The 68,500-nt window shown below is 48.5% G+C and overlaps 6 protein-coding genes and 1 long non-coding RNA gene across 10 annotated transcripts in view; 4 read left to right on the top strand and 3 right to left on the bottom strand.

Annotated features, from left to right (window-relative positions):
- LOC103190242 overlaps positions 1-1,105 on the top strand; it is a 6,490-nt gene extending 5,385 nt beyond the window's left edge. Inside the window, exon 4 of the mRNA XM_007910944.2 lies at positions 1-1,105. This exon is cut by the window's left edge and continues 11 nt beyond it. Coding sequence (XP_007909135.1) covers positions 1-816 — 816 coding nt within the window. The 3' untranslated portion in view covers positions 817-1,105.
- A 2,806-nt stretch (positions 1,106-3,911) lies between these two features.
- map3k10 (mitogen-activated protein kinase kinase kinase 10) lies at positions 3,912-15,077 on the top strand. Its single transcript, XM_042345431.1, has 10 exons — positions 3,912-4,940; positions 8,925-9,135; positions 9,687-9,835; positions 10,320-10,495; positions 10,747-10,987; positions 11,294-11,413; positions 12,511-12,649; positions 13,028-13,140; positions 13,387-14,073; positions 14,562-15,077. The coding sequence occupies exons 1-10, from the start codon at positions 4,124-4,126 to the stop codon at positions 14,981-14,983; spliced, it is 3,075 nt and encodes a 1,024-aa protein (XP_042201365.1). The 5' UTR covers positions 3,912-4,123; the 3' UTR covers positions 14,984-15,077.
- A 2,902-nt stretch (positions 15,078-17,979) lies between these two features.
- Positions 17,980-20,483, bottom strand: ttc9b (tetratricopeptide repeat domain 9B). Its single transcript, XM_007910943.2, has 3 exons — positions 20,014-20,483; positions 18,665-18,847; positions 17,980-18,122 (listed from the first exon to the last, which is right to left on the bottom strand). Exons 1-3 carry the CDS (start codon positions 20,408-20,410, stop codon positions 18,031-18,033), a joined length of 672 nt encoding a protein of 223 aa, XP_007909134.2. The 5' UTR covers positions 20,411-20,483; the 3' UTR covers positions 17,980-18,030.
- A 2,094-nt stretch (positions 20,484-22,577) lies between these two features.
- cunh19orf47 (chromosome unknown C19orf47 homolog) lies at positions 22,578-31,330 on the bottom strand. Of its 3 annotated transcripts, none has more exons than XM_007910942.2 (8): positions 31,264-31,330; positions 29,090-29,177; positions 28,254-28,368; positions 26,947-27,028; positions 26,153-26,281; positions 25,796-25,942; positions 24,306-24,382; positions 22,578-23,485 (listed from the first exon to the last, which is right to left on the bottom strand). In XM_007910942.2, exons 1-8 carry the CDS (start codon positions 31,280-31,282, stop codon positions 22,907-22,909), a joined length of 1,236 nt encoding a protein of 411 aa, XP_007909133.2. In that variant the 5' UTR covers positions 31,283-31,330; the 3' UTR covers positions 22,578-22,906. The 3 variants fall into 3 exon arrangements, with proteins under 3 accessions (XP_007909133.2, XP_042201369.1, XP_042201368.1); XM_042345435.1 differs by having other exon boundaries at positions 25,871-25,942; XM_042345434.1 differs by having other exon boundaries at positions 28,266-28,368.
- A 3,416-nt stretch (positions 31,331-34,746) lies between these two features.
- LOC103190239 (serine/arginine-rich splicing factor 5) lies at positions 34,747-43,114 on the bottom strand. Of its 2 annotated transcripts, none has more exons than XM_007910940.2 (8): positions 43,005-43,114; positions 42,092-42,239; positions 41,485-41,555; positions 40,994-41,095; positions 40,317-40,386; positions 37,064-37,137; positions 36,083-36,193; positions 34,747-35,339 (listed from the first exon to the last, which is right to left on the bottom strand). In XM_007910940.2, the coding sequence occupies exons 2-8, from the start codon at positions 42,215-42,217 to the stop codon at positions 35,060-35,062; spliced, it is 834 nt and encodes a 277-aa protein (XP_007909131.1). In that variant the 5' UTR covers positions 42,218-42,239; positions 43,005-43,114; the 3' UTR covers positions 34,747-35,059. The 2 variants fall into 2 exon arrangements, with proteins under 2 accessions (XP_007909131.1, XP_007909132.1); XM_007910941.2 differs by having other exon boundaries at positions 43,025-43,110.
- A 516-nt stretch (positions 43,115-43,630) lies between these two features.
- Positions 43,631-49,166, top strand: ccdc97 (coiled-coil domain containing 97). The gene is made up of 5 exons (XM_007910939.2): positions 43,631-43,751; positions 45,642-46,094; positions 46,403-46,648; positions 47,558-47,687; positions 48,099-49,166. Exons 1-5 carry the CDS (start codon positions 43,727-43,729, stop codon positions 48,223-48,225), a joined length of 981 nt encoding a protein of 326 aa, XP_007909130.2. The 5' UTR covers positions 43,631-43,726; the 3' UTR covers positions 48,226-49,166.
- A 5,466-nt stretch (positions 49,167-54,632) lies between these two features.
- LOC103190237 lies at positions 54,633-57,074 on the top strand. The gene is made up of 2 exons (XR_489135.2): positions 54,633-55,556; positions 56,575-57,074. It is a non-coding gene; the product is annotated as an uncharacterized LOC103190237 (long non-coding RNA).
- Positions 57,075-68,500: the final 11,426 nt, after the last annotated feature.

The following is a 68,500-nucleotide window of genomic DNA, read 5'->3' as shown; positions in this document are numbered from 1 at the left end:
GAACCAGTGAGAAGTTTGTCTAAAGTCAGGGGCAGTATTGGAGCCGAAACCCACGAACGTAAGGGCTTTGTGACCGAAGAGGAATCCAGGTTGTCTTCTGCCTCCAGCCTCCAGCTGCTGACACTGAAAAAGGTTGAAGAGGGCAAGGCAACCCAGGTCCCCGACAAAACCAAATTGCCTCCCATACTCACGCTTCCCGAATCCGATTCTATCACAGACATAAGGATCCAGACAACCAGTGTCGTCCCATCTCAAAGTAAGAGGTCATCAAGCGATGTATTTGTTAGAACCGAGTCGAGCAAACTTGGACTGAGCAGCCAGCCTCTTGCCGAACGCATCCAGATCCCGTTCATTCACAAAATGACCAGCTCATCTATCAAAGCCACTCTAGCTCCTGATGCCAATCCGGAAGACTGGAGGAGCAGCCTTTACGAGCTGGTCAACACATACGGTAAACGTGCGGCCTCCAAGGAGGACAAACCGGACGTGAAGGGAGAGTCCAGACCAATGGAGATGTACAAGAAGCAAGTCCATGGGAATCAGCAGGAGATCTCGCCCGGCCAAAGGGTCCTGGACACCATTCTTCACCGGACACTGAAGACCAACTTCAACAATAAGTTGTGGCACATTTATTCCCTGCCTTGGCAGCAAAGCTTCGTCACCGTGAAACCGCGTGGCATCAGTAGGTTCGGAATGTTGGGCATGACATGGTCAACCTGTGACTTCACCCAAATAGGTCAGTCGTGCGAGTGGGTCAGGAATTCCTCACACCGGATTGACTCCAGCATCGTCTTGAAGAAAGAACATGGCGACTGACTTTTCGACGGACACCGTTCATCAAATCTTTTCACAGCATGAAATGCGAGGCCGTTCTGCGAAAGAAGCCTCGGGACTCTTCGAAAGAAACAGCTACACAACTAGTAGCCCCCTCCACACTCCATTTTTTATATTTATGGTTTATTGTAAAATAAAATCAGATCTCTCCCCACAAAGAATTTTTGTTTATCTAAGAAAAAAATTATTAAATGTATCGCAAGGTCAGAATCGAAGTGTAAAAAAAATGAATCTTGATGCAAAATTCTTAATAAAATCAAACGAGGAAGAATTTTACCCTTTATTCTTTGGACCGACAACAACAACAAACTGGATTTGCGCCGTGCGAAACCTCAGGTAGAGTAGCACAAACATGCAGAGCTAGGAGGTGGGGGGAGGTGACCGTAGGCACTGGGGATTGGGGAGCAACTGTCGGTGTGTCAGCCTGGCTCAGTCACTTGCGCTCTCGCCTCTGAGTTGTGAGTTCGATTCCCGTGTGCGGCAAAATCTAAGGCAAATTTCTTCACTCTGCACACACACATACACATACACAGCAGTAAGTAGGAACCCTGTTGTTAATCGATTGGCGGGGCTAATAATGGCCACCTCTTCCCCCTACCCCCCAAAAAATGTGTTCCCTCGATCCATAACTGTTTGTCAGACACTGCTGTGCACAATTGGCTGCCGTGCTCAGCTGGAATCGTCAATAGCTTTCACCAGATGTCAAAGACACTGTGTATGTGTAAATTGCATTGTTAGTACCAGCTGTGTGTATACAATTCTCTGCCATTCTCTTCGTATTTGGATTGTGTTGGATAAATGCTGAGGGTTTAAGCAATGTGATACTGGCGTTCATTCTCCCAACCCCAGGTCTGTTGGTCTCTCTGCCATGTCTGACTCAGTGGAGCCCTGTAGCTCCGTGGATAGAGCACTCACTTCGCAAGCGAGAGATCTGGGTTCGATTCCCGGGCAGGGCAAGTTTCCTTACTCCACACCCCTCTGTTCACTTCGTAGTAAGTAGGAATCAGGTTGTTAATTGATCAACGGATCACTTTTCTGGGGGTAATAATTCCTTCAAAAGATATATCAATATATTATAATAATAATAAATTGGTCAAACAACCCACGATTCTTTGTGGGGACGTCGCTGGGTGCAATTGTCTGCCCACAAAATATACAGTCACTTCATTTTACAGTATATCCTGTGAAGTGCTTTGAGACGTCTGGAAGACATGATAAAACGCTGTGTCAAATGCAAAGATTATTATTATTATCTCAGACACGGCTTAGGTGGGCAGCTTACAACAACAACTTGTATTTATACAGCCCCCTCCAGACAGGGCATTGTCTCAGAGCGATTAACAGTGGCGGAGCCTGACTCCAAACAAGGTTGGGGTGGCCGTAAGCACGGTCGAAGAGGAAGGTTTTCAGGCGGGACTTGAAAAAGGCGAGAGAGGGGGCAGGTGGAGGCACAATACACTGTAAAGTGTAGTGACTGTGTATATTTTGTGGACGAAACGCGGCAGCCAATTGCGCCCAGTGACGTCCCCACAAACAGCCGTGGACTAAAGCGACCAAATTATTATTATTATTTTTTTGGAGGGGATAATTAGCCCCAGAAAAACGATGAGGTCGGACACTAGAGGGCGACGTTAGTCACACCTTTCTCAATACACCCACCGTTCCAATCCAATCCTCGTTCCCTGCAACAATGCCATAAAAATGCTTCTTTGACACGTGAAAACGTATTTAATCGTGTGTCAGTCTGGCTCAGGGGCAGCGCTCGCTCTCTCTCTCTCAAACCCCCACACAATACACCCGCACCTCAGGACTTGGAATCATACAGTCTAAGATGATGCTCCAACTCAGCGCTGGGTGTGAGACGTTAAAATGAGCGTTCCCACCTGTTCAGGTGGATGTTAAAGATCTTCCGCCACTCCGTTGGAACAGAGAAGCGAGTTTGTCTCGCTCTCGCTCTCACTCCCGCTCTCCTGGTGTCCTGGCCCCGGATAAAATCGGTCACTTCATTGGCTGTTTGTGGGACGCCACCGTGCGCGGTTGGCTGCCACGTCAAGGCCACAAAATACACAGTCACTACACTCAGCAGCGATTCCCTGTGAAACGCTTCAAAGTGTTTTTTTTAACCCGAGAGGAAGGTTTTACAAAAAAAGAGAGAGAAAATAAATACGGTCATTTCAATCCACGGCTGTTTGTGGGGACGTCGCTGGGCGGCGCAATTGGCTGCCGAGTTTCGCCCACAAAACACACAGTCACTTCACTTTACAGCGTATCCTGTGAAGGCGCTGTATGAAATGCGAGGGTTATGATGATGTGGAGTCCTGTAGCTCAGTGGTTAGAGCACTCGCTTTGGAAGTGAGAGACCTGAGTTCAATTCCAGGCAGAGGGCGAAACCTTGGGCAAGTTTCCTTACTCCACACAGAGCCTAATAACAATCCCTCCAAAACCAAAAACAATAATAAATTGGTCATTTTCAATCTACGACTGTTTGTGGGACATTGCTGTGCGCAATTGGCTGCCGCGTTCACCCACAAATATACAGTCAATTCACTTTACAGTGTGTTCTGTGGGACGTCCTCCCGACGTGAAAAGCACAATATCAAATGCGAGGATTATTATTATTATAATTGTGATGATTATGTAATAAATTATTCTGCACTGGATTGGGAAGGCTCCCGCCTTTCTGTGCCCTGATTGGCCTGTCCGCCTGCACCTTTGTCCGAGCCGCCACCCACCATTGGTCTGCGCGCCTGTCCGTCAAGTCAGCACCACCTACCTTTCGGGGCGGTGTCGCGCGATGGGCACCGGGAGTTGTAGTCGATGGGGGAGCGGCGCCGGCGCAGTGGGCGGCGCACGGGCGACGGGGGACTACAAGTCCCAGCGTGCCCCGCGCGGCTCCAGTGTAACAGCTGGGACCAGCTGGTCGGACAGGCAGAGCTCACTGTGAATGGGGAGCTCAGGGCTGTCTGGTTTATTCCAACGCGGAAGTGGCAGAGGTGAGAGGGAGGTGTGGGGGGGTACCATTCTTTTTATTGGGGGGGGGGAAGGAGAGAGAAAGAGAGAGAGAGAGAGATCAGTCCTTGTGGCTTGGAGGACAGAGAGAGAGAGAGAGAGAGGGGGAGAGAGGAAAAGCCACAATGGAAAGGGAACAGAACACAAATAACATGGCATAACGGGGAGCTCAGTGAAGCTTTCTTAATGATGGTCAGAGATGGGGGTGAGGATAGTGAGCCGAGCGCTTGACGGTCACTGCAAGGCTACATGAGTTTCGTGCGTGGAGATATTTGTGCAAATGGATCCACCAGGGACTAGCTGTAACCAGAGCCCATGTGCGGCGTGTGTGACATGCAACGGGGATCATGAGCTACCTTACGAGCAGTCTCCAGAGTCTAAGCTCCTTCATCATCATGATCGCCATCATCACCATCATCATCATCATCACCTCCCCCATCACCCTCCCACCGGACGCGCTCTGCTCTGGACGGCGGTGTTTGAATACGAGTCCACAGCGGAAGAGGAGTTGACCCTCCGGAGAGGAGACCGGGTGGAGGTGCTGTCGAAGGACGTCAATGTGTCGGGAGACGAGGGCTGGTGGACGGGCAAGATCGGGGACAAAGTGGGGGTCTTCCCCAGTAACTACGTGAGCAGCGATCCCGATTACAGCGAGTTGCCGGCTGCCCAGGACTACCCCCTACCCCCGGTCATCGACTTCAATGAGCTGGTCCTGGAGGAGATCATAGGGGTGGGGGGCTTTGGCAAGGTCTACAGGGGAAGCTGGAGAGGGGAGGAGGTGGCGGTCAAGGCCGCAAGGCAAGACCCGGATGAGGACATTGGCGTGACAGCCGAGAACGTCAGGAAGGAAGCCAGGCTCTTCGGGATGCTCAGGCACCCCAATATCATATCGCTGAAAGGGGTGTGTTTGCGGGAGCCTAACCTGTGCCTGGTGATGGAGTTTGCGCAGGGAGGAGCGCTGAACAGGGCCCTTTCGGGCAGGAAAGTGCCTCCGCACGTTCTGGTCAACTGGGCTGTTCAGATCTCCAGGGGCATGGATTACCTCCATAATGAAGCCATCGTTCCCGTCATCCATCGAGATCTCAAGTCCAGCAACAGTGAGTAGATAATCCCATTATTGTTTTGCCTAGCCGGGTGTCTGACACACACAGAAACCCGTCACCGTGACCTGCTGGGAGTCTGATACACACGGAAGTCCGTCACCGTGACCAACCGCATGTCTAACACACACGGAAACCCATCACCGTGACCAGCCAGGTGTCTGACACGCACGGAAACCCGTCATCGTGACCAGCTGGGACGTCCTCCCGACGTGAAAGGCGCTCTATAAATGGAATCTTGTTGTTGTTGTCACCGTTGCTTAAGTGTCTCCAAACCCAACTGAGAATTCCCCACATCCCCCCCACACCTGGAAAGCCCAGAGATTGTTGGAATGGAATGCGCTCTCTCTCTCTCACTCTCTCTGGAGGGACGCCCCTTGCTTACCTAAGAGTATTAGGCGCAGGTTGGGCGAGAGGCAAGGCTTGGGGTGGAAGGGAGCCCAGAGTGTGTGTTGGGGGTAACTGCTGGAGTCTAACCAGCTAAACCCTCATAGCTTGCCATTGAGAGCTTTGTCTGGCCAAGCTTTCCTGCTGTTTGTCCAGCGAGGACCATAGAGATCCCATTATAACTCATAATTCTTAATTCATAATGCTTTTTGGTGATGTGACTGGGTATCATACTGGGTCCTTTGATTGTTTGAAACAAAGTGGTCTGACACACAGTCACTACACTTGGCTGTAAAATTCTGTTTTGAGATATCCTCCCAACAAAATGGCACTGGATCAAATCAGAGGATTATTATTAATTTTATGATTATACATAGAATTATATAATCATATTATATAAATATTATATTACAGAGGAACAGAGAGATAGAGCCCCTGGTTACCAGCAGTCAGTAGGAACCCGGTTGCTAGTCAATTGAGGGAATCGCTTTCCGGGGGTAATAATCCTTTCAAAAAAAATTAAAATTGGTCACTTCGATCCACGACTGCTTGTGTGGGACTGTTGCGTGCAATTGGCTACCACGTTTCGCACCCAAAATCCACGATCACTACACTTTACAGTTGTAGACACTTTATAATAATAATAGTAATCCTTGCATTTGATATAGCGCTTTTCATGTCTTCTAGATGTCCCAAAGCACTTCACAGAATAGACTGTAAAGTGAATTGACTATATTTGTGGGAGAACGCGGCAGCCAATTGCGCACAGCAATGTCCCACAAACAGTCATGGATTGAAAATGACCAATTTATTATTGTTTTTGGTTTTTGGAGGGATTATTATTAGGCTCTGTGTGGAGTAAGGAAACTTGCCCGAGGTTTCGCCCTCTGCCTGGAATTGAACTCAGGTCTCTCGCTTGCAAAGCGAGTGCTCTAACCACTGAGCTACAGGACTTTAAGACGTCTCGAAGATGTGATAAGGCGCTGTGTCCAATGCCAGGATTCTTCTTATTATTAATTTGGGGGTCTACGAAAGCAGACGATGTGAGATGAGAGTAACTTACTCGAGCCACGAATGTCACCTCATTCTCTGCAAACACCCAACACGATAGACCTTGAATAACAGCGTGACTCCCTCCTCTCACCTCTTCTAAAACTCTGACTTGTGACCTTAGGTGACACACGTGTGGCTGGGGGTCAGAGTTCCCGTTAACTGCAACTGCTCAGTGACAACAACCCTTGCGTTTACACAGAATCTTATCATGGGAAGGCGTCTCAAAGCGCTTCACGACATTTTACTGTCAAGCGCAGTGACTGTGTGTCTTGTGGGCTTTGTACACGATTTGTGACCAGCGATGTCCCCTCACTTTTGAAACAGGTCTTGAAGGAGGCGAGGGACGGGGGGAGGCGCAGTGGGACTGTGGGATAGAGTTCCAGAGGATGGGGGCAGAGAGGCTGAAGGCCCGACTGCCGATGGTGGGGCGGGCAGGGCTGGGCGGGGGGACGTGGAGCAGGCCGGAGGCCGCTGAGCGGAGGGATTGCGAATGGAACTCCATCCCATCATCCCTTCGCCTCGCTCCCTCGCTTGCCTCCTTCAAGGTGCGATTTAAGACCCTCCTTTTCGACTGTGCCCTCCCTCCTCTCAACCCTCCCTCATCCCGACATTGCCCCCCCCCCCTCTCTCTCGGGTCCTGATCCCCGACTGTTCAGCCCCTCGGGACGTCCACCTAACGTGAAAAATGTAATTTTGTCGTTGAACTGATTTGGGGATGCGGTGGTTGGTGGAAAGGGTTAAGTCTACGCACTTTCTCTGTGAGTGAGTGACTGTGTGAGTAACTGGCGTGAGTGTAGTTTGTCTTGTGATTGGCAACGAGGAGGATGTGAGCAGGTTTGTCCTTGACGTTTATGTCCCAAGCAGGAAATTTTCTACACGTGATGCCTCTCTCGCTCTCACCTTAACATCTCTGCTTCCAAAGCAAACACAGGCCACACCTCAACTCCTAGCCTTGGGCCACATATCCACATAGTCCTTCCCCACCCTCCAGACATCCGGTGTCTGTGTCCACAGAGCAACCTCCCTTCTCCCCTCCCCTGTCTCCTTTCCCCCTCCCTCTCTTCCCCTTCTCTCCTCTCCCCCCCCCCACCACCACCCCTCTCTCCATCCCTCTTTCTCCACTTAATAATAATATTTTGGCACTTGCGGAGTCTCTCCCTGTAGCTCAGGGGTTAGAGCCCTCGCCTCGCAAGCCAGAGGAACCTGATTCGATTCCCTGATGGGTCAGGTCAGGGCGAAACTTTGGGCAAGTTTCCTTACTCCCCCCCCCCCCCCCCTCCCCACACACACACACAGACACACACTCAGACACACACACGCACGCCTCTGTTTACCCAGTTGTAAATAGGAACCCGGTTCGGTTGTTAGTCGATTGCTGGATTTCTTTTCCGAGGGTAATAATCCCTTCAAAAGAAAAAAATTATTATAATATATTGGACACTCCAATCCACGACTGTTGGTTGACTGAGAGAGCGAGAGCAAGAGAGAGTGGGAGAGAGGAAGCGAGAGGGAGCGAGAGAGAGAGGGAGCTTTGTAAGTAGTCAGCACTAGCCCTACAGGAACTGAACTTCTTTATCATGAACCAGGCAGGAGGTGTTGCACTGCCAGAGACGCTGTCTTTCGGATTAGACTTTAAACCCTCACCCGCTCTCCCCGTCTATGTCCCGATTCAGGGCAGAAGTTAAAGATCTCCCCCGCGCTGTCGGGGTGGGGGGGCAGCGGGGGAAGAAAGAAGTTTCTCTCTCTCTCTCCCGGTGTCCTGGTCGACAACACCCCCTCCGCCCCGGATAAAATCAGTCGCTCGATCCACGACTGTTTGTGGGGACGTTGCTGGGCACAATTTGGCTGCTGCGTTCCGCCCACAAAATACACAGTCACTGCACTTGACAGTGTGTCCCGTGAAGCGCTTTGAGATGCTTTGATGCCGTGATAAGGCGTCAAATGTGAGGATTATTATCATTATATATATATATATCTGTCAGGTTTGGGGACACAGCGGCAGAGGATAGGCCTGGCTTTGGGATGTGTTGTCGTCACAGGCTCCCATTGTTCAGGCAGAGTTGAGTTGGAACCAAGGTAGCGGGACATTTGCATGTCAGTGTGAGAGCGACAGAGCAAGCACTGTCCTGTCCTGTTGCCCCCTCCCCCTCCCCCCCCCAGGCCCCACACAGAGCCAGAGGTCCCTCTCATGACACTCATCACGTAGGAATAGGAGGGGGCCATTCAGCCCCTCGAGCCTGTTCCGCCATTTTATCAGATCATGGCTGATCTGTACCTCAAAACCCAATTGCTCGGCTTAATAATAAAAATAACAATCCTCGCATTTGACACAGCGCCTGATCACGTCTTTGAGATGTCTCAAAGCACTTCACAGGATACACTGTCAAGTGTAGTGACTGTGCGATTTGTGGGCGAAACGTGGCAACCAATTGTACCCAGCAACGTTCCCCACACATACAGCCAAATTTTAGTTAGACACTCAGCTGATCACGGTGACGGGTTTCCCTGTTGACTCTCTTGACTTGTGTTATTTTATTTCAGTCCTGATTCTCCAGGATGGGCCGGGGGCGGGGGTGGGGGGGGGGGAGGGGGAGGGAGAGGACTTGGCCGGGAAGACGCTGAAGATCACGGATTTCGGACTCGCTCGCGAGTGGCACCGGACAACGAAGATGAGCGCGGCTGGAACCTATGCCTGGATGGCCCCCGAGGTCATCAAATCCTCCCTGTTCTCCAAGAGTAGCGACGTGTGGAGGTGGGTCAGAGGGGGGGGGGGGGGGCTTGGGGAGGAGGGGGCTCAGAGTGGGCGGGGCTCAAGGGAGGCGGGGTTCAGAGTGGGAGGGGCTCAGGGTGGGAGGGGCTCGGGGTGGGAGGGGCTCAGAGTGGGAGGGGCTCAAGGGAGGCAGGGTTCAGAGTGGGAGGGGCTCAGAGTGGGAGGGGCTCGGAGTGGGAGGGGCTCAGAGTGGGAGGGGCTCAGAGAGGGTGGGGTTCAAAGAGGGTGGGGTCAGAGAACCTTGGGCAAGTTTCCTTACTGCACCCACCCACACACACACAGACACACACTTAAGGACTCTCTGTCCCCGGCAGTCAGTAGGAACCCAGTTGTCAGGCGATTGGGGGATCACTTTCCGGAGGTAATAATCCCTTCAAAACAATAATAATTTGGTCGCTTCAACCCGCGACAGAATTATTATTGTTATTACTAATATTGGTGACGGTGAGGGTTGGTTACAGATGGTGGCGAGTTGATGGTGAGGGTATAACAATAACAGTTCTCTCTCCCCAACCCACTCCCACCACCTCTAGTTTCGGTGTGTTGCTGTGGGAGCTGTTAACCGGGGAGTTACCTTACCGCGATATCGATGGCCTGGCCGTGGCTTATGGTGTCGCAGTGAACAAGCTGACATTACCAATTCCCTCCACCTGCCCCCAACCCTTTGTCGACCTCATGGAAGGTAGGAGCCTGGTGAGCGAGTACCAGTACCGCAATGGGGGGGAGAGAGAGAGAGTAGGGGATGGGGTTAGAGGAGAGAGAGAGAGGTCCAGTGGGAGAGCCGGGGTGGGGGGGTTAGGGAGGGGAGAGGTGACTGTAGGTACTGGTCGAAGAGGAAGGTCTTCAGGCGCGACCTGAAGATGGGGTAGGGCGAGGCGGAGGGAGGGAGAGAGGGAGAGTGACACGATGGGGGAAGATCAGGGCTCTCACTAACTGTGTGAGTGTTTCTGTGTGACTCTCTCTCTGTGTCTCTGACTCTGTGTCTCTCTCTCTCTGTCTCTCTCTCTCTGTGTCTCTGTCTCTCTCTGTGTCTCTCTCTCTGTGTCTCTGACACACTCTCTCTCTCTGACTTTGTCTCTCTCTCTCTGTCTCTCCCTCTTTGTGTGTGTGTGTCTCTCTCTGTGTGTGTCTCTGACTCTCTCTCTCTCTCTCTCTCTACGCACCAGGTTGTTGGAGCTCAGACCCTCACTCCCGACCGGGTTTTCCTGAGATCCTGGAGACGTTGGTGGTTATCGAGAGCTCCTGTGTCTTCCATTTGCCCCTCGAGTCTTTCCACTCACTACAGGAGACCTGGCGCCTGGAGATCCAGCTCATGTTCCTCCAACTCCGCACCAAAGAGAAGGTATAGCAATCAGCCCCTCCCCTCCACCACAGCCCCACCCCTCAGCCACACCCTCCACCACAGCCCCACCCCTCAGCCACACCCTCCACCACAGCCCCACCCCTCAGCCACACCCCTCCTCATAGCCCCTCCCCTCCACCACAGCCCCCACCCTCACAACCACTACCCCCATATAGACCCTCCCCTACCTAAAACACAGCCCCTCCCTCACAGCCCCACCCCCTCACTCACAGCCCCTCCCTATCACTCAGGAGCTGCGGAGCTGGGAGGAGGAGCTGACACGAGCAGCCGTGCAGCAGAAGACGCAGGAGCAGGAGCTGAGACGCCGGGAGCAGGAGTTGGCAGAGCGTGAGATTGACATCGTGGAGAGAGAGTTACACATCATTATGCGGCAACTGAACCAGGAGAAACCGCGGGTCCACAAGCGCAAGGGACACTTCAAGAGGAGCCGCCTGAAAGCCAGAGACGCCAACCGCATCAGCCTACCGTCAGGTGTGTGCAAACCGCGGCGTGCGAACCCCAGGCTCGACAACACCCCCCGCCCCGCCCCGCCCCGCCCGCTGAGTGGGTGGGGCTGAGGCTGAGTGGGAGGGGCTGTGGCTGAGTGGGAGGGGCTGCTGCTGAGTGGGAGGGCCTGTGGCTGAGTGGGAGGGGCTGCAGCTGAGTGGGAGGGGCTGTGACTGAGTGGGAGGGGCTGTGGCTGAGTGGGAGGGGCTGTGGCTGAGTGGGAGGGGCTGTGGCTGAGTGGGAGGGGCTGTGGCTGAGTGGGAGGGGCTGTGACTAGGTGTTTGTGCTCAGGTTTTGAGCACAAGATCACTGTTCAGGCGTCGCCCACTGTGGACAAAAGGAAGGGGCCGGGCGTGGAGGGCAGCCCCCCAGCGAGCCCCATCCTCATCCCCAGGCTCCGCGCCATTCGCTGTAAGTAACCCGTCCTTGCCTTCATCATCACCACCATCACCATCATCACCACCATCACCATCATCACCACCATCACCATCACCACCATCAATGTCATCATCATAATCCTCGCCTCTGACCCGGCACCTTATCACGGTTTTGAGATGTCTCAAAGCGCTTCGCGGGACACACTGTAAAGTGTAGTGACTGCGAATTTTGTGGGCGAAGTGCGGCAGCCAATCGCGCCCAGCGATGTCCCCACAAACAGCCGTGGTTTGGGGGGAATTGTCGGTAGGATAGAAAGAGAGAGAGAGGGCGCCACCACTGAGCCAGGCTGACACTCAGCACGCTTTCACCTCCGGAGGACGCCTCAAAGTAATTCACAGGATTTCTTTCTGACGTGTAGTGACTGTGTTTTGTGGGTGGGTGTGTGGAGGTTACAATGTGTTGCTGTTGGCTCTGGAGCAAAAAGGGAGCAATTTCACCCTCTAGTGGCCACTTCAGGTATCAGCTTGGCTCTGCGCGTGTGCGTGTGTGTGTGTGTGTCAGTCTGGCTCTGCGCGTGTGCGTGTGTGTGTGTGTCAGTCTGGCTCTGCGCGTGTGTGTGTGTGTTAGTCTGGCTCTGCGCGTGTGCGTGTGTGTGTGTGTGTGTGTCAGTCTGGCTCTGCGCGTGTGCGTGTGTGTGTGTGTGTCAGTCTGGCTCAGTGTGTGTGTGTGTGTGTGTGTGTGTGTCAGTCTGGCTCTGCGCGTGTGCGTGCGTGTGTGTGTGTCAGTCTGGCTCAGTGTGTGTGTGTGTGTGCTCTATCCTGGACGACAATTCCCTCCAAATAAAATCGGTCGCTTGCTCCACGACTGTTTATGGGGATGTCGCCCGGCGGAAACTGGCTGCCAGATTTCGCCCACAAAATGCACAGTCACTACACTTTATGGCGTGTCCTGTAAAGCGCTTTGAGACATCTTGACAATGTGATAAGGCGCCGGGTCAAATGCCAGGGTCATTATTATTTGATGGTCTCTCTCTCTCTCTCTCTGATGTTTCTCTCTCCCATACCCCGCTCTCACTGATGCTTTCTTTATCTTTCTCTCCGCTTCTCTCACTTTCTCTCTCTCTCTGGTAGTGACCCCTGGGGAAGGGGCTCAGACCTGGGGACGTTGCGCAGTGTACAAACGGGAGGAATTCGAGGGCAACAAGAAGAGAGGCCGAACGTGGGGCCCAAGCTCCACCCAGAGCCGAGAGCGACAGGGCGGAGAGGAGAGGTGAGAGAGAGGGAAGTGTGTGAGAGCGAGAGATAGAAAGTGTGAGAGAAAGAGAGTGTGTGTGAGAGAGAGAGAGAGAGAGACAAGTGGGTATGTGTGTGAGAGAGTGAGTGTGTGAGAGGGAGGGAGTGAGACAAGGAGTGAGGGAGTAAGAATGAGTGTGAGAGAGGGAGAGAGAGAGAACATGTAAGAAAGAGAAAGACAGTATGTGTGAGACACAGTGTGTGACAGAGACAGTGACACAGTCTGTGACAGAGACAGTGACACAGTGTGTGACAGAGACAGTGACACAGTGTGTGACAGAGACGATGACACAGTGTGTGACAAAGACAGTGTGTGACAGAGACAGTGACGCTGTGTTGATGCTCTTATCCTCAGACTAAAGACTTTGGGTGATGGCTGTAAACTGTGGTCGTCCAGTGCCCCCAATCTGGGCAAATCCCCCCGACACTCAGCCCTGCCCGGAGGGTTCCCCAGCCTCACCAGCATGGGTATGTTATATATGTGTGTGTCTGTGTCTGTGTGGCTGTCTGAGCGCAAATTGGCCAACAAAACACAGTCACTACACCAGTGGTAGTATAGTCACGCAGTGGAATTACACAACACACAGTCACTACACTGGACGGGTGTGCATTTCGTGAGGTGACTCAGATGCGTGTGTGGAGCTGACGATTGTCCTCTCCCCCTTCTCCCCCCCCCCGCTCTCTCTCTCTCCCCCCCACCTTCTCTCTCCGCAGAAACGCGGAGCGTGGGCGGAGAGCAACCCCACTCTCCGAGCCGCTGGGAGCCGGAGGTCACCGAGGGGCCGGGTGGGGGCTGTGGGGGTCCGGTCAACAGCCCCCGGCGCCCCACCCAGCGCAGGCGAAGTGACTGTGTGCTGCTGGCCTGCTCCGCCCTTCTGGCTTCAGTGGCCCTTGGCTATGACCTGACAGAACATGGCCGACACCAGGACGAGCAGGAGAAGAGGAAGAAGGAAGGGTTATTCCAACACACACCCCGACTCCGCCCCATCTGTAGCCCCCCGGGGCGCTGGGGGGTAAAGAGGGAAGACTCCATCCTCCCCACGTCGGACCCTTCCCCCGTTACCCTCCTCTCCCTCTCCTCTCTCTCCGACTGCGCCTCCACTCGCTCCCTCCTGTCCTCCGAGAGCGGGGAGACCCCCTGCGCTTGGAGGGAGACCTCCCCCCCGGCGTTGCCCCCAGCTCCGGCCCCAGCCCCCAACCCTCTGGTGGACCTGACAGCCGAGAGCTTCAAGAGGGACCCTGGGCAGTCGCTGACCCCTACCCACGTCACTTTGGCCGCAGCTCCGCCTCGTCGCACGCACAGGAGGGTCCCGTCTGAAGGGGCCATCGTCAAACCCCAGAGTCAGACACACGTCCACCGCAGACTGCAGTCAGATAGCAACGCACAGCGACTACACACAGGTAACTCCACACCACCTCCCCCCGCCCAGACCTCACCTGGAGTCTCTCCCTATAGCTCAGCGGTTAGACCCCTCGCCTCGCGAGCCAGAGGACCCGGGTTCGATTCCCGGGCGGGTCAGATCAGGGCGAAACATTGGGCAGGTTTCCTTACTTCCCCCGCCCTGGACACACACACACACACGCCTGTGTCCCCAGTAGTCAGTAGGAACCCGCTTGTTAGTTGATTGGGGGATCACTTTCCGGGGGTAATTATCCCTCAAAAATAATAATAATAATAATAATTCGGTCACTTCAACCCACGGCTGTTTGTGGGGACGTCGCTGGGCGCGATCGGCTGCCGCGTTTCGTCCACAAAACACACAGTCACTACACTTGGCAGTGTGTCCCATGAAGCGCTTTGAGACGTCTCGATGACGTGATCAGGCGCCGGGTCACACGCCGGGGTTGTTATTATTTATTATATTATTGTTGTCTTTTTTTTCTTTCAGGTTTTCCCACGGATTGGGAAACCCCTTCTGTCCCGGATTCAGATGTCATTCCACGCCGGAAGCCCCCAGAACAGTCCGGAACGCCAGAGAGACCGAAGACGCTGGAGTTCGCCCCACGTCCCCGGCCCCCGCCCTGCCCCGCACGACCCCGGATCGACCCCCGGCGTCTGGTCTCCTTCACCAGGACCCGCAGCTCCTCACCAGCCAATGGCGCTGGGGGTGCTGAGACGCCGAGTGGCGGGGAGAACGGGAGCTCCCGTTACCGTTCCCGTTCCCATTCCCGTTCCCGCCACCAAGCCGAGTCTCTGCTGGATGCGGATCTGGCAGGTCAGACACAAGACACGACCCCCTCGCTGTGTGGGAGGAGTTTCCCCCAAAGTCAGGACTCGACCAGCAGCTGGAAGCCCGGGAACACACGGTGAGAACTGCGGTGATCACGGGAAAGGGTCCGATTAGCTCCACGTCAACTGAACAACAGCAACTTGCCAGCCGTGTCTCGCAGCCTGACTCTGAGCTGGAGAGGGGTGTTTGGAGGTTGGGGGGGTTGGGGGGGGGGAAGGAGGTAATGATAAACACAGTTGAAAAGGTTTTCAGACAGGACTTGAAAAGGGAGAGGGAGGGACTGAGGGAAGAGTGTGACAGAGTTGTGGGGTGTAGTGGCTCAATGCGGGACCGCAATCAATCCTGTATCCTGCTTGCTTACCTAATTCTGAAGAGTGTTAGGCACAGGTTGGCTTGCCACCCACGTTTTTTTGGGGGGAAGGCAAAGCTTTGTGGGGGGAAGCCAAGACTTGGGGAGTGAGCCCAGAGTGTGCGTTGGGGGTAACTGCTGGGTCTAACCGAGATTCCCCCCCCCCCCCGAGTCAATGTAACAGAGGAAAATGTTTTGGGGGTGAAGATTTATTGACCCATTCTTTGGGGCCAATCATATCTCATCCCCTCTTGTTGCCCCCCCAACTGCCCCTCAACCCCCCCTCACATCACATCATGGCCATTAGATGTTCCTCAAACTGGACACAGTGTCGTGGGCCTCAAAACTCCCTCTCCCGATTGATTGAAATCCATGCAACTTGCGAATCAACCAACCAAGTAACCAAATGGCATGGTTGACCTCCCCCCACCTACTCACCCACCACCCTACACCTGAGCTGGGGATGGGTGCCGAGGGGAAGGGCAGGGGGTGCTTTGGGAGAGATGACCGAAATCATGGTCAAAGGAGAAGGCCTTGAGACAGTCATTGAGCAAGTAGAGTGAGAGACTGATTTGAGTCAGAGACACTGCAGGGTGCAATAATAATAATCGTGCATTTGATACAGCGTCTCAAAGCGCTTCCCAGGAGTAAAGTGTAGTCACTGTGTATTTTGTGGGCAACCAATTGCGCACAGCAGCGTCCCTCAAAATAGTTTGTGGATTGAAGTGACCAAAATTATTATTTATCTTTTTATTGAAGGGATTATTTGAAGGGGGTTGGAGAGTCAGGGGACAAATTTGATTGCAAAGCGAAGTGACTGTGTTTTGCACAAGAGGGGTAGGGAGGGGTGGGGGAATGGGGCGTGAGTTGAGGAGGAGGTGGGAGTGGGGATGCAACAATAACCTCAACAGCAGGAAAATTGATGTATAAATTCTGTACAAACTGGTGAACTGTGATGTCTAGTCTGGCTCAGACCAGCGCACCAAGGCAATACTTAACAGAAATCATGCGGCAACGCAAATAACTTGCGAAATGACTATTGCATTAGCAGGAAACGTTATTTATTTATACTTGTAAATACATGTAAATAGCTGCTGGAGAGAGAGAGAGAGAGAGAGCAGGTTCGTTCTAAAATTATACCCGTGAGGCGAGAGAGCGAGAGATAGAGAGCGCGAGTCAGTGGTTTGTGAAGGTAAATTAAAACAAAGGACAAGTCTGTTTGTCATTTCTGCTGTTGTCTCACCACTTTTTCAGAATTATTGTTAGTAATATTATTAAATCGTAATAATTCTTGCATGTGCTACAGCGCCTTATCGCGTCTTCGAGACGTCTCAAAGCGCTTCACAGGATATACTACAAAGTGTAGTGACTGTATATTTTGTGAGCGACACACGGCAGCCAATTGGGCCCAGCGACGTCCCCACAAACAGTCGTGGATTGAGCGACCCAATTTTTNCTTTGAGGGATTATTATCCCCAGAAAAGCGATCCGCCAATCGACTAACAACCAGGTTCCTACTTACTGCTGGAGTGTGTGTGTCTATGTGTCTGTGTCTGTCTGTGTGTGTCTGTCTCTATGGGTTTGTGAGTGTCTGTCTGTCTGTCTGTGTCTGTGGGTGTGTGTGTGTGTGCAGATAGGAAACTTGCCTAAGCTTTCGCCCTGACCACACCTGTCCAGGAATCGAACCCGGGTCCTCTGGCTTGCGATGAGAGAACATTCTGGAACAGCAGAGGGATGATTGAGGACGTGATGACTGAGAGAGTGGTACCCAATCGCGTCAGCACCCCATAACCTCATCCATCCTTGGTTGCTGTGGAAACAGTATCCATGTAAACAACCAGGGCTGATCTTAGTCTCTTTCTCTCTTTCTGTTTCTCTCTCTGCTCCTCTTTCTCTCTCTCTCTAAACCCTTCTCTCTTTGAGCCTATGTGTGCGTGTGTGTTTCTTGTTCTGCCCACCCCACCCCATCTCTTTCTCTCCTGGGTGTCTCGCTGCCCCCACTCTCTCTGTCTCACTATCTCTGAACCCATCTCTCTGTGCCCCTCTGTGTGTGTTTCTCTCCCCCACAGTATTGATGGCAGTCAGTCAATGATTATGTGTGTGTGTGTGTGGGGGGGGGGGGAGGAGGGGAGAGTGAAATAAACACTGATTCCTAACACCCCCCTTCCCATCCCGTCAATCCCCCGAAATGTTACAATTCTGCAACTTAAGGCCCAGAATTTTTTTTCTTTAATAAAATCAAAACATAAAATGCATTTATTACATGGTCAAACAGATCCAGTTTCCTTTTACATTTATAACTTGTTAAAAACTGGGAATAATGATTATTGTGGAAGCTAAATCGATAAAAGCTTTTAAGAGAGAAGTAGATCATTATTTGGGGAGGACAAGTTTGCAAGGCAATGGGGAGAGAGCGGGGGAGTGGGGTTGGTCAGGGCTATGGGGAGAGCGTGGGGGGGAATGGTGTTCAATTGGAAGCTCTTATCAAAGAGCCGGCACAGACATGATGGGCCGAATGGCCTCCTTCTGTGCCGTATAATTCTGTGATTCTATGATTGTCCTACTTTCGGATAACCCTTTCACATTCCTCTCTCTCCCTCTCCCAACCCTTCCCCCTCTCCCTCTGCCCCCTCACCCTTCACTTCCCCCCTTCTCTCCCCCCTCCCCCTCTCTCCTTCCCCTCTCTCCCCGCTCCCCTCCAACCCTCTCTTCCCTCATCTCCTCTCCCCTCTCCCCCTCCCTCTCTCTTCCCCACCATTACCCCAGGAAACAGTATGGTTAGTGAATCATATGTTTTCTTCCATCTCTCTCCTGACCTCTACGACGCATCTTAATCTCTGTCAGATGGATATATCTGGACACATTCATATCTGTAAATGGAAATCAGAAGATTGGCGTAAATATAACAATAATAATAATAATAATCCTCACATTTGACCCAACGCCTTATCACGTCTTCGAGATGTCTCAAAGCGCTTCACGACATACACTGTAAAGTGTAGTGACTGTGTTTTGTGGGCGAAACACGGCAGCCAATTGTGCCCAGTGACTCCCCACAAACAGTTGTGGATTGAAGTGACCACATTTTTTTTGAAGGGATTATTACCCCCGGAAAGTGATCCCCCAATTGACTAACAAGCGAGTTCCTACTGACTGCTGGGGAACACAGGTGTGTGTGTGTGTGTCTGTGCGTGTGTGTGTCTATGTGTGTGTCTATGTGTGTGTGTTTGTGTATGTGTGTCTGTGTCTGTGTGTGTGGGGAATAAGGAAACTTGCCTAAAGTTTCACCCTGACCTGAGCTCCCCGGCCGGGAATCACGCTTGCGAGGCGAGGGCTCTCACCCCCTGAGCTAAAGGGAGAGACTCCACGAGGATTAAGGCAAACAGAGCGCCAGGACAAGGACACCTCTTACCTGCTGGGTCTCGTCCCTTGGCCTCCATCAGGTAACGCAGGGCGCTGGGGTAGTCACCGAGGTGGTAGAAAGCGATGCCTGCTCTGTACATGGCTTTGAAATTGTCCTTTTGCTTTCCCAGCACCTTCAGGCAGTATTCCCGCACACGCTCATAGTTCACCAGCTCCGACTGCAGCAAACAGGCTGCCACCATCAGCCAACAGAGGGCAAGTCACAGCACTGAGACTGACTGACCCCCAGCCTCACCCATATCCCACCCACCCCATGACACCCCTTCCCCCCCCCCATCCACTGGCTCCCTATCAGCCCCACAAACTCCATGCCCCCAATCACCCAACCCTCGCCAGGCTCCACTGTTTCCCTATCACCGAACAAGTCGATTTCAAGACACTCTCACTCGTCTACAAATCCCTTCCCGCCCTGGCACCTTCCTCCCTCCCTCTCCGACCTGCTCCACCCCCCCCAACCCACTACCTGATGCCTCTGCTCGACTGGCTCTGGCCTCCCCTCGTGTCCTCTGTTCCACCCTCAGCAGCCGATCCTTTAACCACTACACCCCCAAAAGTTTGGAACTTTCTCCCTCAAACCCACCGCCTCGCCCTCTCCCCTCTTTTAGATCACGACTGAAGACGTTCCTCTTCGACTGTGCCTACAGTTGCCTCCCCCTCTTTCCCCTGGGCTCAGAGTCGGGCTCCGCCACTGTTAAGCGCTCTGAGATCCACCCCCCAAGAAAAAAATGCTGTTGCAATTGACCACGTAAACAGTGAACTAAAGTCATCACTGGCCAATTCTCTCACACACACACACACATACACAACTTACAAAGCCCTCCTACACACCTCCAGAAACATGAATCCAAATGACTGAAGCATCAGCCGTCCAACAACAACAACAACAACATCAGAAAATTAAGAGAATGAGATGGAGAGAGAGGTACAGAGAGAGGGATATATATAGACAGAGAGAGACACACACACACACACGGAGAGGTAGAGGAGGGGAGAGGGGCAGCTTCACTAACATAACAGTCTATCTCGGCGCCCTCTCTGAGGCCCCTCTGCTCCTATGTCAGCCTGGGGTAGGGGGGGGGGGGGGGGAGGAAAGAGAGCGAGAGGGAGGGGGCAAGGGAGGGGGAAGAAAGGGATGGGGGGAGAGAGAGATGGAGAGAGAGAGAGACACAGAGGGAGAGAGAGAGGAAAAGATGGGGAGAGAGAGAGGAGAGATACACAGATACAGAGAGAGAGAGAGAGAGAGATGTGGGTGGAGGTCGGTGGAGAAGAGAGAATGAGAGAGGAGAGATAGAAAGGAGAGAGAGAGATAGAAGGAGAGACAGGAGAGAGGAAGCTTACCCGCTAAACTATCATAGCAGTCTATCTCGGTGGTCTCTATGAGGCCCCTCTGCTCCTCTGTCAGTCTGGATTGGGTCCTGTTGAGTTGAGAGCCTCCCCCGATGGCTTTGAGCTGGAGGACAGCTTGGTGGTACCGGCCGATGGCCTCACGGAAGCGCTTGGTCTTGTAGCACCGATTCCCCTCAGCCTGAAACCCCACCGCTTTGCGGATCTGCTCCTCGGTGTCCCTGGGGGGCTGTCTGGGGTGGGTGGGGGTCTGTCTTCCTTCAGGACACCCCGGCGCGCTCAGGCCGACCTCCCAACTGCTCCCCGAAGCCAAGCCGACTCCCCGAGCCCCAATCCCGGCTTGTCTCTTGCCCGCCACCCCCTGGGCTTTGCCAGGGCTCTTGGCTTCCATCTCCCCCAGCGAGGGCAAAGCATTCCTGCCCCCAACCCCCACCCGACAGGCGCCCGCCGGGCACAGCAGGTAATAGGGGCGGTTTGGGTTGGGTTGTCCTATTGGGATCTGGCGAGTTGCCATCATCTGCTTTCAGCACCGCGGTCAGTGCTGTCTGACGGCTCCACACGATCCCCTCCGCACAGACACGTCCCCCTCTCTCTCTCTCTCTCTCTCCCCATCAATTAACCCTTCCTGTATTGCATTGCAATCTCTCCCCCCACCACACACACTCCTCCCCCCCCCACACACTCCTCCCCCATACAAACACACACACCTCCAACACACACTCTTCCCCCACACACACTCCTCTCCCCCCACACCCACCACACCCTCCATTAATTAACCCTTCCTGTATTGCAATCTCTCCACCCCCCCCACACACCCAAACACACACATCCCCCCCACACAAACCTCTTAAACACACATCACCCACACACATAAACACACACACCTCCCCCCACCACACACACCTACACACAACCTCCCACACACACCTCCCCCTCCTCTTAAATACACATCTTTCGCTGAAATAATAATAATCCTTGCATCTGATATAGCGTCTCATCACGTCGTCGAGACATCTCAGTGCTTCGCAGGATACGTCCCACAAACAGCTGTGGAGCAAGGGATCCATTTTATTTGGGGGGATTGTTGGGTCAGGACACCGGGAGAGAGAGAAACTACTCACTTTTTCCCCCAACAGCACCACAGATCTTTAAGGTTCACCCAAACAGGGAACTGAATACAACAATATTTAGCCCTATTTTGTAGTAATATTCTTTGCATTTGATACAGCACCTTATCACGTTGAAATGCCTCAAAGCGCTTCACAGAATATTCGATGAAATGTAGTGACTGTGTTTTGTGGGCCAAATGCAGCAGCTAATTGTGCACAGTGTCACAGCTCTTCCCAACCCCAACCAGGGATTTAATAACATTTATTAAATGTACATAGTTTGTTCCACGACATGTCAAGTGACCGTCAGGGATGATGGAAAGCAAACTGGATGGACCTTCGCGAGCAAATTCTTATGTTCTTACATATTCTTAATTGCAACAGCACGATAGCAAGGGAGGGGGAAGAGATTCAAAGCAATTTCACTGTGAAGTGTAGTGTCTGTGTGTTTACCACTTTGGAGTAACTTTAGGGGTTTGCAACTTACCTCTTTGGCTACTGAATTTGACACTGTTGGTAGCCTACAGTATGGGCTGTTCCCGACACCCCACAGAAGCTTACTCCAATTTATACGAACGTGCACGGAAATCTCTCTGCCCAGGGAGGGGTCAGGGTGGCAGCTTAGCTTTCTTGCTACCAATCACAAGGCACTGGTGGCCCAAAGTGGCTAATACATTTTAGTGGGTGAACAAACAAATACCCGTTCCACCTCAGGTGACGTGTTCAAGACATCGGGGTGTGTTAGGCAACAGAAATCACATGACAACATTAATAATAATAATCCTTGCCTTTGACCCAGCGCCTTATCCTGTCGTCAAGACGTCTCAAAGCGCTTCACAGGATACACTATAAAGTGTAGTGACTGTGTGTTTTGTGGGCGAAACGCGGCAGCCAATTGCACCCAGCAACGTCCCCACAAACAACCGTGGATTGACATGACCAATTTATTATTATATTATTTTTATTTATTTCAAAGGGATTATTACTCCCCAACTCTTCAACTTGGTGTCTATTTGCCCTCTCCCCTCCACCAACCCCCTTCCCCCCCTCCAAAGCCACCATCGAACACTCCCATTTTGGGGCATTTTAACAGGTTTCGAAGTCTAATTAGCTCAGCTCATCATTTCGAATTGCTGGGATGCAGCAGTTGAATGAATCGTGAGCAAAAAGAACACACTCGGCTAAAACCTCTCCCCCCCCCCACTCCCCCTTATGTTAAACCCTCGCTTTTAAACCGTTAACAACAACATGACATTTACGTGGCGCCTTTCACGTCGGGAGGACATCCTGAGGCGCTGGAAAGTCAGGGATTTGGAGCCGAGTTGGGGGTTGGGATCAGGAAGGGTGATGTGCATATCAAAGAGGAGGGTCTTGAGAAGGAGTGGAGGGAAGGAGTGAGGCGGGGGGGAACTGTGGGGTGGAGTTCCAAAGGGTGGGGGTAAGGTGGATCTTTCCAACATGAAGACCGCCACACACGGTATAATTTGTTGCTGCTGTTGTCTCGGTGCATTCCCCTAGTTACATTATTGCCCCCCTCCTACCTTTAACCCTCTTTCCTTCTTCCCAACACCCCCACACACCACACACATATACACACACACCACACACTTGCTGTGATGAAAACTGAACCTTTGCACATATACAAAAATAAAGCACTGTTTCGCAAACACCCCTCTGCCATGTGTGTGCGCATGTGTATGCGTACGCGTGGGGGTGGGGAGGAAAGGGGATTAAAATGGTGGTGGGGGGGGGGGCCCGGCAACGGTAAAAACCCACGGCTATTTCATTTTCCTGCCCAGCCTCTCAAACACGCTGACAGTCCCTGTGGTGTCCATCTGTGCAGCCCGGGCCTCGCTGCCGGTGCTGCTGCTGGCGATGACCCCGGGGACAACCCGCTGCCGTGAGTTGTTCTTGATGGTGACGGTGAACTCTGGCGGGGCTTTGCCTTTGGTGCTGGTCACCTGATTGTCCTGAGTGTCCGTCTCGGCCCTGCCGGGCTGGCCGAGCCTCTGCCGCAGGCTGACCTTAGCCCCGGCCGCCGATCCCAGCCTGACCGCGGCCGGGGGCGGTTTGGCCGCGATCTCGGCAAAACCCCGGGGAGTTCTCTCTCGCACGGCCTTGGGGACGGACATCCGCCTGATGGATGTGACGGCTGGCGGCGGCTTGGCTTTGGGGGCTGGGGCTTTGGGTGCCTCCTTCCTGCTGTGGCCGTTTTTTCTCTTCAACACTCCGGCGTATTGCAGTACGGCGCCCCTCTCTTCCTCCTCCTCCTCCTCCTCCTCCTCCTCATCCTCTCCCCCGCTGCTCTCCTTTTTCTCGCTCACCACTTCGCCCAATCGGCTGAAGACTCCGGTCAGCTACGCAGCAAACAGAATGTTGATAAACAATAGTAATAATAATAATCCCGGCGTGTGACCCGGTGCCTGATCACGTCGTCGAGACGTCTCAAAGCGCTTCATGGGACATGCTGTAAAGTGTAGTAACCGTGTGTTTTGTGGGTGAAAACGCGGCAGCCGATCGCGCCCAGCGATGCCCCCACAAACAGCCGTGGGTTGAGCAACCGATTTTATTCAGGGGGATTTGTCGGCCAGGATAGAGAGAGAAAGTGGAAAATGAAAGTGATCCGGCAATTGACTAACAACCGGGTTCTTACTGACTGCTGGGAAATAGAGGGGTATGTGCGTGTCTCTATGTGTATGTGTGCGTGTGTGTCTGTATGTGTGTGTCTGTATGTGTGTAGGGGGAAGTAAGGAAACCCGCCTAAGGTTTCACCCTGACCTGAAAGACCTGGGAATCGAACCCGGGTCCACTTGTTTGCGAGGCTCTAACCCCTGAGGTACAGGCTTCACACTGGTTGTTAAGCGTGTATTTTGTGGCCTCAACCCTTTGAAACTCCATCCCACAAACCCTCCGCCTCGCCCCCTCTTGCCTCCTTCAAGGCCTGTCTCAAGACCCTCCCGGACCTTTGGTCACCCTCCTACCCCCACCCTCCCTTACCCCAACCACCCCCAGCCCAACTCGGCTGCAAATCCCTGACCGTCCAGCGCCAATGTCCTGTCCCGCCACCACCCCACCCCCACCCTACCTCCCTCCACTTTCACCCACCGAGCTCGGGTGCCCAGCTGCTGATTTTTGTGGACAGTGGAAACAGTTTTGTTTCGCTCCAAGCAAACCCACCTTGCTTCCTGTCGTGGTGTCAGCTTTGGTCTCAGCCCCGAGCCTATTGAAGACTGACATTCTCGGCAAAGCTTGAGCTGGAGGGAGCAAAAAGGAAGGAAAAGAAAATGTTTCCACACAAGTGATTTACACAAACTTTCTGCTTCAAATATCTCCAAAACATATAGTGGGAATGAGGAGTGAGAAGGGAGTAGGGTTCAGTTAACAGGACCTAAAAAGGGAGTTGGTTGAGCAGTCTACATCAGTTGAAGCACAATTACATTTCACGACACAGATTTGCCCAATTGGCCCTCAATTTGCCTCAGTTTTGAAAGCCCGAAGATCTACTCAGTTCCATGGAGCTTCTAACTCCATTTTGTCTTGAAATTGAAAGGGGCAAAATAACTGGCAGGTCAGTTTGAAAATAGCTGCCAAAAAAGAAACAGAGGGGAGGTGAGGAGAATTTTTTTTTCAACGTAGAGAGTTGTTGGGATCTGAAAGGCTGGTGGAAGCCGATTCCATAACAACAGACAAGTTTGGGGAGGACAAGTTTGCAGGGGTGTTGATCAGGGCTTTGGGGAGAGCGCGGGGGAGTGGGGTTGAGCCTGCACAGACATGATGGACCAAATGCCCTCCTTCTGTCCTGTATAATTCTATGACCTTGATTTAGAAGGCGGTGAGGATGTGGAGGGGCTGCAGTTCTTAACAAGAACAGGCTTTCAAATGAAACCTGCATTGTAGGATTTGTCACAGTTGAGAGATAGAACCATAGATACGATACAACACAAATTTCTATTTACACATCGCCTTTCACGTCAGAAGCTTTCACTTTTCCATAGCATTCTTGGTTGGGCACCCGAGCTGGGAGGTGAGGGAAGGTGTGGGGGCGGGGGAAAGATGGCCGAAAGTGCGGGCAGTAGAGGTAGGTCTTGAGATGGACCTTGGATGAGGTGAGAGAGGGAGAGAGCGACGGAGGGAGCGAGAAGAAGGGAGTGAGCGTGGGTAGAGGTAGCGAGGGAGGGATTGGGCAAGGGAGAGAGCAAGCGAGGGGGGGAGTGAGCGAACGAGGGAGGGAGGAAGGGAGTGGGAGGGATTGCGGGACAGAGGGTGCACCTCAAAGCAAAATAGTCTTGGGGGTGAGTTTCGGGAGAGAATCTGGACCTTCGGGATCTAACATAATATCAATAATAATCCTTGCATTTGACACAGCGCCTCATCACGTCTTCAAGACGTCCCAAAGCGCTTCACAGGACATACTGAGTGTAGTGACTTTGTTCACACGGGCGAAACATCAAGATAGGGAACAGCACTGTGTGAAGGCTTCGGGATGCTAGGTGCTGTAATCGGGAGGTTTGTGGGGTTATGGGGGGGGCGGGTGGGGTGTGGGGGAGAGCAAGAGGAGGCTATGGCGGTGTCAAGATACTTAAGGCAGAAGGTTAATCTGCATTAGAGCACATGAGGTGTTAGCATGCAGCAGTGATCTGACAGTTATCAGCATGTGATCAGTTTACCTTGTGTGGCTTGCTGTTGGAGAATTCTCTGAGTTTTGGCAGTGATCCCCTTGGGCATATTGATTATGTATTTACCTTCCATTTCCGCAGTCACACGACGACGCTTTGCTGGGCCATCGGGGCTGGGATCGGCTGGTCTGGGCAGAACTGGGCACAGAGAGAGAGAGAGAGGGTCGAGATGTCAGCTCACGCACGCCACCCACACAGAACACATACACGCACACAAAAATACACAGCACACACACATACACACACAGAGACACAAACAAATACAACAACAATTTTCACTTGTACAGCAGAACGCAGTGTAAAGTGACCACCGTGGCTGCAGTGTAAAGTGACTGGTCTTTGCCATACCTGCTTTCTTTGTAGCCAGTTTGTTGGCCACGGTGACAGAGATCTTTGATGTGCTGGTCTCAGGTCTACGGGCGGGGGTGGAGGGAGGGGAATCTCTGCGCAAACTGTTAGCGATCATCCGAGAGGCGGCTAAATCCAAAACACAAAGCGAGAGACATAGGTCTATGTTAACACACAGCAAGAGCTGCAGTGGCTTTGTGGAGTCTCTGTCTGTAGCTCAGGGGTTAGACTCCTCGCCTCACAAGCCAGAGGACCTGGGTTCGATTCCCTGGCAGGTCAGGTCAGGGCAAAACTTTGGGCAAACTTCCTTACTCCACACACACACGCAAACAAACATGCACATAGACATACACACACACACACATGCACCTAGCAGTAAGTAGGAACCTGGTTGTTAAGTCGATTAACAGATTGGTTTCCAGGGGGATAATAATCCCTTCAAAATAATAATAATTTGGGTGCTTACTCCACGACTGTTTATGGGATGTCACTGTGCTGCTGCGTTTCGTCCATAAAAAACAGTCACTACACTTTACAGTATATTCTCTGAAGCGCTTTGAGATGTCTCAACGACGTGATAAGGCACTATATAAAAATGCAAGGATTATTATTATTATTATCATTGGTGTTCATCCATTCCGTGCCTGTCCATCCTCCATCCTATGCGAATGGCCTCTATGTTATTGCAAGTCTGGTGGACAAAAGCAGCAAAACAGTCTCAGCCCAGCCCTGATCACACAGGCCCCGCCCTGACCCTAGAGACCATATCCGGGGCGAGTGATGAAGCTACTTACGAGAGTTGGCTGCTCTTTTTAATTCAACCTGTAAGTTGCTCTGATTGGAGCCAATGGACTCTGTGGCCTCCTTGGCGAGCTCCTGGAACAGACAGGAGCAGGTTAAACATCGCCACGCCTCTCGCCCTCACGTAGTTACAGCAGGGGGACTGGGAGTTAAAGAGTTAAGGCCACAGTGTATCCGGTAGCGAGTGGGAGGACTTCAGGAGGACCTCAAGAGGATGTTCCAAGGCGCCGGACAGTCAAGGATGGTGGTTGGGATCAGGAGGTGGGGGAGGGCAGGGACGGTGGGGGTAGGAGGGTGACCAAAGGCGAGGTCATAGGGGATGAGGTGGAAGGACTGTGGGATGGAGTTCCAGAGGGTGGGGGCAGGGAGGCTGAAGGCCCGACTGACGATGGTGGGGTGGGCAAGGCGGGGGACGTGAAGCAGGCCGGAGCCTGCTAAGTGGAGGGAGTGGACAGGTTGGTAGGGGGTTAGGAGGTCACAGAGGTAGGGGGGTGCAAGGCAGGGTATTGAGGTGTGTTTGTGTGTATTCATTAGGATGAGACTGAGAGCCAGCCCAGGCCAAACGGCCACTTTCTGTGATGTAAACTGCTACAGTTCTCACTGACCAGCTCTGAGGCCGGCTCAGGTAGGAATGGGCTCACCACCACCCTTCCCTCACGTGACCAACAGGGGGGAGGCAATGAGCTGCTGGATACGGAATTTCTGCAGCTCACAAACACATGAGCAATGAGAGCAAAGACTGTATCCAGTCGTGTATCTAACAGATCGATACACCAGCTCTAACGGTCCAACCACAAGAACAACAAGTTGTAGCGCCTTTCACAAAGGATAAGGTCAAGGTGGCCTGTGGACCCACGGCGGTTACCTTTATAGCGCTTGTGTTATGGAATATAGGATCAGGAGGAGGCCACTCAGCCCCTCGAGCCTGTTCCGCCATTCTGTAAGAGTATGGCTGATCTGTAGCTCAACTCCAATTACCCGCCTTTGTCCCCTATCTCTTGAAACCCTGACCTGATCCGCCTCAACAACAACAACAAAATTACATTTATAGAGCGCCTTTCAGGTCGGGAGGACGTCAGGGGTGAAAATTGGATCCACAGCATACGCATTGCAATATACTTGTGGGTGTGTGGTGTGTGCGTGTCGTGTGTTTGTGTGTATGTGGTGCGTGGATGGTGTGTGTTGTGTGTGTGTGTAACTCTGTCTGTCCGGCGCTTTGGGTCGTCCTCCTGACGTGAAAGGCGCTATACAAATGTAATTTTGTTGTTGTTGTTGTAAACATAATCCCTTGAGAGCTAACCTGTTTATGTACCAGCTTTGCGTGCTTGAGAATGGCAATGATATCCCCCACGACAGTGATGCCCAATTCGTGCACGATGTCTTTCGTGAGGTCCATGAGCATATTTTTCTGTATCCTGTGTGCAAAAGAGCTCTCTCTCTCAATCTGCTGTTGTTGGACAGAAGGTTACCAAGAACTTGCATTTATTTACACAGCGCCCCTCATGCAAGATAGCATTCCAGAGCGCTTGACAGTGGCGTAGCACGACATCAAGCCAGGGGGAGAGGTGACCGTAGGCACTGTCGAAGAGGAAGCTCTTCGGACGAGACCTGAAGATGGGGAAGGAAGAGGCAAGGCGGCAGAGGGAGGATAGAAGGAGAGTGTGACAGAGTTTTGGGCCGCAGCGGCTGAAAGTGCGGCCGCTGAAGGTGGAGCGGATGAGCAGGAGTCGGAGCCAGTCAAGTGGAGGCAGCGGGTTGTGGGGTGGAGTGGAGAGTGAGTAGGTCAGAGAGGCAGGCAGGTGCCAGGACGTGAAAGGATTTGAAGCCGAGTATTAGGATCGTCTTCAAATCGACCCATTTAGCAGATTGGTACATTCTCTGCAAATTGTTTAAGACTGACGTTGCTGTGCGCAATTGGCTGCCGCGTTTCGCCCATGAAATATAAAGTTGAGACGCGATAAGGCGCTACATCAAATGTAAGCATTATTATTATAATAAATGCGTTCGGTGGCATTTGCTGTGAGATGTAGAGGTTTTCAAATAAGGATACCTCACTGCCCCCAACCGCCCCATATGGCCGTGTGTACGACTTATTCTGCGTGTGATTTACACGCTTTGTCGCTCCAAGAACTTTACCTGTTGTCCACGAAACTAATGGCGTAGTTGACAGCTGGCCCTGGGGGTATACCAGCGTCTGTGAAAAACTGGATCCATTCCGACGTAGCTGTAATACACACACACACATCAATAAGTCAAAGTGTGACAATAACTTGCCAAGTCAAGGAATAATCCTTGCATTTGTGGAGGTCGTCATCAGTTGTTCAACTGAGCACCCCCCCCCACACACCCTCACCTAAGCTTCTCTGAAAACCTAAACTGCCAACAAAGTCATCCCTCGATTGGTACTATAATAATAATCCTTGCATTTGACATAGCGCCTTATTGAGACGTCTCCTCAAAGCGCTTCACAGAATACACAGAATGCTCCGTGCCGCTACCCACCCTGAGGAGCGCTGTGCAAACACAAGTCATTGTTGTCATTGTAAAGTGAACTGACTGTATATTTTGTGGGCGAGTGTTCCTTTTCATGAGGGTGATTCACAACAACAGCAATTGGCCCCTCGCGTAGGGTAGTTCAGCCCTATAACTCAAGAAGCAGCTCGAGGCTGTGCTGGGAGGTCAGTCGGGGGAGAGTTCTGGAAAAATGAGATCAAACGGGTTGAAGGGCTTTCATCATCTGAACCTGATTTATGATCTTGTGTTGGGACAAAAATAGCCGTGTGACAGGAGGTGATGTGGTTGGACAGAGATGCTTTGCTTACACTGTTCCAACCCCGAATGCAAATACATAGATATCACAAGCAAAGCGGGCAGTGGTGCACTCTGCTATCCAAATGGAAAACCTTTGAATATTCAAATCAATTATTTTGGACGTGGATTGTCTATTGCATCCTGGATAATGGAAGGCTCGATTTCGGCCACTCTTGGAGCCCAGCAACTGTGCAGCAAAATGTGGGCAATATTTAGTGGCTGAAGGTCAGATCAGCAACTGGGAACCCGACTGACGTGTTGGGACAGAAATAGCACCAGATCAGTGAGGGAGGAAGTGAGAGAGAGAGTGTGTGAGTGAGTGAGTGAGTGAGTGGATGGGTGGATGGGGGAGTGAGAGTGAGGGAGTGAGTGAGAGTGAAGTGGGCGAGTGAGACAGTGTGGTTTAAGTGAGCGGACTGTATTTTACAACAGCTTTCACGGCAGGCAGCTTCCTACTGCTAATCAATATTATTGAGAATACTTCTGAGCCAATTGCGTACAAGAGTGTCCCACAAACAGTTGTGAATCCAGTGACCCAATCTCTTTTGTTCTTAGGGATTATTACCTCCCGGGAAAGCGATCCACCGATCGTCTAATAGCCGGGTTCCTACAGCTAAACAGAGTGTGTGGAGTAAGCGTCACATTCTGTCTCTGCCCAGGATTCGAACCCAGTTCCTCTCGCTTGCGAGACGAACGCTCTAAGCGCCGCGCTACAGGGCTCCACTTGAAGGCGTCAGTCAGCGGGGGCTCCACTCAGCTCGTTTGCACCACGACAGCGGATTCGCCCCATCGTTCGCAGCTCCAAAAGGTCACTGATCTTGGGCAGGCGTGGTATCGGCAGCAAATGGCTGTTCCCTGGCTCCGGGCCTCCTGCCCTCGATCGCCACAAAACATCCCCTCGACGCCGCTGCTCGGCAGCGACTCCTCAAAGAGTTGATGTTTTTTTACAGCTCATCACGTGGGGCAGTCGTGCCACCCCCCCCACAACCCTCCCCCCCCCCCAGCGAGAGACGCCTCAAAGCGCTTTGCGGGACACGCCGTCGAGTGGTAGTGACGGCAGTGGGTGAAACCCGGCAGCCGATCGCGCCCGGCGATGGCCCCAAATAATTACTATTATTTATAAAAAAATTATTAATCTTTATTTCCAGGGAGTTTCCTGCCCCACCCCTCACCCCCCCACAACACCCCTCACCCACAACACCCCTCACCCACAACACCCCTCACCCACAACACCCCTCACCCCCCACAACACCCCTCACCCCCAACACCCCTCACCCACAACACCCCTCACCCACCCCGCGGGGCTTGTGATGGCTCTGAGCTCAAGGCCGAGGCTCCTCCACAGTCTGTGCCGAGGCTTCGCTATCCTCGAGGCCTAAAGGCCTGGGACTGTGGTAGAAAGTCAGGCCGAGCCTCAGCCCCTCAGCCGCTCACACCTTCTCTAACCCCCTCCCTCGCCGGACCCTCTCTCTCTGTCTCTGTGTCTCTCACTCACTCACCGAGAGTCACCGACACCATCTTTGTCCCGCGGCAGCTTCACTTCCGGAACCACCAACCGGAACTCGACGGCCCAGCAGCCCCGTCACCATGGCAACGAGGCATCCCACTCCCTTAGCAACGGGGCATCCCACTCCCTTAGCAACGGGGCATCCCGCTCCCTTAGCAACGGGGCATCCCGCTCCCTTAGCAACGGGGCATCCCGCTCCCTTAGCAACGGGGCATCCCGCTCCCTTAGCAACGGGGCATCCCGCTCCCTTAGCAACGGGGCATCCCGCTCCCTTAGCAACGGGGCATCCCGCTCCCTTAGCAACAGGGCGTTTCACCCACAAAACACACAGTCACTCCACTTTACAGCGTATCCTGTGAAGCGCTTTGAGACGTCTGGGAACGTGATCAGGCGCCGGGTCAGACTCCGGGATTATGGCGACAGAGCAGCGGACACCCACACAGTGACCCCCATCACAGCAGCCACCGAGTCTTTATAGTCAAACTCCAGCTACAAGTGTGTGTGTGTGTGTGGCTCTGTGTGTGTGTGTGTGCGCGGCTGTGTGTGTGTGTGCGGCTGTGTGTGTGTGTGCGGCTGTGTGTGTGCGGCTGTGTGTGTGTGCGGCTGTGTGTGTGTGTGTGCGGCTGTGTGGTGTGGCTCTGTGTGTGTGTGGTGTGTGTGCGCGGCTGTGTGGTGTGTGTGTGTGGTGTGTGTGTGCGGCTGTGTGGTGTGTGTGTGCGGCTGTGTGTGTGCGGCTGTGTGTGTGTGGTGTGTGTGTGCGGCTGTGTGTGTGTGGTGTGTGTGTGCGGCTGTGTGTGTGCGGCTGTGTGTGTGTGTGTGTGCGTGTGTGAGCGCTTGGCTTGAGTGACAGGCTTAGCTGACATCTTCCTCCGCCCCTCCCTGGGCTGCGTTTGTTGGTTTTCTTTTTTAAAATCAAGCTATGGAATCGCGCGTCAGATGAAAATGTGCTCTTTATTATCGAACGCCCTCGCGCCACATCCGCACAGATTGTATTGCTTGCAAACTGCGGGATCGGGATAAGAACAGATACCAGGAAAATCCTCCGATAAACCAGTCACAATCGGGCCATGGATTATTTATCCATCTATAAAATGACACAACGCAGATTAGAATATAACAAAAGCTTTTCAGTAACATTTTACTGTTCAAAACGTTGACCATTTAGGTTAACTTGGGAACAAGGCTTTTAGACCTTTCCACCAGCTGACGGGAACAGCCTGCAAACAGTTTCACTTCACAGTAAAAAAAACCTCCAATTATGAAGTGATTTGATGATATACGGCACTACAATCACGTGCAAAGATTAGTTTCGACCCCAAAATAAAGTCAATCCCCTTCACAGTATATTCTGTGAAGCGCTTTGAGACGTCTCGAAGACGTATGGCGCTGTGTCAAACGCAAGGAATATTATTATTATAGTAAGAGCCAGTGTCGCTTGCAAAAGGGGATGCAAAATGTAACCTATTGTACATAGCTTCAGCTTCATTGCGATATGAAAAGTTGCATTTTTTTTGCAAAGCGCAGTGTTGTCGTTGCTCACTGACTGATTGCCTGTTTTTGCCAGACACAATCCTTCCATTAGATGCGATACATTACCACGTCAAGACTTAACGCTTAAAACACTTCACACGTTTTTTTTTCACATTTAAGGCGGTTGCCACTGTGTATTTTGTGGGCAATCATTGCAAGCAGTTTGCACACACAGCGATGTCCCACAACACAGACACGTCACAGAACAGTAAGTGTCGTAGAAATATAGAAGCAGGAGGCTATTCATCCCCTCGAGCCTGTCCCACCATTTTATAAGATCACGGCTGATCTGTATCTCAAATCCAGTTACCCACCCTTGCTCTGTATCCCTTAATACCCTGACCTAACAATTTTTTCTTGGGAGTATTGTTGGCTCGGTCACCAGGAGAGAGAGTGAGAAAGACAGAGAAAAAGATAAGTCAGCACAGAAGGAGAACTAGAAAATCTCACACCCTAATCACCTAATCAAGTGTGCAAGTCAAGGCTGAAGAGATTAGACAAAGAAAAGCCACACACACAAACACACTTTCCTTCCCAAACTTCTTTTTAATCACAATTTCACACTTCGCTACAAATAATAAAACAGGAGGGGATAACTCGCAGTGCTGAGAATGGATCTGCGCAACACACAAACACAAAATAATAATAATCAGCATTTTTCAAATAAAATTGTATAAAAATGGACAAATTCAAAGTCATAGTCATTCGAAGTACACATCAGTTCTTTACAACTCCTCATTCCAGGTCGGTTCATGCAGCTGCCGTTTTGTCTACTTAAAACAGCTTTTAACAGCGTAGAAGGTTAAATTATGAACTGGGATCAAAAAATAAACCACAATTCACATCTCTTCCCCCTCCCCCACCTCGTATATTACTGTAGATTCTTCAGCTTTGGGTGGTTCGGGTAAGAGGTGTCAATGTACAAAAAAAAACACAAGACATTGAATGTTTTTCTTTTTATAAATAAAAAAAATTAAAGTACCAGCAATTAAAGCCCACATCTCCTCTGCAGGGGCCGAGCAGGAGAGCCAAAATGGAGGTGCAACTCAAAAGGAATCTCTCTCTCTCTATATATATATATGTATATATATGTATATATACATAAAAAAAAGTCTAACCCAAACTGAAACAACTCTCTTCGCCCGCTATTGAAAATGAGCGACGGGTTCAGCTGATGCTTTCCTACAAAGCTTAAAGACGGTTTGTATATGGCCAGGTTTCAGGATGTTTAGGAGGCAAAAATATTCAGAGCTTAAGCCACGCTTGAATTAAACACTAGTTTTTCTGGGAGGACAAGAAATGGCGGCTGGAAAACCTGAAATAAATAAATGTTAAATCAAGGGGGGAAAAAAAAAAAGCTGCAAATCTATGGGAGGTGACTCGGAATTTCTTCTAAGTTGAATCGATTATCATGCTATCAATTTTCAGCAGTTATGCTGTTTTTTAATATAAATAATATATATATATAATACTTCACGACTGATGACGTGACATTAGGACTCCAAACTTGACATCCTATACTGGGGGCGTAAAGTAGCAGAGCCAGGTGGCAAATGGAGTAGAAGTTGCATTTTCCATTTTACGCTCTACATATAGGCTCCAGACAAGACCAGGATTAAAGGAAAATAGATTAAAATTAAAATAGAAAAGTGTGGTTTGTTTCAAAAACAAACAAGATCGATTTCCGTTGGGAAATAATATCTGGGGGATACAGTATATAGCTTGGGACCCGACATGTCAAGCGACTGCTAGGATTGTGGAAAGCGAACTGGATGGACCTTGGTCTTCTTTCGCCAGCAAATTCTTATTATTCCTACAACGAAAAATGGTGACTGGTGCACGCCCCAACACTGCATTTAAAGCCAGTCATTAACTTGCCTCAGCACTCGGATCGCAGTGAGTAAGAGACGTAATGTAATCCCACCAGAATTTTACGACGCTAAATAAAACATTCCTCCTTCACCAATCCTTCCACTCCCCGCCCCCCCCCCCACCCACATCAAAAATAGAACTGATACAGACACCTGAAACAGATCGCAGCATTTTATGCCAAACAATGGATTATTATAATCTTCATAAAGTTTATACGGGGGGGGGGGGGGAATGGGGGGGACGGGAATATCTTAAACGCTTAAATCCCAAACTCACTAACAAACAGAAAGGAAGGTTTCAAAATTAACATCAGGCTCCTTAGAAAATCTCTTTTCTTTCTTTTCTAAACAAGTTATAAAACGTCCGATATGAGACGAGACGCTGCCTTACTCTGCGCTGTTGACGGGCGACTGTTCCCGGGAGCCTGACCAGGAGCGGGCTGACTTGCGGGGGGAGTCGGACGGGGATCGGGATGGGGGCGGCTGCCGTCGTCGCTCTCCCTGGGGGGAGCGGGACTCGGCTCGGGTGCGTTGGGCGACACGGAGCGGGGACCTGCTGGGGGAGCGCGAGCGGCTCCGAGACCGGCTGGCAGACCGGGACACACTCCGGGAGCCCTTGTTACTCCGGGATCTGGTGGAGGTTCTGGAGCGGGATCTGGTCCAGGATCTAGAAGAGAGAGAGAGAGTGTGGGGGAGTGGGGGATGACAGAGAGATAGAGAGAGAGAGAACCGAGTGGGAGGGAGAGAGAGAGAGAGAGTGGGAGGGAGGGGAGAGGGTGGGGGAAGAGAGGGAGAAGAGATCACTTTGGGTTAAACAATGATTCACATTTTTTTTTAAACGCCTTTCACATCAGGAATCCTTCCCAAGACTCTTGGTTTAACATCCCATTAATATTAAACAAGCCATCACACAAATCTCCACGATTTGACGTTAAATGCTGTTCTCTGTCCAGCGCCTTGGGACGTCCTCCCGATGTGAAAGGCACTGTACACATGTAATCTTGTTGTTGTTGTTGTAATAATAATCCCTGCATTTGATCATGTTGTCGAGATGACTCAAAGCGCTTCCCGGAATATACTGTAAAGTTAATGGACTGTATATTTTGTGGGCGAAGTGTGTCCCACAAACAGTTGTGGATTGAGTGATGATTATTATTAGTATTTTTTTTGAAGGGATTACCTCCATAGAAAGCGATTCCCCCAATCAACTAACAACTGGGTACCCACTTACTGCTTGGTAAACAGTGTTATTATATATAGAGTAAGGAAACTTCCCTAAGGTTTTGCCCTGACCCACCCGGGAGTTGAACCCGGGTCCTCTTGCTTGCGAGGCGAGGCGAGGGCTCTAACCACTGAGCTACTGGACTCTGAAATCAATCAGGTCACAAGGCTGTGTTGCCATTGCATTACCTGCGATGTCTAGACTCCTCAATCAGCTGAATCCGCCTTCCATTGATCTCTTTGCCATCCAGCTTCTCAATGGCACTTTTCAAGTCGCTGTAGGAAGCAAACTCCACAATACTATAGGGGTGTGGGGTAGAGAGATCGAGACATTACATAACAATAACAACAACTTGCACTTATGTATTGCCCCCTCACCCAAGATAGCATCCCAAAGCGCTTCTCACTGAGCCAGCGCAGCTGTACTCAACAAGTCTGAAAGTTTTCCCCATTCACATGGGGGTAGGGAATCTTCCCACTCAGCTCCTGTTAACCCTGCAAGCTAAGGTAGGGTGGTCTTATGGTGGACAAGCAGTGGTAAAACTTGCCAGACAGCGCTTTCAATGGCCAAGCTATGGAGCTGGTTAGACTCCGGCAGTTGCCCCAATGTATACCCAATCATTGGTTAACAAGTCATTGTATTTGGCGGTGGGGGGCACGGGAGAAAGGAGAGAGGGTGGAAAGTAGGGAGAAGAGAGAGAAGATGGGGAGATAGAGGAGGGGGAAGAGAGGGGGGGTGGGGGGAAGAGAGAGGCAGAGAGTGAAGGGAAGAGCGGGGGAGAGAGATCCAGTTCCTCACCTTCAAAGCAGTCCATAGCCCTACCTCTGCGACCTTCCAACCTGCCCACTGACTCTGCTCAGCGGGCTCCGGCCTGCTTCACGTCCCCCGCCTCGCCCACCCCACCCTTGGAGGTCCGGCCTTCCGCCACTCTGCCCCCACCTTCTGGTACTCCATCCCGCAGTCCCTCCGCATCGCCCCCTCCCTTGCCTCCTTCCAGACCCTCCTCTTCGACAGTGCCTTCAGTCACCCTCCTTCCTCCACTGTCCTCCACCCTCTCTGACCCCCAGCTCGCGTCCGAATCACTGATTTTCCAGCGCCTTGGGACGTCCTCCTGAAGTGAAAGGGGCCGTGTAAATAGAATTGGAGAAGAAGATCTCCCCTGTTCTTACCCTTCATTATTGTGAGTTCTGTGAGCATCAGTGAAGGTCACTTCACCAGCCTGGCGCATGATGTCCTTCAGATCCTAGAGACAGGAACAATCATTACAAGACAGTCCCCAGCACAGCAGGCAGCACATTGTACAGAGCTCATTGATGAGACAAGCTCAGACTGGGGATGTCAATGGTGTAGCTTAAGCTGATGGTAATTAACCGGAGGTGGGGAGAGCGAGAGAGAGAGAAAAAGTAATCTGGAGTTGAATTGAAAGCTAGCACCTTTTTACTACAGTTGCCACTAAATAAGGAGAACTAGCGACACCTAGAGGCTAGACAACATGCTCAGCTTTCATAGCTTTCGGGAGAAGAGATGAAACTGGAAGAATTAACCAAAAAGTGAGTAGTTTATCCCCCAGTTAATGATTCGCACACAATTCCCCACACTCTTCTCCAGCGCCTTGGGATGTCCTCCCGATGTGAAAGGCGCTGTACAAATCCAATTTGTCATTGTTGTTGTGTTCTGTCCAGCCCCTTTGCAGCTCATACACATCCTTTTGCCTCGATCAACACAGCCACTGACTCAACAAACAACAACTTGCACGTAGATCGCTCCCGTCACGCAGGGCAACGTCCCAGAGCGCTTAACAAACAGCTCGGTAACAGACTCACTAACAAACAGCCTGGCCTGACTCGAGCCCCAGGGAAGTTGCAGATGGGACCAGTTTGAACTTCTGGATCCAAAAACTGAATAAAACAAAGGGATGTTTAATCTTTATCCATCTCCAGGGCTATGTATTCCTCCGCCCGTTCTCTCCAGTTGAGTCCTGTAGCTCAGTGGTTATAGAGAACGCACTTCGCAAGCGAGAGACCTGATTTCGATTCCCAGCAGGGCAAAAGGTTGGGCAAATTTTCTTACTGCACACGCCCCTGTTTACCTAGCAATAAGTAGCAACCTGGTTGTTAGTCGATTGTCAGATCGTTTTTCCGGGGGTAATAATTGCATCAAAAAAATATCAGCCACTCAATCCACGACTGTTTGTGGGGCTCTGCTGTGTACGATTGGCTGCCGTGTTTTGCCCATAAAGTATACGGTTAATTCACTTTACAGTATATTTTGTGAAGCGCCTTGAGACGTGATAAGTCGCTATATCAAATGCAAGGATGATTATTATTGTTATTATTATCAGAAGACATCCCCATTCTGTACTTGAAATAAAAACAAAAGGATTAAAAAAAAGGAAAAACACCACCACTACATCGAAAACAAAGATTATGTTTTAAATTAATTATCATTTTCTTATCTTCCACACACAAAAAGAATTAGCCCCTGGGCTAATCTAACATTGTTTTCCCGACCGTTTAAACAAGCTTGGGCAACCCTTCCTTCCATGCCCCCTATGCCGCGATGCAGGGTGGCACCCTCTGAATACAATACCGTTTAGAGTACAGCTGGTGGTGGCATTGCCCTCTTTCAGGGGGCACCGAATGTGCCCGCTTGCCCAGAGTCCTGGGCTGGGTGTAGGCTGGGTTAAGCTCCCGACCAGCCTCCGACCGACCTCGATATTTTTTTCATAACAACCGCAGGACTGGGGAAAAGCCTCGGGCTGTTGGTCGATGCCATCTGGGACCCCCAGGGCCAGTACAACCCAGACCCCCGACATCCAGCTCTTTGCCTGATTAACCTTGGGAGCCGACTGTCAATTTATTCAACACGAGATCGTTTTCCAGATACAGGGCGCGACATGAGTAAAGGGAAGTCCTGGTCAAAGACCTGACGACAAGCTGCTAAACAAAGGTTTCGTAGTTTAGTCAAAAGATTGTCAGCGCCTGGCAAAGGCTGTTATTTTTTCTTTCATTCCCAGTCAATGTTATTGCACGCGCACACACACTTGCTCGCACGCACACCCACACGCGTTCACACATTCAGTCCTCAACTGCTCTACACTGTGTGTGATTGGCTGCCACGTTTCACCCACAAAATATACGGTCACTCCACTTTACTACAGTCTATCTATACTACAGTGAAGCGCTTTGAGACGTCGCAACGACGTATCAAATGCAAGAATTATTATTATTATTACACGACTACAACATAAATTCGGGATTGCTCCTAATCTCTAGAGAGTAATTTTACTGCTGTTTGCGTCATATCTCTTTCCTGCTCCCCCCATACCCCCAAATACACACACATACACACACACACCAAAAAAAACTCTCATTGAGGACTTTTCTTGTTAGATTATTTTTTTCAAAAAAAAATGCAGCGTTCCAAAGCAGACTCATATTTTCAAACAGAAAAAAACTATATATTATATAACCCACAACAACAAAGAGGAAACAAGCTAAACAAATAAATAGCCATTGAGCCTGGCTCAGGTGGTAGCACTGTCCACAGAGTCAGAGGTTGTGGGTTCAAGCCCCCATGTTAGGACACAGTCTGGATTGATGCTCCAGTGCAGTGCCGGAAACGTACTGCATTGTTGGAATGTGCTGTCCATTTCTAATTATGCCTTGGGATCTTTAACATCCATCTGGGCACAGATAGGACCTGGGTTTAATGTCAGAATGCAACACATGGACCTAGCAATGCAGCACACACCTTCCCTGACGCTGCCCTACCCAAGGGGGCACTACATAAATGCAAGTTGTTGTTGTCGTCGGGGCGCCAGCCTAGACAAGTTCAAAGTCCTGACTCGGGGGCTCGAACCCACAACTTTCACTCGGAGGTCAAAGTGCTATGGACTGAGCCTGGCTGACAGCAACAAGGGGGGAGGTTTTTCCACACACCCCCCCGAGGCTTTTAAGAGTGATACAAACATACGAAAAAATAGCAAGGCTTCAAAACTGAAGTTGAGTTGTAATGCATGGGTGGATGGGGGGAGGGGGGGCGGGGAGAGAAACAGCGAGCTTACCAATCACTGGTGAGGGGGGGGGGGGATTCAGAACAAACCATAAGTGGGTCACTCTCGGGGACCCCTTAGACACTGGCACAAGTTGTATTGGCACAGATAGCTGGGCACGGACCACCCACCCACCCTGTAAAATTGCCCAAATACTCAATGATAGTGGCGGAGGGGGGCTTGGAGAGGAAAATAAATGCTCGTCACAAATGACACAGGCGGGGATTTTAGCGACGATTTAGGTTTGTGAAATGATGGGTGCGAGCTATCATTTAGCCTCACCACAAAAAAAGCTGTCTCCGCTACAATGAGAGGAATTTTAAATGGTTAACAGACGCCTAACGCTACTGTGTGTAGGACGAACGCACCTGCCAACTGACACGGGAAGAGAGGTTCTTGACGATCAGGCGATACTCTGTACGCACGGGCGGCCCGTATCTGCAAATGGAGAGCAGGGAGCGTGCGTCACTCATGGGGATAATTAACCCTTTCTTTTCTCCCCCTCACACCCCCGCTCGAGCTTTTCAACTGAAGCAGGAACGCCGCTAGCGTTCAGAGGCATGGGACGGGACAGGAAGAAGGGATCTCAACAGATCTTCAAACCGCAAATATTTAAATATTTAAGCTGTACTGTGGAGTCCCTGTAGCTCAGGGGTTAGAGCACTTGCCCCACAAGCGAGAAGACCTGGGTTTGATTCCCGGCCAGGGCAAAAAGTTGGGCGAAAGTTTCCTTACTCCATGCACACACATGCCTCTGTTTCCCAGCAGTAAGTAGGAACCTGGTGTTAGTCAACTGGCGGATTGCTTTCTGGGGGTAATAATTCCTTCAAAAAACCTTTTTAAAAAAATATGATTTGGTCACTCAATCCACGACTATTTTGGGGACGCTGCTGTACGCGATTGGCTGCCATGTTTCGCCCACAAAATATACAATCAATTCACTTCACAGTATATTTATTCTGTGTACTCCATCTCTTCCCCACTCTCTCAATCTTCCATCCCATTTCTTCCCTCCATGCCCCCTTATCCGCCCCATTACTCTCACCTCTGTCCGCTGCTGCGCTCGGTCCTGGATCGCTGGTAGTTGAACCTGCTGCCAAATCTGCCGCCTCTCCGAGGAGGGGCCTTAGCCAGCTCCACCGTGATCCTGGGGAATATAAAAGGAACCAACTTGCTTTTATATGGCGCCCTTCACCCAAGGTAGTGTCCCGGAACCTACACGGAACTTAACCCTCGATCTCTAGGCACGGTCTCTAAAGAAGAATTCTCTTCGTAACCCAGTTGTTAGTCGACTGGCGGATCGCTTTCTGAGGTTAATAATCCCTTTTAAAAAGAACACACGTGGTCACTCAATCCACGACCGTTTGTGGGGACATCACTGTGCGCAATTGTCTGCCGCGTCTCGTCACAAAATACACCGCGAATTCACTTGACAGTCTATTCCATGAAGCTCTTTGAGACGTCTCGAAAACGTGATAAAGTGCTGTGTCAGACGCAAGGATTATTTTTATTATTATACACACGGCAAGGACTCACCTCTCTCGGAACAGCTCTTTACCATTCAGTTCGTAAACGGCATCATCTGCGTCACGGGGATCATCGAATTCCTAAACAGCACACACAGTAAAATCCTGTGAAGCGTTTTGGACGAGCACCTCAGCACTGGTGAGCACGCAACGCGTATCGTCCTACTTCATGCCTTCCCCACCACCACCCGTGCTCTCCACCCAATTATCGGCAAGTCGGAAGGCTTTGAACCCCGCTCTTTGGGTTCCATCCCGCAGTCCTTCCCTCCACTTGTTCACGTCTATCTCTCTCTCGGTCATCTCTCTCCTTTCTTCCCCACCTACCCCCCACCCCCAGCTTGTGCGTCCATAGTGGAGTCCCGCACTATTGTGGTTAGCGCTCTCGCTTCTCAAGGGAGAGGACCTGGGTTCGATGCCCAGGCGGGTCAGGGCAAAACTGTGAACAAATTTCCTTACTCCACGCGCGAGCTTGGGTTTACCGAGCAGTAAGTAGGAATTCAGGCGTCTCTACCACGTGACAAGGCGCTGTATCAAAGGCGATGCGATCTGAAGACAAGGGAAGGGAAGGGGTAAGGAGGAGGGATAGAGGTAGGGCGTTCCCGAGGCTCTACACTCACCACAAACCCGAAGCCTCTCTTGAGATCGATCTCACGAATCCGCCCGTACCCTTTGAAGAACTTTTCCACATCGCGCTCCCTCACCTGAGGGCTCAGGCGTCCGATAAAAACTCGGCAACCGTTCATTTTGCCAGAGTTTAGGTAATTCCTATTAAATAAAATGCACATTAAATTTTTTTTTAGCAATTTCCTCGTGCGGCAAAACTCTTTCACACGGACGATGTCTCCAGCCCGACCCAAACCTTACACCAGCATTCACATTACTTCCAGCTCCTTCACACTCTCTCTCACTCTCTCTCTCGCTCACTCTCGCACACGCTCGCTGACACTCGCTCTCATTGACACTCGCTCTCGCTCACACACACTCTCTCTCTCCCTCACTCTCTCTCTCTCCCTCACTCTCTCTCTCCCTCACACCATCTCCCTCACTCACACTCACTCTCTCCCTCTCCCTCACCCCCTCTCCCTCACACCCTCTCCCTGACTTTCACTCTCTCTCACCCTCACCCCCTCACTCTCTCTCTCTCCATCACTCTCTCACACTCACTCTCTCTCCCATTCGCTCTCTCTCTCTCCCTCACTCTCTCTCTCACTCTCCCTCACTCTCTCACTCACTCTCCCTCACTCTCTCCCTCACTCTCTCTCACCTTCTCCCTCACTCTCTCACTCTCCCTCACTCTCTCACTCACTCTCACTCTCTCCCTCACTCTCTCTCACCCTCTCCCTCACTCTCTCTCTCACTCTCCCTCACTCTCTCACTCACTCACACTCACTCTCTCCCTCACTCTCTCTCACCCTCTCCCTCACTCTCTCTCACACTCTCTCACTCTCTCTCACCTTCTCCCTCACTCTCTCCCTCCCCCTCTCTCCCTCATTCACCCTCTCTCCCTCCATCACTCTCTCACACACTCACTCTCCCTCCCTCTCCTGTACCGGACGCTGTTCAGCTCTGAGGCCGTTTGTCTCCGTCGCTGCGGACGCCCCGCCCGCCAACAGGGTCTCCCGGGCCCCACAGCACGGGCTCTGACGTCACACACAGACCAGGCCCCGCCCCTCGCGTCACTGATCACAACAATCAGCAGCCAATACTCAATGATAATCAATAACAATAATCATCAATAATAATCAATAATACCACCATGGAAATTATTATTAATCACAAAAATCAACGATAATAACAAATAATAATACCACAATCGTCGATAATTATTAATAATAATCGATGATAATAAATGATACCACAATAATCTAATCAATAATAATAATTATTAATAACAATAATCGATGATAATTATAATCAATAACAATACAATAACCAGTAATATAATAATACACAGTCACTACACTTTACAGTATATCCTGTGAAGCTTTGAGACGTCTCGAAGACGTGATAAGGCGCTGTGTCACCGCCAGGATTATTATTATCATATTATTATTACTTTATTATCGTATTATTATTGTATTATTGTTATTATTATTATATTTTTACTTTATTATTGTTATTAAAGGGCCGGAACCTTTCTTGTGGGGATGAGTTGCCGCGCGGACCTGGTGTGCGGCAGGAACAGGCCCCGGGGGGTATTTCCGGATTCGGTTGGTGGAGCTGTCGGTGTCGGTGAAACAAAGCCCCGCGAGATGGAGACCCCGCGACCCCGGGAAGGTCAGGGCGGGTCAGGCCCCGGTTGGGGCCGCTTTAAACCCCACATTAATTCCCATTTAAACCCCGTTAACCAATTGCAAAGATCACCATCATCATCATTAACAACTCACTCAGTTTGGGCCGCCACAGAAACAGTGGGGGTTAAAGGGGAAACAGTGGGGGTTAAAGGGGAAACAGTGGGGGTTAAAGGGGAAACAGTGGGGGTTAAAGGGGAAACGGGGTTAAAGGGGAAACAGTGGGGGTTAAAGGGGAAACAGTGGGGGTTAAAGGGGAAACGGGGTTAAAGGGGAAACAGTGGGGGTTAAAGGGGAAACAGTGGGGGTTAAAGGGGAAACAGTGGGGGTTAAAGGGGAAACAGGGGGTTAAAGGGGAAACAGTGGGGGTTAAAGGGGAAACAGTGGGGGTTAAAGGGGAAACAGTGGGGGTTAAAGGGGAAACAGTGGGGGTTAAAGGGGAAACAGTGGGGGTTAAAGGGGAAACAGTGGGGGTTAAAGGGGAAACAGTGGGGGTTAAAGGGGAAACAGTGGGGGTTAAAGGGGAAACAGTGGGGGTTAAAGGGGAAACAGGGGGTTAAAGGGGAAACAGTGGGGGTTAAAGGGGAAACAGTGGGGTTAAAGGGGAAACAGTGGGGGTTAAAGGGGAAACAGTGGGGTTAAAGGGGAAACAGTGGGGGTTAAAGGGGAAACAGTGGGGGTTAAAGGGAAACAGTGGGGGTTAAAGGGGAAACAGTGGGGGTTAAAGGGGAAACAGTGGGGGTTAAAGGGGAAACTGGGGGTTAAAGGGGAAACAGGGTTAAAGGGGAAACAGTGGGGGTTAAAGGGGAAACAGTGGGGGTTAAAGGGGAAACAGTGGGGGTTAAAGGGGAAACTGGGGGTTAAAGGGGAAACAGTGGGGTTAAAGGGGAAACAGTGGGGGTTAAAGGGAAACAGTGGGGGTTAAAGGGGAAACAGTGGGGGTTAAAGGGGAAACAGTGGGGGTTAAAGGGGAAACAGTGGGGGTTAAAGGGGAAACAGTGGGGGTTAAAGGGGAAACAGTGGGGGTTAAAGGGGAAACAGTGGGGGTTAAAGGGGAAACAGTGGGGGTTAAAGGGGAAACAGTGGGGGTTAAAGTGGGAGGAGCCTAAGGCCACTAAACAGTGAAATCGCATACAAAACATTATTATTATTATTGTCTCAAAGGACATCATTAACCTTTTCAAATATCTGCTTTTAAGCAAGAAAGCTTCTAGGCCTACAGCAATTGCAGACAGTTCTCCTGTTCTCAGTCTATTTCAAAATATAAATTATTGGTCTTGGCTATGAAACCGGCTGCCACTGGATTTGGTCATGTTATTCCTTCTCTCCATGCCCACTGCATCCATGTCTGCAGTCTGTCTATGATTACAGTGGTGAGACATCACCTTGTTGACGAGTATCAACAAGATAATAATAATCCCTCCAAAAAAACCAAAAAACAATAATAAAAAAAAAATTGGGTCATTTTCAATCTACGACTGTTTGTGGGACATTGCTGTGCGCAATTGGCTGCCGCGTTCGCCCACAAATATACAGTCAATTCACTTTGCAGTGTGTTCTGTGAAGCGCTTTGGGACATCCTCCCGACGTGAAAAGCGCTATATCAAATGCGAGGATTATTATTATTATTATTATTAACTTTGCGGCGCTTTCTGCGAAACTTTGAGACGTTTTGACGACGTGATAAACGGGGCTGTGAGGATTAGGACTGATTTTGGTGCCTTTGGTCTCCCTCCCACCTCTCTGCCTCCCCTCACCCCTACACCACCCCTCCCCCATGCTCAGGCCCCGACACCTGACTGTTCTCCCGACGTGAAAGGCGCTCTATAAATGTAATTTTGTTGTTGACTGACTGACCGTGAGCCACTTTGCACAGATCTGCAGGTGGAGAATCCCTTTGAGGCCGGGGCGGCTGTCGGGCAGGACCGGGAGACGGGCACTGATTTATCGTCCGGACGGGGCCCTCTCTCAGCCAAAGAGATGCGCGATCGGCAGAAGGAAGAGGCGATGAACGCTTCGTTGAAGAGCATGTTCCACTCGGTGGCCAGCAGTTCGGTGCCGGTGAAAAGCCAACAGATGGACGAACCCGACCTGGATTACGAGCAGAAGTTGGACATTATTGAGGAGCTTTTCTGGGGCAAGCCGGTCATCTTCCTGGAACGTTTCCACAAACTCCTCCGGGAGGAACACCTCTCCTGCTTCGACCACCTGCCCCGAGACTACACCGTCACCTTCTACTGCGACTCCGTTCGCAAGTGTTCGGTGAAGAAAACCGCCCGAGCCAACGTTCGGAACAAGAGGTACGCTGCCCTCCAGCAGCTGATTAAAGGTGACCCACACGGCTTTTTATTTAACCTTTTTTTTACGTTTTATCCATATCCCCATCACCCCAGCCCTCACCAGGCTCCACTGGCTCTCGATTCCCGGGCTGGGCGAAATCTTTGGCGAGTTTCCTTGAATTTTCGATTATGGACTGTTTGTGGCTGTTGCTGGGCGCAATTGGCTGCCGCGTTTCATCCACAAAAATAAATATATCAAACACAAAGATTATTATTATTAAAAGATTATTGTTATATTCTCTCCCCACCCCACTCTGCCCCCCCCCGCCCACCACCCACCCACCCTCTCCCCTTGCAGACGGGGAGTATTTCAGTGATGAGCAGATGAGGAATCGGGACCCGTTGCTTTATGAGCATTACATCGGGCAGCACATGACAGAGGATGAGTACGTGGCTCAGAGAAGCAAGACCCCTGGGGACGCCATGTCTCTGTCTGAGCTCCTGATGGACACGTACCAGGAGAGAATGGTTCAGCAGCGGCTACAGCAGCAGCAGGAGCAGGAGGACGCCTGTGTGGAGGAAGAGGAGGAGGATGAAGAGGAAGGTACGTTGATATCCCAGGGTTAATGCCAGCGACTGTACCTGTTGGTCGATTTGGTGTTGGCCTGACCCTAACCCTAACCCCAACCCCTACACTATATCACGTCATCGAGACGTCCCAAAGCACTTCATGGGATATACAGGATATACTGTGTATTTTATGGGTGAAACGCGGCAGCCAATTGCGCACAGCAGTAGCCTGCAAACAGTCGTGGATTGAAGTGACCAATTTTATTTGAGGGGGATTGTCGGCCAGGACACCAGGAGAGAGAGAGAAACTCCTTTTTCTTTTCGAATAGCGCCGCGGGATCTTTAAGAGATAAATAATAATAATATAAGGCTAATTTGCAAGGCTAAGAGCGGAGGAGTGGGACTAGTTGGTGGCTCTTTCAAAGAGTCAGGACAACACGATGGGCCGAATGGCCTCCTTCTGTTCTGTAAGATTCTATGATTCTATGAATAATCCTTGCATTTGAAACGCCACCTTTCAGGGCGGGAGGACGTCCCCAAGCGCTTCACAGGAATTGCTGTAAAGTGTAGCGACCGTCTGTGGGTGAAAAGTTGGGGAAATTGGATTAAAAGCTCTGCGATGATCTTAACAGACTGACTGGTTGGGCCGAATGACCCGACTCTTTCTCTGTAAAGTGGGTTCTCTGTGTGTTTGTGTGCGTGTGTATGTGTGTGTGCTCTGCTCAACGTAAGGTCTCATCCAAAGGATGGCGTCTCTGACAATGCGGTGCTCTCTCTCTCACCCCCCTCACCAGCGCTGCGCTGGAGCCCGATGTGCGGGGGGGGGGTGGGGGGGAGTGTGTTCTGAACCCATAACCTTACGACTCTGAGGTGAGAGCGTAAGAGACTGAGCCATGGGCTGAAAGGTGACGCTGACACCCTGCTATTTACTGTTGTCTCGCAGACGAGGAGTCAGTATCACGGGCTGAAGACTGGATGCCCAGTGCAGACGAGAAGACTTTGCTGAGGGAGGAGTTTGTCAGCCAAATGCACCAGCGTTTCCTGGACGGTGAGGAAAGAGACTTTGATTACAGGTAAACAGCTACGTATCAAGCAGTGGAGTATCATCCTAGTTGTATATACTATATCCTTCACAGGATATACTGTAGAGTGTAGTGACTGTACATTTTGGGGGCGAAAAACGGCAGCCAATTGCGCACAGTGATGTCCCACAAGCAGTCATGGATTGAGTGACCAAATTGTTGTTGTGATATATTTTTTGGAGGGATTATTACCCCTGGAAAGTGATCCCCCAATTGTCTGTGTGGAGTGAGGAAACTTGCCCAAGGTTTCGTCCTGACCTGACCCGCCCGGGAATCGAACCCGGGTCCTCTCGCTTTCGAGGACTCTAACCCCTGAGCTACAGGGAGACTCCAGCTGTGGATTGAGTGACCTAATTATTACTATTATGTTTTGCTCTTGACCGTTGGCTGATCTGCTTGCAGTGCTGTTGATGAGAATCCAGAGTTCGACAACCTTGAGATCGTGAGCCGGGATGAGGAGGACAAATACTTTGATGAGGAGGAGCCGGTGGACGCAGACAGCATGGAAACGGAGTCAGATAAGGAATGAGCAGCCTCGGAATTTCCTGGGAAAAAAATAGTCAGCTTACATATGTATTTAGAAAGGACTTTTTTTTTGGTGGGGTGATCAGTCGGGTGTCTGAAACAAAAGGAAACCCCATCACCAAGAGTCTCCAACCCCAACTGAGAATTCCCCACGTACCACCTACACCTGGAAACTCCCGAGATAGATTGTCGGAATGGAATGCTCTCTCTCTCTCTCCCTGGAGGGGCGTCCCTGTTTACCTATTTCCGGAAAGCATTGGGCGCAGTTTGGCGAGAGCCAAGGCTTGGGATGGGGGGGAACCCAGAGTCTGCATTGGGCATAACTGCTAGAGTCTAACCAGCTAAACCACACGCAACTTGGCCATCGAGAGAGAGAGAGAGAGAGAGTGCTGTCTGGCCAAGCTTTCCCGCTGCTTGTCCAGCTGGGACCACCTTACAAAGTTAGGGCTTTGGATTGTTTTAAGAAGGATGGAGGGTTGTGCAAGACCGAAACCTTAAGGTTTGTTTTATTACTTTACATTATGTTTGTGTTGAGTTGATTTACTTCTCATTATGTCTCTTCACATTATGTCCATCCCACAGTCCCTCCACCTCACTCCCTCACTCGCCTCCTTCGGCCAGTCTCAAGACCCTCCTCTTCGACCAACCACACCTTTGGTCACCCTCCTCCCCCCACCGTCCACCCCCTCCTGATTCCAACCCTCAGCTCGGGTCTAAATCCTTGAATGTCTAGCGCTTTCGGACGTCCTCCCGATGTGAAAGGAGCCGTGTAAATAAAATGTGTTGATTTGTTGTTGTTAACATTGAATTGATGTTGTGTTACATCAAGTTGAGTTGCCTTCCTTGCCCCAAAGCCAGATCAATTTGTCTCTTCTCTGAGTGTAGTGTCTTGTCTGAGTTCAAAGTCTTGCAGGGAATTCATAGAATCATAGAATGTTAGGGCACAGAAGGAGGCCATTTGGCCCATCGAGTCTGTGCCGGCTCTTGACAGAGCAACTGACTTTTATTAACCCCACTCACCAGCTTTCTCCCCATAACCCTGCAAACCTGTCTTCTCCAGATACCTATCCAATTCTCTCTTAAAAGCTGTTATCGAATCGGACTTCACTGCCCTTTCGGGCAGATCATTCCAAATTCTAACAACTCGCTGAGTGAAAAAGATTCTTCTAACCTCCCCTCTGCTTCTTTTGGTAGATATCTTAAGACTGTGACCACGAGTCACAGACACACCTACCAGCGGAAACAGCTTTTCCCTATCTAGCCTGTCAAAACCTTTCATGATCTTGAAGACGTCTATCAGGTCCCCGCCTAACCTTCTCTGCTCTAATGAGAAAAGTCCTAACTTTTCTAGCCTGTCCTCATAGCTAAGCTTCCCCATTTCTGGTATCATTCTCGTGCCTCGTCTCTCAGATATTTCAGAGTATCCCAGCCTGAGCCTTGTCCAGTCTTGTCCTTTCTACTGGAGAAGAGGAACGCTGTGGAAACGCGAGCATCCACACTGGACGCCGAGCCCCCGACCGGACACCTAGCCCCCGGATGGTGGATGGTTTTACATATGCTTGTGTTTCCCAGGCGCTCCCTGTGCTGGAGTTTTGTGGAGTCCTGTAGCTCAGTGGTTAGAGCACTCGCTTTGCAAGCGAGAGACCTGGGTTCAATTCCAGACAGGGCGAAACCTTGGGCAAGTTTCCTTACTCCACACAGAGCCTAATAATAATCCTCCAAAACCAAAAACGATAATAAATTGGTCATTTTCAATCTACAACTGTTTGTGGGACATTGCTGTGCGCAATTGGCTGCCGCGTTCGCCCACAAATATACAGTCAATCCACTTTACAGTGTGTTCTGTGAAGCGCTTTGGGACGTCCTCCCGACGTGAAAAGCGCTATATCAAATGCAAGGATTATTATTATTATTTTGTCCAATTTGGCTCGGGCTCATGAATGTTTGGTCTTAAACCAATTTTTAGGGTCAGGGGTTAGATCCCTTCTGTACCTGAGAAAATCTAACCTACATTTTTTTTTCTGCTTATTCCAATTTTTTGTGCTATAATTTTTAGGGGTAGAGGTTAGGGTTAGATCCCTTCAACGTTGGAGTTGGGTTAAGGGTTAGGTTGAGGGTGAGGGGGTTAGGGGTGGGTTAGGTTTAGATCCCTGATTAAAGAATTCACCTAGCTTGACTCTTCTAAAAGATTCTTCTATATCCGGTTTTAATTTTAGTTGACAGGGGTTGTTAGCAGGGACAAACATCAGCGCTTTATTTAGTACGCTAGCCTGGGCCTGGGACACGTTTACGAGGCCTAGGTCCCGCTTTTCTGGGGCTCTTATGCTTCTTAGTTTAAATGCCCGGATCAGTGTTTAATCGTGGTCTGGGCTGTGTCTTTCGTCAAGTGGATTTTGTTCACTTCCTTGTTCTACCCTGAACTGTTTGGCTGGGATTGCCGGGATGCCCTCTTGCTTATTCCTGATGAATGTATTGATTCCTTCCAGTGTGTCCCTCTCCTTTCTGTCCAGATCAGGGCTGAAATTAATTTCCGCGATCTGAATTTGGGCGTTAGGAAAGTCTAACCTTGCTCTCTTTACCAAGACCTGCAGCTGTTTAGCTGCAGTCTTTGGCTGATGACTCCGGTTATGGATGCCGATTGAGAGCATGACTTTTCGGGTTTCCTGGCAGGGTTGGCATGGGGTTAGGATTAGGGTACACAATTAGGGTTAGGGTACACAATTAGGGTTAAGGTAACTAGGGTTAGATTAATTAGGGTTAGGGTTAAGGGTTGGGTTAGGGTTACACAATTAGGGTTAGTGTTAGGGTACACAATTAGGGTTAGGGTAATTAGGGTTAGGGTTAAGGGTTCGAGTTGGGTTAGGGTTACACAATAACAACAACAAGATTCCATTTATTGAGTGTCTTTCACGTAGGGGCTGAGAGGCTGAAGGGTTAGGGTTAAGGTTAGGGGTTAGGGTTAGGGGTTAGGGTTTAGGGTTAGGTGTTAGGGTTAGGGTTTAGGGTTAGGTTTAGGGTTTGGGTTAGAGTTTATGGTTAGGGTTTAGGGTTAGGGTTAGGATCCTTAGGGTTAGGGTTAGGGTTAGGGGTTAGGGTTAGGGTAGGTTTAGGGTTTGGGTTTAAAGTTAGGGTTAGGGTTAGGATCCTTTGGGTTAGGGTTGGGGTTTGGGGTTAGGTTTAGGGTTAGGGCTTAGGGCTTATGGTTAGCGTTAGGAGTTAGGGGTTAGGGTTTAGGGTTAGGTTTAGGATCCTTAGGGTTAGGGTTAGGGTTGGGTTTAGGGGTTAGGGTTGGTGGTTAGGGTTAGGGCTGGGGTTGGGGTCGGGGTCAGGGTTGGGGTTAGGGGTTAGGGTTCTTAGGGTTAGGGTTCTTAGGGTTAGGGTTCTTAGGGTTAGGGTTGGGTTTAGGGTTTAGGGTTAGGGGTTAGGGTCCTTAGGGTTGGGGTCTTTAGGGTTAGGGTTAGGGTCCTTAGGGTTAGGGTCCTTAGGGTTAGGGTCCTTAGGGTTAGGGGTTAGGGTTAGGGTTTAGGGTTTGGGTTCGGGTTAGGGGTTCGGGTTAGGGGTTAGGGTTAGGGTTTTGGGGTTGGGGGTCGGGGGTTTGGGGGTTAGCGTTTGGGGGTTAGCGTTTGGGGGTTAGCGTTTGGGGGTTAGGGTTATGGGGGGGGGTTAGGGTTAGGGGGGGTTAGGGTTTAGGGTTAGGGTACTTAGAGTTAGGGTTAGGGTACTTAGGGTTAGGGTTAGGATTTAGGGTTCAGGGTTAGGGGTTAGGGTTAGGGTAACTTAGGGTTAGGGGTTAGGGGCTAGGGGTTAGGGGTTGGGGTTAGGGGTTAGGGGGTTAGGGTTCTTAGGGTTAGGGTTCTTAGGGTTAGGGTTCTTAGGGTTAGGGTTCTTAGGGTTAGGGTTCTTAGGGTTAGGATCCTTGGGGTTAGGGTTTGGGTTTGGGTTAGGGTTAGGATCCTTAGGGTTAGGGTTAGGGGTTAGGGTTAGGGGTTGTGGTCGGGGGTCGGGGTTGTGGTCGGGGGTCGGGCAGAGGGCGAAACCTTGGGCAAGTTTCCTTACTCCACACGCCTAATAATAATCCCTCCAAAAAACAAAACAGTAATAAATTAGTTATTTTCAATCCACGACTGATTGTGGGATGCTGCTATATGCAATTGGCTGCTGTATTTCGTCCGCAAATAAATAATCAATTTGCTTTACGGTCTATTTTGTGAAGCGCTTTGAGACGTTAGACATGATAAGCGCTATATCAAATGCAAGTTTATTATTGTCACTGGAAGCCAAGTATGTGCTAATGAGAGCCAAAAACTGTCGACTGAAATTAATGCCCTGTTCAGTGTAAGTAAAGAGCCTCATAGTTTACAGCGGTGTCTGAGGGACGTGTTGTCCTACTTTTGACTATGTGGTAAGTGAAGATTCCTGGAAACCTTAGGATGACGGCTGAAGCTCACACCCTATTTCTCTCTAGCTCCTTGGGACTTGTGGAGGATAAGGTAAGTCTGTACAAGTGGGAACTCTGTGATGGCAAAGGTTGTATCTTTTTCTCTCTTGCACTTTCCACACTCCAGAGATTTGGCAACACTATGTGGACTTCATGCAGGATATCTGACATCCGAACACATATGAACCAAACTCTGGTTCATACTAGAGGTTGAGATTAGAAGTCGTTAGTAACAGACTGAGGTTGGAAAGGACTGGCCAGGGAGATGTTTCTGGATTAATGTGGTGAGGTGACAGGTTGGGTTGAGGGTAGAATTAATTGGTACAGTTTGTAGGAATCGCAGTTTTAAGGTCAGACACTGCAGTTAAATTGTATTAGATTTGATAACATCTATTACATGAGTTTGATCTGAGATCAGAGTGAATTTGTTTGTTGTTGGGTAATACAGAGTCTCTGTGTGGAGGTTGGTTTATTTGCCGAGAGCCAGTGTCTGTCAAGGTTGGTTTGGGTTTTGTGGCTGAGAGTCGGTTTGTATCAGGGCTGGTTGTGGAGCATCAGTTTGTGTGCGAGTTGGTTCAGGACAGGTGTCGAGTCAGTGACTGTCTGTTGAGGTCGGTCGAGTGCAGTTGTTGAGGGTTAGAGTCTTTCAGGTCTGGCTCAGTGCAGTTGCCTTGGGTCAGTTGCTGCCAGGGCTGGGTCGGAGCAGTTTGCACGGCTGGTTTGCTAGTAACTGGTAATGTGTAGCTGTCGAGAGTCGATCGCTGCCAGGTCTGGATCAGTGTAGCTGCCATGAGTCAGGTTCTGTTCAGACTCGTTTAGTATAGTTGTGGAGTCAACTCATGTTGAGATTGGTTCAGAGTTGGGTTTGTCAGGGTGAGTTTGTCCAGATGTTGAGAGTTGGTTTCTCTCAGTGTTTCCTTAGTGTGGTTGAGAGTTGGGTTTGTTGGTGTTTAGTTGGGAGGGTGTTTGAGAGTTGGCTTGTGTCAGGGCAGGTTCAGTGTAGTTTGAGTCGGTTGGTGTCAGGGTTGGTTACTGTAGCTGGTGAGAGTCGGTCTGTGTCAGGGCCTCAGTGTAGTTGTTGAGAATAGATTTCTGTATATTTGATCAGTGAAGCTCAGGAGAGTTGGTTTGTGTCGGGCCTGGTTTAGTGAAGTTGAGATGTTGTGAGATGGGGTTGGCTTTGTGTTTGTCAGAATCTCTTCATTATTGAAGCTGTTCATGTTGAGATTGGTTCAGTGTATTTGATGGGAGTTGGTCAGTGTCAGGGCTGGTTCAGTGTAGGCACACAACCAATTTATTTACAGCAGAGCTTGGATTGGGCTTGTATTACTTTGGATGATATGGTAAGTGCAGATTTGTGGAAATTTTACAATATTTGCTTTTTCTCTAACAACATGGGATTCGTAGCAGATAAGGTAACTGTAATAGCGGAAACCTTACGGTGGCAACTAAAGCTACTACACTCTTTTTCTCTTGCACCTTTCCACACCCCAGAAGTTTGGCAACACAATGTGGAATTCATGCAGGATGTCTGACATCCGAACACATAAGAGCCTGAACTCTGGTTCTCATTGTAGGTTCAAATGAGAAGTTGTCAGTCAGATGGTGTAAGATTAGATGTATATTCAGATTTGATATCAGTTTCTTATGTTTAGAGAGAATATTTTTGCTAGTAGGTGATAGTGAAGTTAAGAGCTGATGTTTGAAGATTGTTCAAGTGTAGTTTTGAGAGTTAGTTTTTGTCAGTGTAGTTTGAGGGTTTAATTAGTTGAATAGATTCAGGGCCAAGAGTTGGTTTCTGTCAGGGCTACTTTGAAGCGGGGTCTCAAAGTCAGTTTACTAGCGACTGGCTTTGTGTATCTGCTGAGATTCAGTTCCTGTCAGCGTTGTTTGAGGGTTCAGTTTGTGTTGAGGTCATTCAAGGCTGAGAGTTGGTTTGTGTCAGAGTGAGTTGAGTAGATTCAGGGCCAAGAGTTGGTTTCTGTCAGGGCTGCTTTGAAGCGGGGTCTCAAAGTCAGTTTACTAGCGACTGGCTTTGTGTATCTGCTGAGATTCAGTTCCTGTCAGCGTTGTTTGAGGGTTCAGTTTGTGTTGAGTTGATTCAAGTCTGAGTTGGTTTGTATCAGAGTTAGTTGAGTAGATTCAGGGCCAAGAGTTGTTTTTTGTCAGTGTAGTTTGACGGTTTAATCAGTTGAGTCGATTCAGGGCCAAGATGAGCTCATCAACCTTATTCCCTAAGCTGCATGCATTTGAGGAAATTGTCCACATGTAACTACTTTATATTTCCCACTTGTCTTTTTCCTCTATTGTTTATCCTGGGATCCCCCTCACCACTAGTTTAAATCAGCCCCCCCAGCATTCGATAATCTCTTGGCCAGGAAGCTAACCCCTGCCTTGCTTAAGTGCCACCCATCTGCAAGGTAATGATCCCACCTCCCCCAGTAGTGGTCCCAATTGTCCACAAAATGGAAGCTTTCTTTTCTGGACCATTTTTCTAGCCAGTCCAAGAAGTGGCTCGGGGTTGCTGTCACCTCTGTGGCGTGTTGTCATTTACTGATAAGAGGGGACCCTCCGCCCTTTCCCAAAGCCGTCTTTGTTCCTTTTCCACACACAGAAAATCTGATGTGTTCTATCCGGTGACTGTCAGTACATTCGACATTGGTTTAATGTTCATTATTATTGTACAACTTCTATAGTCGAAGAACAGTAAATTCTGGGCTTTTATTTGTTTGTTTGAAGCTGATTTTGTGCAACTTGAGATTTGCGCACTTTTCCTGTTTTAAGAGGTTTTATACAGACAGCCTCGCGTGTGCGCGCACAGACGCTCCCCGGCCCCACCCAGACTCGGGGCCAGGATTTGAGACCCGGCACCTTTCCCGTTGACGCCTCATCCTCCGGTAAGAAAAAACACATCATAATAAAATATCTTTGTTTATATTATTTTTCACGGTTTAAAAAAAACACCTCTCGTGTCTGTGGGAAATCATTACTCTTTTTCAATTTTGATTTGTGTCAAAAAAATTAGAGGAAACGCTGTAAATTGACACCGAAAACCAGTGCAAAATGTCCCTAATTCTGCATTAATCCCAATCATATCCATGGGGTTTGGCATTGACTTTGTGTTTAAATCATAACCGCTCACCGGGGACAACGGGTTTAAAGTGCAATAGTTTATTAAACTCAATCAGTGGCAAACAGGGGCGGGACCGGTGACGAGAGCAGGATTTCAGTCTGTGGACTGTATTTGGGAATTAAAGCGAGGCTGTCGCCCTCTTAAAGGCAGGAGCGAAGGTGTATGGGGCATGTGGGTTGTAGACCGCCCCCACACACAGAGCCCCAACCCAGTAGAGAGGAAAGATTTTAAATCAGAAAAGCAGGAAGTAGTCAGTATGGGTATAGGCATGTAACAACAAGGGGCAAGAAACCTCGAGTGGGAGTAGCTTATAGACCCCCGAACAGCAGTCACAGTATCTCAAGGTATAAATCAGGAAATTAGCAGAGCATGTAGTAAAGGAAAAACATCAATTGTGGGCAATTTTAATCTGCACATAGATTGGGACAACCAAATTGGGAAAGGTATGGTAGAGGAAGAGTTTATAGAATGTATTAGGGATAAACTATCTGGATCAGTTTGCCAAGGAACCAACCAGGGCGAAACCTTGGGCAAGTTTCCTTACTCCACACGTCTAATAATAATCCCTCCAAAACCAAAAATAAATTAGTCATTTTCAATCTACGACTATTTGTGGGACATTGCTGTGCGCAATTGGCTGCCGCGTTTGCCCACAAATATACAGTCAATTCACTTTACAGTGTGTTCTGTGAAGCTTTGGGACGTCCTCCTGATGTGAAAAGCGCTATATCAAATGCAAGGATTATTATTATCATTAGTGATCTTCATTTACTCTCTTACAGTAAATGGCCGATCGATGTCCTTGGGCTCCGGGACTCCCAGCACATTCGGCTCCAGCAATAGCAAATGCTCGCCAGCCGACCACAGGCAGAAATCAGAGGCCTACAAATCCATTTTCACCTCCCACAGCTCAGCGAAACGCTCAAAGGACCAGGAGCCAAACTGGATCACCCACACTGCATACTACTTCTGAAACAGCCAGAACCAGATACCATCACCGCCTACTTTATTTAGTAAACCCAGGAGATTAAATTTCTTTCCTCCATGTGGACTTTTTCTCTGGGATCTCTTCCTAATTCTGCTGAGTGGCTCTTGTGTGATTTTAATCCTGGTGGTAATGAAAGTGAAAATGTTTAATTGGTGATGGGATCAGACTGAAGTGGTGAGACTTACCTCAGGTCTAGAGCTCACACTAATTATTGCTCAAACGTGCTTCCAATTGTCTACTGGTGGCTTTACTCTCATGAAAACTTCATTTTGCTTAATAAATCTCACAAAGGAGTCTTCATTGTCATCTTCTGTAGCCACACATGAGGAAACGATCAGCAAGTGCACCAGTGAGGCCCAGAGCACAACCTTTCTGTCAGGAAAGCAGTGGTCCTGGGGTTGAGGCAGAAAGATAGAGTTGGTTGTTACACACATGCAGAGTACACTCCCTGCACACATACACTTTTCTGTAACTTAGGGTGCAGTTATTTGTGTTTTTGAGCACCTGATTCACACCACATCCTACGAACAGCTTCTCAGTGAATCCACTCTGCACAGTGATGGAGGACGGTACTGCACTTTATTTTGTTCCACCAAGCGCTCTGGGACCTCTGCCCTGCGTGAGGGGTGCTATATAAATGCAGGTTATTGTTACTCATTATGTTTCAAAGTTTATTCTTACTCCACACACCTAATAATCCTCCAAAACAAAAAACAATAATAAATTGGTCATTTTCAATCTACGACTGTTTGTGGGACATTACGCAATTGGCTGCCGCGTTTGCCCACAAATAGTCAATTCACTTTATAGTGTGTTCTGTGAAGCACTTTGGGACATCCTCCCGACGTGAAAAGCGCTAAATCAAATGCAAGTATTATTATGTTCCAGGTTGTAGCTCCTGCAGCTGAGCCCAGCAATGCTGTGTTGCTGTGTGAAACATCAATTATAGTGAGATGTGGGATACAAACCGACTGTCTGCTTCTGTCCAGTTTAAACAAAACAACTGATTGATTTGGAATCAGAACATGTGTGGGACCTGTGTCTAGGGGGGAGACTAGCCACATGCATGGAACATGCACAGATGTGGGGTAGAAAGGACAGTTGCAGGTTAAACAAGATGCCAAGGTTCTGGACCGGCTCAGTGAGGTGGAGTGTGCATCCCTGAATGGTGATGCTGTCAGTGCCTGAGGTGTGGAGGAGCTGAACTGAGCCAATCAGCACCTCAACCCCTGGTATAGCATCCTATTAGTGTAGGGAAGGGTTAACCTGTAAATAAGGCACTCAGCAGATTATATGAATTACATGATTGGCCACCAGACAGTCTGGATTATGGTGGCAGGTACAGAAAAGTGCTTTTTCTACCGGATGTGCTGAAACAGGTGGAAAAATCACCTGCCCAACCTGGTTCAACACATAAACATGTAGATGCTTAACTTCAGTTGTGTTGATTCAGGACCGAGAGTTGGTTTCTTTTCGGGGGTGCTATGGGGAGAGAGGAAGCGGGGTTGGCCTAATTGGCAGCCTCCTGTGCTGTATAATTCTATGATTCTGCCCCAAACCAGGAATGTTATTGGAAACTCAAGCTGTTTGTTCTGATATCGTTGTTTATTTAAACGGAGGCAGAAGCTGAACAGAGTGGCCTCAACCAACAGCTGTGACAAGGGTTGGGGTTCAAATCATAATAATCCTGGCGTTTGATCCAGAGCCTGATCACGTCATTGAGACATCTCAAAGCGTTTCAGAGGACATGCTGTAAAGTGTAGTGACTGTGTTTTGCGGGCAAAACAAAACATCAGCAAGAAAACTGAATCTGTAAATCTCTGAACCAGCAGCTGATTCGCTAAATGAATCAATAGAAAATTGTGCGATTATTGTAAACTAATCAATAGAAAACCCTGTGAACCAATCAATAGCAAAGAAACCCATGTGCTGATAATGACTGGTTACAGCTGTGAAGAGTAGATCAACTGGACCTTGTGAGGAATGGGATTCCCTTATTGGCCACATGATAGAACTGACCTTTGGGTATTTAACCCAGAGACTGAGTGTAGTAACAGCCCAACCATCGGAGGAAGGAGTCACCTCATCAGCTCAGAGAAAGCAGATGAGTTGCTGGAGGCTTGTGGTTCAGAGCAGTGAAATGGTCAGTTTGCATGTGGTGGATTGGCTCAGGCCGGTCTCTCTATGGACTATACAAGGCAAGTCTGTATTTGTGAGAACCTTCAGGTGGACTGTAAACTGCCTGTAATGTTGATTCTCCTTAAAAAGTGAAGGGAAAGTGTCCAAATCTTGGGTGTTGTCTCCTGTGAGCATCAGAGACATTATCACTGTCCACCTGTCCTTGATGTAAATTGTGAATAACTCTTGGTCAGTTCGGCTTTTCCTTTTATTGTATAACGTGTCTCAAAAACAATTGCTATTATTTTGTTCCTATCTGGAATCTGTAGACAACTCCCAGCAGAGTCTTAGCCTCCTTTGCTGTTCCTTTATTCTACCCATAGCATTTCTGTGGCCTGATCACCTTTACTAAAGTCCTTTCTATCTACTGCTGTACTTCAGTGTTATCCATATTGCTCCCGTCCTTTCCCAATTTTTCTGTCCTTTCTAAAGATCTTACAGCCTGGAATATTTAACTCCCAGTAATGCCCGGCTTGTAGCCAGGTCTCTGTAATGGCTACTACATCAGACCCTTTAAGCTGAATTTGTGTTTCTAACTTGTTTTATTTTTTATGCTATGTATTTGTGGATAGACACTTAAGATAACTGTCTTTGTTTGCCCAATGGTGTTTTTCTCTTGTCATTTTTTTGTTTATTCTAAAAAAGCATTTCTCTTTCTGGAGAAATTGAGTTATTTATCACTTTTTGTTTTCTAATCTTTGCTCTTCTTTGTCTTTAGTTTACGGTTTCCACTTGAACTCGATGTGAAAGGCACTCTATAAATGTAATTTTGTTGTTGTTGTCCTGGAACCAGTGCACGTTTGTGTTGATCTTGAACGCTGGGCTAATGTTCATTCATACCACATGAGAGCTGGATTTTCATACGTCAATGAACTTTAGAGACCTTGTCCCCATCCATCTGTTTGATGTAGATTGTGACCACTCTTGACCAGTCTGGACTAGGGTTCTCTCTATTACAATCATTCTCCTCTTTTCTGTCACTTTCTCTCTCTCTCTTACAAACTTTTCCCTCTCTGTCATTCTTTCTATCAGAATCTTTCTCCTTTCTGTTGCAATCTCCTCTCTATCACACTTTCTCTCTTGTCCAATAATTCTCCTTTTCTCTATCACAACCTTTCTCCCCTCTATTACACTTTCACTCTCTAATGCAATCTTTCTCATCTCCATCACAAACTTTTCCCTCTAACAATCTGTCTATCAGAATCTTTCTCCTCTCTATTGCAATCTTTTCTCAATCACACATTCTCTCCATTGCAATCTTTCTGCTCTCTATCATACTTTGTCTCTCTCTATTCCAATCCTTCTAACACTCTATCTCTCTCCTTCTCTCGCCCAATTTTCCTCCACCCTCTCACATTTCTTCTTTATTGCAATTTTTTGGCTTTTCTCTATCACAATCTTTCTCCTTCTTTCTAACACACATTCTGTCTATCAGAATCGTTCTCTTTCTCTCTATCACACTTTCTCTCTCTATTACAATATTTGCTCTCTCTGTCACACTTTCTATCAGAATCTTTCTCCTCTCTATTACAACATTTTGCGTCTCTGTCACACCTCTCTCTATTACAAACGTTTCCCTCTCTATCACTCTATCAGAATCTTTCTCTGTTGCAATCTTTCTCCTCTCTATCACACTTTGCCTCTCTCTTTTGCAATCTTTCTAACTCTATTGCTCTCCTCTCTTGCCCAATTTTCCTCCTTTGTCTCACATTTCTTCTTTATCACAATTTTTCTGCTTCTCTCTATTATACTCTATCAAAACATTTCTTCTCTCTTTCCCTCTCTATTCCACATTTTCTCTCTATCACTCTTTCTATCAGAATCTTTCTCCACTCTATTACAACCTTTTCCATCTCTGTCACACTTTCTCTTTCAGAATATTTCTCCTCTCTCACACTTTCTCTCTCTATTACAAACTTTTCACTCTTTCTATCAGAATCTTTCTCCTCTGTCACACTTTCTCTCTATTGCAATCTTTCTGTTCTGTCATACTTTCTCTCTATTCCAGTCCTTCTAACACACTTTCTCTCTCTATCAGAGTCGTTCTCTCTCTATTACAAGCTTTTCCCTCCATCACACACTCTCTCTATTCCAATCTTTCTTACACACTTTCTCCTCTATTACAATCTTTCTTCTCTCTTTCACACTTTCCCTCTCTATTCCAAACTTTCTCTTCTCTATCACACTTTCTCTCTATTTTAATCTCTCATCTCTATTACAACCTTTTCTGTCTGTCACACTTTCTCTCTATTTTTATCACTCTACCAGAATATTTCTTCTCTCTATTACCTTTTCTGTCTCTGTCACACTTCCTCTCTGTTACAAACTTTTCTCATTCTTTCTATCAGAATCTTTCTCCTCTCTATTGCAATCTTTATCCTCTCTCATAGTTTCTCTCTATTCCAGTCCTAACTCACTTTCTCTCTATCTCTCTCGTCCAATTTTCCTCCTCTCACATTTCTTCTTTATCGCAATTTTTCTGCTCTCTTATATTTTCTCTCTTTCACAATCTTTCTCCTTTCTAACACACTATCTATCAGGATCGTTCTTTTTCTCTCTCTATTACAACCTTTTCCGTCTGTCACACTTTCTCACTATTGCAATCTTTCTCCTTTTCTCTACCACACTTTGTCTCTTGTGCAATCTTTCTCCATCATAGTTTGTCTCTTCCTGTTACAATCGTTGCCCTCTCTCTCACACCTATCAGAATCTTTCGCCTTCTTTATGTTTTCTGTCGCACTATCTGTGTATTACAATGTTTCTCCTTCTTTCTATCACACTTGCTCTCTCTATTACAAGCTTTTCTATATCTCTTTCTCCTTACCACACTCCCTCACTTTCTCTCTATCGCAATCTTTCTCCTTCTCTTTCACACTTTCTCTCTGCATTCCAATTTTTTCTCCTTCTTTGTAACACACTTTCTCTCACTCTATCGTACTTTACCTCTGTATATTACAATCTTTCTCCTCTATCCCACACTTTCCCTCTCTATTCCAAACTTTCTCTTCTCTCCTCTATCACTCTTTCTATCAGAATCTTTCTCCTCTCTATTACAAACTTTTTCGTCTCTGTCACTCTTTCTATCAGAATGTTAACTTTCTCTATGCTGCAATCTTCTCTCTATCACACTTTGTCTCTATTGCAATCTCTATTCCAATCCGTCTAACACACTTTCTCTATCGCTCTCCTCTGGTCCAATTTTCCTCCTCTCTCACATTTCTTCTTTAGCGCAATTTTTCTGCTTCTCTATTATACTTTCTCACTCTATCACAATCTTTCTCTTTCTTTCTAACACACTTTCTCTCTCTATCAGAATCGTTCTCTTTCTATCACAATCTTTGCCCTCTCTATCACTCTTTATATCAGAATCTTTCTCCTCTCTATCACACTTTTTCTCTGTTACAATCTTTCTCTTTCACTCTCTTATGCAATCTTTCTTCTTCTCTCCATCATACTTTGTCTCTCTATTACAAACGTTGCCCTCTCTATCAAAATCTTTCGCACTTTCTGTGTATCACAATATTTCTCCTTTCTATCACACTTGCTCTTTCTATTAAAAGCTTTTCCCTCTCTATCAGAATCTTTCTCCTTACCACACTCTCTCTCTATTGCAATCTTTCTCCTCTCTCTCTGCATTCCAATCTTTCTCCTTTCTATCACACTTTCTCACTATGTCGTACTTTGCCTCTGTATATTTCATTCTTTATCCTCTTTATCTCTCTATCACAATCTTTCTCCTTCTATCACACTTTCTCTCTATGTCACTCTTTTTATCAGAATCTTTCTCCTCTCTTACAACCTTTTCCGTATCTGTCACACTTTCTCTCAATCAGAATATTTCTCCTCTCTATCACACTCCCTGTCTATTGGAATCTTTCTTCACACTTTCCTTCTATTCCAAACTTTCTCTTCTCTATTATACTTTCTCTATTTTAATCTCTCTCCTCTCTATCACTCTTTCTATCAGAAGCTTTCTCCTCTATCACAACCTTTTGCATCTCTGTCACACCTCTCTCTATTACAAACTTTTCCCTCTCTATCACTATTTCTATCAGAATCTCTTGCAATCTTTATCACACTTTGTCTCTCTATTGCAATCCGTCTAACTCTCTATCGCTCTTCTTCTCTCGCCCAATTTTCCTTCTTTGTTTCACATTTCTTCTTTATCACAATTTTTCTGCTTCTCTATCACAATCTTTCTCCTTCTTTCTAACACTTTCTCTGTCAGAATCGTTCTCTTGCACTTACGCTCTATTACAACCTTTTTCATCTGTCACACTTTCTATCACATTATCAGAATCTTTCTCCTTACCACACTTTCTCTCTATTGCAATCCTTCTATCACATTCTTTCACATATTCCAAACTTTCTCTTCTCTATCACACTCTCTATTTTAATCTCTCATCCCAATCACTCTTTCTATCAGAATCTTTTACGCTTTCTATCTATTGCAATCTTTCTCCTCTCTGTCACACTCTCTCTATTGCAACCTTTTCCGTCTCTGTTACACTTTCTCTCTATCAGAATCTTTCTCCTCTCTATCACACTTTTTCTGTTACAATCTTTCTATCTCTCTGCTCTCTATCACACTATTTCTCCTCTCTATTGCAATCTCGTGAAGTCCTGTAGCTCAGTGGTTAGAGCACTCGCTTTGCAAGTGAGAGACCTGAGTTCAATTCCAGGCAGAGGGCGAAACCTTGGGCAAGTTTCCTTACTCCACACAGAGCCTAATAATATTCCCTCCAAAACCAATAATAAATTGGTCATTTTCAATCTGCAATTGGCTGCCGCGTTCGCCCACAAATATAGTCAATTCACTTTACAGTGTGTTCTGTGAAGCTCTTTGGGATGTCCTCCCGACATGAAAAGCGCTATATCAAATGCAAGGATCATTGGATTCTCTCAATCTTTCTAACACAATTTTTCTCCTTCTCTCTATCATACTTCATCTCTCTATCACACTTTCTCTCTAACACAATTTTTCTCCTTCTCTCAATCAGTTTCTCTCTATTGCAATCTTTCTCTTCTCTACTCTTTCTATCAGAGTCTCCTTCTCTCTATCATACTTTCACTGTCTGATGTACTCTTTCTCCTTCTCTCCATCATACTTTGTCTCTCTCTATTACAAACGTTGCCCTCTCTCTCACTCCTATCAGAATCTTTTACCTTCTTTCTATTACAACCTTTTCGGTCTGTCGCACTTTCTGTGTATCACAATATTTCTCCTTCTTTCTATCACACTTGCGCTCTCTATTGCAATCTTTCTCCTTCTGTCTTTCACTTTCTCTCTCTGCATTCCAGTCTTTCTCCTTCTTTCTAACACACTTTCTCTCTATCAGAATCTTTCTCCTCTACCACACTTTTTCTCTGTTACAATCTTTCTTTCTCCTCTCTATCAGAATCGTTGTCCTCTATTACAATCTTTTCCCTCTCTATCGCACTTTCTCTCTATCGCATTCTTTCTCCTTCTTTCTAACACACGTTCTCTCCCTCTCACACTTTCTCACTCTATCGTACTTTGCCTCTGTATATTACAATCTTTCTCCTCTTTATCACACTTTCTCTCTATCGCAATCTTTCTCCTTCTATCCATCACACTCTCTCTATTGCCATCCTTCTCCTCTCTATTACAATCTTTCTCATCACTATCATACTTTCTCTCTCTCTCTAACACACTTTCTCTCTATTGCAATCTTTCTCCTCTTTGTTGCAATCACTCTCCTCTATCAGAATCTTTGTTCTCTATTACAGCCTTTTCCCTCTCAATCACTTTCTCTCTATCGCAATCTTTCTTCTTTCTAACACACTTTCTCTCCCTCTCACACTTTCTCTCCCTCTCACACTTTCTCACTATCGTACTTTGCCTCTGCATATTACAATCTTTCTCCTCTTAATCACACTTTCTCTCTTGTGCAATCTTTCTCACTATTGCAATCTTTCTCCTATCAGACTTTCTCTCTATTGCAATCTTTCTCTTCTCTATCACACTTTCTATCAGAATCTTTCTCCTCTCTATCACAACCTTTTCCATCTCTGTCACACTCTCTCAATCAGAATATTTCTCCTGTCACACTTTCTCTCTCTCTATCACTCTTTATCAGAATCTTTCTCCTCTCTATCACACTTTGTCTCTGTTGCAATCTTTCTCCTCTCTATTCCAATCCTCCTGACACACACTCTCGCCCAATTTTCCTCTTCTCTCTCACATTTCTTCTTTAGCGCAATTTTTCTGCTTCTCTCTCTTTCTATCACAATCTTTCTCCTTCTTTCTAACACACTTTCTCTATTGCAAACTTTCTCCTCTCTATCATACTTTGTCTCTCATAATTCCAATCTTTCTAACACACTTTCTCTCTCTATCGCAATCTTTCTCTGTATCACACTTTCTATCCGAATATTTCTCCTTCTCTCTACTGCAATCTTTCGCCACTCGAACACAGTTTCTCTCCTTTTCTCTATCACAACGTTTAATAATAATAATGATCTTTGCATTTGATATAGCGCTTTTCACGTCGGGAGGACGTCCCAAAGCACTTTACAGAACACACAGTAAAGTGAATTGACTGTATATCTGTGGGCGAACGCGGCAGCCAATTGCACACAGCAATGTCCCACAAACAGTTGTAGATTGAAAATGACCAATTTATTATTGTTTTGGGTTTTTGGAGGAATTTTTATTAGGCTCTGTGTGGAGTAAGGAAACTTGGCCAAGGTTTCGCCGTGCCTGGAATTGAACTCAGGTCTCCAGCTTGCAAAGCGAATGCTCTAACCACTGAGCTACAGGACAATTACAAAGCCACAAGTGACACCAATACAACATGGTGTCACAGCTCAAATAGGTAGTTCCTATTTCTGACTGAGACTTCACATAGAAATACGAGTATAAAATAGTGACTGGAGGATTGAAATGAGAATTTAGAAGGAACTTCTTCAGACAGAGGGCAGCACTGTGCGGAACTCATTCCCATAAGTTGTAATTGAAGCAGATAATACAGATAGATTTACATAATAATAATAATCCTTGCATTTTGATATAGCGCTTTTCACGTCGGGAGGACGTCCCAAAGCGCTTCACAGAACACACTGCAAAGTGAATTAAGTGTATATTTGTGGGCGAACGCGGCAGCCAATTGCGCACAGCAATGTCCCACAAACAGTCGTAGATTAAAAATGACCAATTTATTATTGTTTTTGTTTTGGAGGGATTATTAGCACCTGAAGCTCGGAGGCCCCTGACACTCGGAGGCCCTGAATAATAATCCTTGCGTTTGATATTGCACTTTTCACGTCGGGAGGAGTCCCAAAGCACTTCACAGAACACACATAAAGTGAATTTGACTGTATATTTGTGGGCAAACGCGGCAGCCAATTGCGCACAGCAATGTCCCACAAACAGTCGTAGATTGAAAATGACCAATTTATTATTGTTTTGGAGGGATTATTAACCCCTAGTGTTCACATTCATTACTTTACAGCATTCACACTTTCCTAGAATTTCCTATTGAATGCTTCAGAGACACTATCAAACATACCATCAAATCAGATCACAAGCACTAATAGGTGTGAGATAGAAGGAGAAAGATTGTAATAGAGAGAAAGTGTGATAGAGAGGAGAAAGTCCTGTAGCTCAGTGGTTAGAGCATTCACTTTGCAAGTGAGAGACCCGAGTTCAATTCCAGGCAGAGGGAGAAACCTCGGGCAAGTTTCCTTACTCCACACAGAGCCTAATAATAATTCCTCCAAAAGCAAAAACAATAATAAATTGGTCATTTTCAATCTACGACTGTTTGTGGGACATTGTTGTGTGCAATTGGCTGCCGCGTTCGCCCACAAATATACAGTTAATTCACTTTACAGTGTGTTCTGTGAAGCGCTTTGGGACGTCCTCCCGACGTGAAAAGCGCTATATCAAATGCAAGGATCATTGGATTCTCCCAATCTTTCTAACACACTTGATCGCATTCTTTCTCCTTCTCTCTATTGTAATCTTTCTAACACAATTTTTCTCCTCTCTATCATACTTCGTCTCTCTATCACACTTTCTCTCTAACACAATTTTTCTCCTTCTCTCAATCAGTTTCTCTCTATTGCAATCTTTCTCTTCTCTACTCTTTCTATCAGAATCTCCTTCTCTCTATCACACTTTCACTGTCTGATGTACTCTTTCTCCTTCTCTCCATCATACTTTGTCTCTCTCTATTACAAACGTTGCCCTCTCTCTCACTCCTATCAGAATCTTTTACCTTCTTTCTATTACAACCTTTTCGGTCTCTGTCGCACTTTCTGTGTATCACAATATTTCTCCTTCTCGCCATCGCAATGTTTCTCCTTCTTTCTATCACACTTGCGCTCTCTATTGCAATCTTTCTCCTTCTGTCTTTCACTTTCTCTCTCTGCATTCCAGTCTTTCTCCTTCTTTCTAACACACTTTCTATCAGAATCTTTCTCCTCTACCACACTTTTTCTCTGTTACAATCTTTCTTTCTCCTCTCTATCAGAATCGTTGTCCTCTATTACAATCTTTTCCCTCTCTATCGCACTTTCTCTCTATCGCATTCTTTCTCCTTCTTTCTAACACACGTTCTCTCCCTCTCACACTTTCTCACTCTATCGTACTTTGCCTCTGTATATTACAATCTTTCTCCTCTTTATCACACTTTCTCTCTATCGCAATCTTTCTCCTTCTATCCATCACACTCTCTCTATTGCCATCCTTCTCCTCTCTATTACAATCTTTCTCATCACTATCATACTTTCTCTCTCTCTCTAACACACTTTCTCTCTATTGCAATCTTTCTCCTCTTTGTTGCAATCACTCTCCTCTATCAGAATCTTTGTTGTCTCTATTACAGCCTTTTCCCTCTCAACCACTTTCTCTCTATCGCAATCTTTCTTCTTTCTAACACACTTTCTCTCCCTCTCACACTTTCTCACTATCGTACTTTGCCTCTGCATATTACAATCTTTCTCCTCTTAATCACACTTTCTCTCTTGTGCAATCTTTCTCACTATTGCAATCTTTCTCCTATCAGACTTTCTCTCTATTGCAATCTTTCTCTTCTCTATCACACTTTCTATCAGAATCTTTCTCCTCTCTATCACAACCTTTTCCATCTCTGTCACACTCTCTCAATCAGAATATTTCTCCTGTCACACTTTCTCTCTCTATCACTCTTTATCAGAATCTTTCTCCTCTCTATCACACTTTGTCTCTGTTGCAATCTTTCTCCTCTCTATTCCAATCCTCCTAACACACACTCTCGCCCAATTTTCCTCTTCTCTCTCACATTTCTTCTTTAGCGCAATTTTTCTGCTTCTCTCTCTTTCTATCACAATCTTTCTCCTTCTTTCTAACACACTTTCTCTATTGCAAACTTTCTCCTCTCTATCATACTTTGTCTCTCATAATTCCAATCTTTCTAACACACTTTCTCTCTCTATCGCAATCTTTCTCTTTCTCTGTATCACACTTTCTATCCGAATATTTCTCCTTCTCTCTACTGCAATCTTTCGCCACTCTAACACAGTTTCTCTCCTTTTCT

This window comes from Callorhinchus milii, unplaced genomic scaffold (assembly GCF_018977255.1).
Source record: "Callorhinchus milii isolate IMCB2004 unplaced genomic scaffold, IMCB_Cmil_1.0 Scaffold45, whole genome shotgun sequence".
Classification (NCBI taxonomy): domain Eukaryota; kingdom Metazoa; phylum Chordata; class Chondrichthyes; order Chimaeriformes; family Callorhinchidae; genus Callorhinchus; species Callorhinchus milii.
This window is presented reverse-complemented; position numbering and strand designations above follow the sequence as displayed.

Bases quoted from the DNA above. Each gene is read 5' to 3' on its own strand.
- ttc9b (XM_007910943.2), bottom strand. From the start codon at position 20,410: ATGGAAGCCAAGAGCCCTGGCAAAGCCCAGGGGGTGGCGGGCAAGAGA. The intron at 18,848-20,013 runs GTAAGCTTCCTC...TGATGGTGGCAG, and splicing joins CTGCTATGATAGTTTAGCGG to CCTGTTTGCTGCAGTCGGAG. The intron at 18,123-18,664 runs GTAAGAGGTGTC...TTCCATTTACAG, and splicing joins CAAGGGACGAGACCCAGCAG to ATATGAATGTGTCCAGATAT.
- LOC103190239 (XM_007910940.2), bottom strand. From the start codon at position 42,217: ATGAACGGTTGCCGAGTTTTTATCGGACGCCTGAGCCCTCAGGTGAGG. The intron at 40,387-40,993 runs GTGAGAGTAATG...CTCCATTTGCAG, and splicing joins GAGCGCAGCAGCGGACAGAG to ATACGGGCCGCCCGTGCGTA. The intron at 36,194-37,063 runs GTAAGAACAGGG...ACACCCCTATAG, and splicing joins AGAACTCACAATAATGAAGG to TATTGTGGAGTTTGCTTCCT.
- map3k10 (XM_042345431.1), top strand. From the start codon at position 4,124: ATGGATCCACCAGGGACTAGCTGTAACCAGAGCCCATGTGCGGCGTGT. The intron at 11,414-12,510 runs GTAAGTAACCCG...TCTCTCTGGTAG, and splicing joins CAGGCTCCGCGCCATTCGCT to TGACCCCTGGGGAAGGGGCT. The intron at 12,650-13,027 runs GTGAGAGAGAGG...TCTTATCCTCAG, and splicing joins CGACAGGGCGGAGAGGAGAG to ACTAAAGACTTTGGGTGATG.
- ccdc97 (XM_007910939.2), top strand. From the start codon at position 43,727: ATGGAGACCCCGCGACCCCGGGAAG. The intron at 46,095-46,402 runs GTGACCCACACG...CTCCCCTTGCAG, and splicing joins CCTCCAGCAGCTGATTAAAG to ACGGGGAGTATTTCAGTGAT. The intron at 47,688-48,098 runs GTAAACAGCTAC...ATCTGCTTGCAG, and splicing joins GAAAGAGACTTTGATTACAG to TGCTGTTGATGAGAATCCAG.
- cunh19orf47 (XM_007910942.2), bottom strand. The intron at 27,029-28,253 runs GTTAGCTCTCAA...TGTCTGTTCCAG, and splicing joins CAAAGCTGGTACATAAACAG to GAGCTCGCCAAGGAGGCCAC. The intron at 26,282-26,946 runs GTAAGTAGCTTC...TTTTGGATTTAG, and splicing joins AAAAAGAGCAGCCAACTCTC to CCGCCTCTCGGATGATCGCT.